Raw genomic sequence first — 71,511 nt, forward strand, 5'->3', positions numbered from 1 at the left:
GCCATGCATTCCTAAACTTCTCCTTGATAAAATACCCTTCATTATAGAATTTTTCTTCAACAAACTATGGAAACTTATCAATAATGTTCAAATAACTTTAGAGGGCAATTGAGTATTATGGGTAGGGGCCATTAGATGAGCAGCATATAAATGATATTGAGTACCAATCTCCTCCCCAAGGCAAACTAATCCATTTAGACTACAGAGAAAGTACACAGCACAACACAAAATTAGAAGATAACTAATCCAATTTAGATTACAGAGCTTCTGATTATAAATTTAGAGTGATCTAACTTTTCCCTCTTAATCATAGCCAGCCCCCTATTTTCTGACAAAGAAAGAAGACCCTTCAGAGTTTGTAAGAGCAAGTTCCATCGTCACTCCTTGCCGTGGGATCATAGTTTGCTGCAATTGGGTCGGTGCAACCTTCAGGGACGGGAATGTTCACTTGTTGGGCTGCATTGCCTGCAAGAAGAACAAAGAAAAACAGAGTTCAAGAACACACAAGGGGGAAGAAGCCAAGAAGGTGAGACTCCTGAATTGATTGATTTGATTCTTTTACTACCAAAGTACCCATCTTTTCTTTTTTTTGGTAAAAACCAAAGTACCCATCCCCCATCTACTACTATACATTCTTCCTTCATTCCACAATGATGTCAAACCAGAAGAACCCATAATTGCAGATTCAAACAAGACAAACCTCCCAAATCCATGAAGGCCGCAAAGGATAAAAGGGTGCTAACCATAGAAATTTCCACTTTTAATGGCATCTCGGTTGGCGTCCCCAAGGGCAGCTTCGCTCAAGTATTTGTCTGCCAACTGCACTCTCTTGACGTTCTCCTGCTCTTGAACCAGCATGTTACCATACTCAAGCAGCTTCTCCAGTGTCATCTTGGGCTGTTCGAATGTTGGGGGTCCTTCCTTGGAGTTCACCAGCTTCTTCCCAATGCTTTCAACCCCAACACTTGAAATCCACTTCCTCACTTCATCGTCATACACTCTCGCCCTCAGAGCTCCAAAGAAGTCTGCAAGGAACATTCAGCTAAGCAAATCAATAAACATAGGTTGCGCGCATATGTGGGTTCCGCACATTGAATTGAAGTTGAGAATAGCTTGAAGCTTTGGTTACTAATCGATACCGATTGATTGTCCTGGGAATGTGTCTACGATCTTGATGATGGCCTCCTGGGGAACATTGTCGCTCTTGAAGATACCAGTGCAGACACCAATGCGGTCTTCCCTGGTGGGTGCCCAGTAGAACTTCTCCATACGCCCATCGCGGATGAGAGGAGCATAGAGTGTGGAGAAGTCGTTACCGGTGACGATGATGGGTACACGGGGATTCTCCTCCTTGTTGTACATCCCTGGAAGCTGCACATTTGTCGGGTTATCGGCGATGTTCATGAGGGTAGCGTTCACCATCTGGTTGTTCACTGTGTATTGGGTGGTTCCACCCATCCTACCAGCTCCTGCGTCAAGATCGTTGATGAAGAGGCAGCACATCTTCCCCTTCCTGATTATGTCTGCAGCCTCACGGTACCTTTGCCTGATCAATTTCGCGGGCTCTCCAGCGTTACCGCTTTCCAATTCTCCGGCGCTCATCATGATTGGGCTGCAATTTCATGAATCAGTCGTCATTAGATCACTATCCTATCAAGTGTTTGTTGTTTTGTTCCTAAGGAAACATTGAAGATTGAACTCACTTGATTCCCATCTTGGCAAAGACAAGTTCACATTGGAAAGATTTTCCCTGACCTTTGCCTCCCCAGATACCCAAGATGAGGGGAACCTGTACCAATCAGACATGAAAAGGTTCAAGCTTATTTGTTTAACTTTATTTGATTCCATTTGTCACGGACATCCATTTAAAGATACCTACCTTGATATTAGGCAAGGACATGAAGTTCTTGGTGATGTGAACGACGAGCTTGTCCATGAAAGCAGGAGCAATGTAGAAGCCATCCATGTTGTTGTCCAAATTGTACCTGAAGCATGATACAGAAAAAGCTTACAGAGATCACAAAGAAAACAGAGTACAGGACGTGTTCAGAAAGGAGAAGATCTATAAAATGGAGATGAAAATGCTTACGTGCGAAGACCAGCGCTAAGGTACTCGTATGAACTCAGGACAGCATAGTGGGTTCCAGTTCCCATGGGAGCTTGGAAGAGGGAATCGACCATTCCCTTTCCTCTGGTAATGTCCTGTTGATCGTCTGAGGTGTCGAAGGCAAGTCCTTTCCATTTGTCCTTCTCGGTCTGCTTCTCCTCTTCTACTTCCGCAACCACCTTGAAGCTTCCAGATGAGATCTTCGGGTGGGTGAATCCGGAGCTCACCTTCTTCAAGCTGCAGCCCAAGAAGGCCGAGCTCGGGACTGAAGCAGCTCCAGCAGGGGAGCCGTGCAAGCTCAGCTGCAACCAAGGCAAGCCTCACACTTTATTCCCAAACCAAAGAAATTGGAACAGAATCACAGATTGTATTTATATGTCTTCAAAATGAGACTGAACCCAAAAAGTAAAATTAGAGGAAAAAAAAACCCATAAAGGACCACACATTATTAACAAAAGAAACAAAACAATTAAATTCAAAAAGAAATACAGATTGTTTCTCTCTACCCTCCAAATCTAACCGAACCCGGAAAAGCAAAATTAAGGAGAAAACAGTCGAAGAACTTACATGAAATCAAAGGCCTTGAATTAGGCTTTTGAAAACAGAGATACCCATGAATGATCTCTAAAATTTTCAATTGTTTCTGAGAGGGGAAAACTAAAGAACGAAAGAAACCCAACCATTCAAAAAAGACACAAAGGAATTATATTTAAAAATGAATTCAAAGGAATGAAGTATAGAAGGCCCATGGAGAAATGAGGCGTTTCAGTGGATTAACATTGAAGAGAAAGAAATGATTAAGGAAAGGGCAGGAAACAAAAACTGTACCGATGCTCTGTTAACAGCTCCAACGGTGGAGACAGCGGTAGCCATTGGAATCCGACTGGCTGTGGTCGAAGGCCGAGGCCCGTCTGGGCGGAACGAACTCAAAGCCGCAGTGGTTTGTATGATCTTCTTCAGTAGAGAAGGTGATGGGTGGGAAAGACTTATAACAGAGTGAACTTGTGAACAGAGCCAGCTAGTAATCCTGTGGATTTGGCTTAACAATTCCTAACGACCACACAATGGAGATCGGCTGCTTTGCCACTTGGCGCTCTTGGGTAGGCTGTGATTTAGATAACTTGTGACAAAAAAGAGGCTTCTCGGTACTGTGTGCCTTTCTGCGGTTGAAGTGTAAGCTATTCTCTTCTCCAAGACTCCACCAAGATAAATTTAGCTTCCCTGTTACAATCATAATTAGGAAGTTCGGGAACCACAAAAATACGTTCTAAATTCTTCTGTGATGTAATAGGATATCTGGTGCCCATTTAACAATCAGAAACAATTAGGCATGGAGTGATGGCGGTCACACTCAGTTCAAGGTATTTCAAGGTGTTTCTAGATGCAATGATACTATACAAGTTTAATACAATTGCTCTATAAAAATGCAGGAGTAAAAAATACAAGTTTATTTTAATATTATGAATGAATTAATCGAGAAACCTACAGAAAGAAAGAAATGTCATTTTGAGTTTGTTTCTTCCAAAAAAAAAGAAAATAAATAAATGTGTTATATGTTGTTTATTCTTATATAATACAAGTACCTATAAAATAATACGTAGAGTACAAATTTTTTGAATTTATATGTCAAACTACGATTTTTTATTGAAACTTTTGAATACAAAAAATTAATAATTAAATTAACGTATTATATGTGAATTTACTAAGTTACAATACCTTTCTTGGCTAAAAAATAAAAAAGAATTTCCCCCCAAAGAAACAAAAAGGGGAAAAAAACTGTCTTTAAACTTCTAACTGAAATACCAGGTTAATGGACTGTTCTAGTCTCTTTTTCTTCATCTTTATTGTATACTATGGAATTGACATGTCTATATTGGTTTATCTAACCTGCCAAATGTGAGCCAAGCATGATACAATCCCTGTGTAGCCATTAGATGGAAGTGGATCCCACTGTTTTATCATTTTTTTTTTATTGAAAGAAACTTCCTTACTTGTATGTCAAATACCTGCAACCCACACCTTTTTTTTTTTTCGGAACAGGAACCAAAGCAGAAATCTTATGGCAGGATTTTCAAAACCCACTACAGTCAAGGGAGATCTATCAAATGTTATAAGGACCTGATTCAACCCATAGAACTAGAACAGAATCATCACTTGGAAGTTGGAAGCCCTCCCAAATGCTCTGTAACCTACGCCTCCTGGAAGAATCAGAATTCAGAAACCCATTTTCGAGGGTGGGGAAGAAGATGCCAGATGAATTCTGCTTCTTCTTTTGTCTTCAGTCCCTCCTATGACTTCTCAAGAAAATATACTCTCATATCAAATAAAGGGAAAGGGCTTCCACAACAATGCCCGTGGGGGGAATCTTCTACGCCAAACCAACCAACAGGAGCATGAAGTGTGGGGGAATCTTTCACACCAAACCAACCAACGGCAACATGAAGAAGGGCACAATCCACAAAAAAATTAGAACACTCGCATCGAGGGAGGTATTTTTTTCATAATAAAATAATAGGAAAAAGACCACTCCCTCGTTGTGTGGCCCTTGTGTGGGGGTAATAAGGGGTTGCACTTGGGTATCAATAGGGGTGGGGGCACCATTTTGTTTCCTTTGTGTTTGGGCATAGGGGCTCACATCTTGAGAGTTTTCTTTTTCTGTAAAATAATCTAATGAAAAAGAAAACCTTGGAATTCATTGTCATGTCACCGTGGTGATTAAATATAATGACCAAAGTTTTCTAACACCCATGATTAAGAGAGAATCGCTTCATCAATGGTGATTTGATGGTATGATGAGTCTATCATTTACTCTCATCCTCACTAAAAAAAAAATCCAAACTACCATTCTTGGGTTCTAATCAAAGAGCCAGCTCCTGGGACTAAAGAGACTCTCTTCATGAATGAGAACCTAGTCCAAATGGTAAATGCGAATGTTATTTCAAAACAGGGCAAGAAAAGGCTCATAACTTCCAAATTATAAAGTTCCAAAAGCCATGGAGTGGAGGATTTGGGAAAGTGGAATTTTCTAAATATGGAAAAGTGGGATTCGGGAATTATTTCTATTCTGTTTCTGTAGTTGAATGAATACAATTACTAATACGATTGATTGATGTCTTAATAGTAAAGTGTAGACTCCCAGTAAGTCACGTGTTTAATTCTCCTATTTTTAAGTAAGCGAACCCCAACCCAACCTAGTCCAATTTATGCCAATTTTGAAAGAGTGCCACACAAATGATTGAATGAATGGATTTTCCATCGCCGCTATTTTCTATCAAACATGAATTTTCCATTTCCTCGCAAAATCTTTGCAAGTTAGGACTTAATCAACAACCTGTTAACCGTTATGTTTGACCTTTGACTCGGAGGGGCTGGTGAAGCCTTAGGAATGAAAAAGGAAAGAAAAAAACAAAAACAAACCATGTTTTAATAAAATGGGGCTGAAGCGACGCCAGAGCATTGATCAAAGATATCAGTTATCCATTTTAAAAGTCCATTAACTGCCATTCCCTGAAATTTCTCCAAACAATTGGATTCCATCATCATCTTCATAACTGATACCCACACTTCCCGCTCTACTTGCCAAAACTCTCATCTCTCTCTCTCTCTCAAAAGTATCAAATGGCCAATCTCTCTCTACCCTGTAAATAAACCTTTTTATATATCTTGGTGAGAGAGAGAGAAGAGGGTGTACCTTAATATTTTATATGATAATGGTTAACAATTTAGTCCAACAATCAATGGAGGAAAGCAACATGTTTCAGAAAGAAGACAGCAAAGCCAATGGAGGAGGAGGAGGAGGAGGAGAGAAGAGGGGACCAAGCAATCTACAGAAGAAGGCACCAAAGACTCATCTACAACTAGACCACAACATGTACAATCCTGCCAATACCTTGGCGCTTTCTTCCTCTGGTGACTTTTCTTCCCACCGTCCAATTCCTTTGCTATCACCGCTCATCGTTGGGCCACCTCCCCTGCCAGAGCCTGAAGATAAAGGCTTGGAAGGCACGAGCTGCCCAGACCAGGGCGGCAGTGCGAGTGGCAATGGCAGCACCACCGGCGGTGATGAAGAGAAGGAGAAAGGAGGGTCAGCATCTGCAGCTCCACCTGGTGGGTGGAAGCATCCAGCTACCAGTGCTCCATTCGCAGAGCCTTCTTCTCTTTTCTCTTTCCTCCACTCTCAGTGTTATATCGTTCCCCACCATGCCCAATAGAGAGCTTTTTCAAAATTTTCCTTTTGTTAGGTGTGGCCTGGTTTGTTATGCCGCCACCCTTTTCTTGTTTCGGTTAGATGGTTATATGTGGATGCAATGAAAAGAAATGGAAAGAAAAGACAAGCAAATTAAAAAATAAAAAATAAAAAATAATTTGAAGAAAGAGATAGACACATAAATTAATCATTGTCTCATCATAATTTTTATTTTATTATATTTTTTTTTCTCACTCCTCAGATTTAAGTATGAATAATCATAGCGATTATATCGACCAATGTATCAACTGATACAGGTCAAAAAGTAACCTTTTTGTACGAGTATTGGCCTCATACAGCCGATCCGTATTGTTATTGATGGATGCAATGAACTAAAACCTCTCTCTCTCTCTCTCTCTCTCTCTCTCTCTGTGTGCTTGTGTCTGTCTGTTTTCAACCAAAAGATATAAAAAAAAAAGAAAAAAGAAAGAGGCCGTCTGTCTGTCTGTTCAAGAAGAGGAAGATGTGGGTGATCCGTTTAATTGTGAAGACTCCATTTGGTTTTACAGAAAGCGAGGACAGATAAAGTAAATCATTTGCTATGAAAATTCCTTCACCTGTATTAGTAAATAGAACCAAGTTAAGAATGAGAACACTTCCAAGATGCCAGAAGTGTCTATTTATTCTTTCTTGTTGATTTTATGGAACTATTATTTGGCCAACTTAGACCTGTAGTAGTCAAGTTCAGAGGCATCCCCAGGCCCAGGTATTGAAGGAACCTGGATCACCTACCGCTGTGTACACTATCAATTCCTTTATCATAATTAATTATATGGAAAGAAGAGACTAACTTGCATAACTTAAGTGGATTCCATGTCAATATAGAAATATTAACTCATAAATCTCTCTAGGTTTCACAGGAACCACAAGGGGAAAGCTACATGTTCTAATTGGGGCTCACCATGTCCACAGAGACGAGCAGTCTCACGAAAATGTCATGACCACAGCCTTACTTGCATTTTCATCTCTTTAGCAAAACCTCAAAAGTAATTTTTAGGGTGTATTTGGCATGCAAGAAATGGATAGAATAGAAAAGAAAAGAAAAGAAAAGCATGATAAACAAAAATAGTGATAAAACCAAGACATTTATATTTCTCATTTCTCCTTCCAAAATTTTCAATTTTTTTTCCAAACAATTGGATCTCTGGCTCAGCCCAACTCCGTTGATTCTCAACCATCCAAACAATTGGATCCTTTCTGTGCAACCACTTATGATGGGAGAGCCAATATTGTGGGTTCGGTATGCGTTCTTGCTATACATTCTGTCTTGAATGCATTCTAAAGCGAGAAAATAGAGAAAATTGGGTTTCAAAATGCATAATAGACTTGAAATCTATCCCAAGAATGCAAACCAAGCACAATATTAGTCTCTGGTTCGGAGGTGAAAACTAAGACAGTTTTGGCATGGCATTAGGGCATTCTCTTGAGACCGCACCACCAACACCCATTGCTTCGCTATAAGAAAAAAGAAACATAACAAAATTTCTCTGCATTTCCACAAACTCAGCCCAGAGCAATGGCGTAAATGCCTGAAACTAATAAGAGGCCTCCTTTGCTAGCACATCATCCAGGCAGACCAGGCAAGAAGCACATTACTAACCTTCGGTTTCTAGGACCAGGACCAATACCAATACCAATACCAATAGCAAAGGAGTGTAGAGTACTCAACAATGTCGAAAACAAACAATACATTTTGTCATAATTTAACCCAACAATCTCAATATACAAAGCGGATAGAATTACAAAATTCCCAGTAAGTAATAAACTAAGAGTAAAGCCAATATTAACTCTCATATAAATGGAAGACAAAAAAGGCTCTACCTACATGTACATCCATCCATCCATCCAACCTGCACATCTCTTGCATGTGCCAAATCATTCCCTCAAGCCATCTCTACCCTCAGTGAATTTAACAAGAAGAACCGAAAGGATGTGGAAAGACACCCCCCCCCCTCCTCTCCTAATGTACTTTCAGCAACAATCCAACCCCTGGCAGTGAGTATACTGGGTCTTCGCCAAATGCTATCAAAAGTCGAATTCACCAGTCGCCTGCAGAAAATAGAAGCTCTCTCAAATGGGAACCTAGAGACAGAAACACATGCAAAGCACCAACAACCCCACCCCACATCCCCCCCACCCCCCAACCAAAAAAAAACCAACCCCAAAAAAAATGAAAAATACAAAATGATGAGCAAAGATAAATAAGGTTTTGGGATTTTAAAATTTTAAAAACACACCTTAGTGAAGAGAACGTCCTTGTTGTTTATGTGCATAATACCATCCTTAAGTGTGCATTTCCATCTGCTTTTTGTTCGGGTCACCTGTATGACATTTAATACACAATGAGGTCAATGCCAAGGGCTTGTCTCATTAAGCCTTAGTATAATAATTACATAATTACTGCTGCAGCATAATAGCATACAGGAACAGTATACCTTGTCAAACTGTGCCAAAACCAGATGCTGTGTATTCGGCTCATCTCCTTCATCCACATCGTCTACTTCATCATCATCATTTTCATTCAGGGGTTCATCCTCATCATCAGCCTCCACAATTTCATTTTGTGTGCCAACAACTGGTGTGCCTGCTTGTAGATCTAAATCAATTGGAAGCATGTGACATTCCACAATTAGTAAGCAGAAGAGCTATAGCAGTATAATTGTCTGTGAAAGAAAAAAGTTACTCCAAAACATTACCATGGCCAGCTGGTGTATTCACTGCATTGTAGTCTTCACTTGCAACTCCTTGGTAAGGATACAACTTCAATATGGAAAACAAAGCCAACACTGTTACAAATAGGAATAATGCTTGAATTTGACTTTTTTATACGTGTAGGATATAGAACATATGCAAAATGTATCAACCTAAATTTACCCACTGACTCCTTCCAAGAACCAGACTACACACTGGATTGGTACTAGTACAAAAGCAGAACTAATACAAATGTTAATCCAATGGGTTACACCAAGTTTTATGGCCAAGGAATTAGGTTCTGAACAGTATTTCAACCAAATGTATAATACCAGGTACCCCTTTGATTGGTAAATTCTGATTCAACCTGCCAATGTAAACAATTCTTTCCAGCTTAGGGTCAGGATTCCCAGAGAGGCAGGCATTTACCAGCCCAGGTTAAATTCTGATCAAATCCAGTTGATATCAAGCCCATAATGCCTATATTTACAACTCACATTTTGTTATACGCATATATATTATTTTGGCAAATAGTTATACGTTTAGAATATGAAAGATAAGGTTTGCTCCCTCCTGGCCCCCCTTTTCTTTTGAGCATCTGGTGAGGAGAAAACATGAAGTTATAGTTTTTCATATTTTAAACAATTGATCATATTTGACAAACAGGAGTCTTCAACCACTACTCCAAACATATCTACCCTTCCCACATAACAGAAACAGAAGTAACCAATAAATAATCCAACTAAGACATGTGGATAAAAATGCACAGAAAGTATTTTAAGAAAAAGAGACCCCACCCCTCTTTCCCCAAAACAGAAAAAGTTGTTTCGGTTGTGCATTATTGAACCAGGACAGGCTATAACTAAATCTCAACCTAGTTTGAATTCAGGGTCAGATTTGGGTAGGTATAGCATACAAACCCAAGCAAGCCCAGCCCAGCCCAGCCCAGCAAAACCATCAAGACCTTTTATTTCAAAATGCCAACCACCCAAACAGAAAGCCTCTATAGACAAAACTAGTTCCAACTACAGCCAAATTACTGGAGCCATCTTTGCTGTCGTGGATAGGCCATAACCCAAATGCTGCAAAAACGAACATCTAAACTTCAAATCAATCTACACTGGACTCTTGGATAAACATTCAGTCAATCTAATGCTTCTAGAAAGTCACCAAAATTTGGGTGAAGTTTCCATCAATCAGAATTAGGTATACTGATCAATCTCAGTTTTGGACTCATTCAAGAAGTTAGTCACCCCATGGAAATGCCAACAATGACTGTGCTTTTAGATAATTCATAAATAAAGTAGGGGTGAAGCATGTAGCAATGAAATGCTTATATGCATGCATGCAACCATACATAGATATCTGCAGGCATGTACAAATATGCAAGTATTCAGACAGTTGGATTATAGTTTACATTTGGCGTGGAGACTATCTCATCATAAGCATCAGGAATGGGCCCATCCTGCTGAGGTATCCATGAAGAAGCCCTCACAACTGGAGCCAGTAATACCTCATCATTTCTGGTAACTCTACTGCATCTGTCTGGAAAATTTTCCACTTTGTTCACCTGAAACTCAGCAACATAGCCAGAGATGATTCAGAAGATTGCCACAAATCAAAAAAAGGAAAACAGATATCGACATAGAGTGATGCAGATACATAACCAAAATGGGCTTGTTTTAATAGGAATAAGCCTTGGGTTGAATTATATATGTGTTGGGCCTTTAGTTCAATGGGTCACTTTAATGGGCCTATAATATGGCTATAGGCTAGTGTTAGATCAAACACCAAAAAATACGATAAAATAAACCAAGACAGATCGCACAACACAAAGATTTAACGAGGTTCACACATCAGGGTGGTGTGCTACGTCCTCGGGCGAAGAAGAAGATGTTTCACTATGTAGAAGAGAGATTACACCCCAAGCAGTGGCGAGAAAACTCGCCCTGAAACCCTAGCTTGAAAAACTCCTAAAATACAATGACTTTTTCAACAAGACATTATATACTCCAAGTCACGGGTCGACCCATCGGGTCGTAATCAATCCAGTCAAACCATTCCACCGTGGGGCTATGCCCCCCGCACCCCCATATGAGATATGTGATGGAAGCAGAGGGGTTGGGCCGATCTGCTTCCATCATAGATCTCAGAAAAACTTCCCATTCGGGGCGCCACCAAAATATGTCGGAGTGGGTCAATCTTCAAAACGAGTCAAGAATTCGAGACAAACTTAACAAATCTCCACCTTGGCTTGAATTCTCCTCCAACAAACAAACAAATAGCTAAAATCTTCATCTTAGCAACACACAAAGGCTTAGTCAACATATCAGCTGGATTATCTTCAGTACCAATCTTCAACACTTAAATATTACCTTGAGCAATTATCTCTTTTATGAAATGATACCGAATATCAATGTGCTTTGTCCTCTCATGATACATCGGATCTTTAGTGAAGTGAATTTTATGAAATGATACCGAACATCAATGTGCTTTGTCCTCTCATGATACATTGGATCTTCAGTGAAGTGAATTTTATGAAATGATATCGAACATTGATGTGATTTGTCCTCTCATGATACATCGGATCTTTAGTCAAGTGAATAGCACTCTGGCTATCACAATGGACAACAGTCACCCCATGATCCATGCTGAGTTCTCCCAACAAACCTCTAAGCCAAATAGCTTCTTTAATTGCCCCAGTCACTGCCATATACTCTGCTTCAGTAGTAGATAATGCAACTGTAGCCTGTAAAGTAGCTTTCCAACTAACCGTACTTCCTCCAAGAGTAAATACATAGCCTGTGAATGACCTCCTCTTGTCAAGATCACCTGCATAATCTGAATCAACATAACCAGATAAACTATCACTATTCCTCCCAAACTCCAAACAAACACCAGAGGTCCCTTTCAAGTACCTAAGTATCCACGTCACTGCTTCCCAATGAGCTTTACCTGGGCATGACAAATATCTGCTCGCCACACTGACAGCTTGTGAAATGTCAAGACGAGTGCAAACCATAGCATCATAACAGAGCCAACTACACTAGAGTATGGAACACGTGACATGTACTCAACCTCTTCATCTGTCTTAGGTTATAGAGTAGTTGAAAGTCTAAAATGAGATGCAAGAGGAGTAGTTACAAGTTTGGAATCTTTCATGCCAAAACGATTCAATACCTTCTCAGTGTACTTCTATTGAGATAGCCATAGCTTCCCTGCTTTTCTATCCCTCTTGATCTCCATACCAAGGATCTTCCTTGCTCCCCCAAATCTTTCATCTCAAATTCAGAACTTAATTGTTCCTTCAACCTGTTGACCTCATTCCTATCTTTTGCTGCAATCAACATATCATCAACATAAAGCAGCAAATATATGAATGACCCATCAGAGAGCTTTCTTAAATAAACACAACAGTCATATTGACACCTACAGTATCAAAACTAACCATGACCGAATCAAACCTTTTACACCACTGTCTAGGAGACTATTTCAAACCATATAGGGACTTCTTCAACAAGCATACATGGTCCTCCTTACCTTCAATAGAAAACCCTTCAGGTTGATGCATATAAACCTGTTCTTCTAGTTCACCATGCAAGAATGCTGTTTTCACATCAAATTGCTCCAAATCCAAATCATGCATAGCAACTAGAGCAAGCAGGACACAAATAGAACTATGCTTAACAACAGGTGAGAAAACATCATTAAAATCAATTCCTTGTACCTAACTGTAGCTCTTTGCAACCAAACGTGCCTTGTACCTAGTATCTTCAACACCTGAGGCAGATTCCTTCTTCTTGAAGACCCATTTGCAACCAACAAATTTCTTGCCTGTTCTTAGCTTGACAAGCTCCCAAGTCTGATTTTTATAAAGAGATTCAATCTCTTCATTCATGGCACCTAACCATTTTGTAGAATCAACTGAAATAACAGCTTCAGAATATGTTGCAGGCTCACTATTTTCAATTGTATCTACAACAGATAATGCATAAGCAACAAATTCAGCATGCTCATACTTTTGTGGTTGTCTAATATTCCTCCTTGGTCTATCCTTGGCAATGTTGTACCGCTCTTCTTCTTGATTTTCTTGAGCATCATCTCCTTCAGTGTAAGTAGGTAGTTGAACTTAAGTAGATTATGCTTTGTTTGAAGATCAACCACCAATTTCACACTCCACCTTCTCTCTAGATTTTTCTTGACCTTCATCACAATAAACATGAGCTTCTTTCCTAGGATGCAACATAGCAGATTCATCAAAAGTAACATCTCTGCTAAGAAGAAATTTTGGTGAATTTGGATCAAGACACAACTTGTATCCCTTCACTCCAGATCTATACCCAAGAAAAATGTATTTCTTGGCCCTAGGTTCCAACTTCCCTTCATTCACATGTGCATAAGTAGGACATCCAAATACTTTCAAATTAGAGTAGTCTGCAGGCTTACATGATCAAATTTCTTCTGGAGTCTTGCACTCAATAGCTGTGCAAGGAGATCAATTCACCAACAAGGTTGCTGCGTTAACTGCTTCTACCCAGAACTCCTTGCCCAATCCTGCATTTGATAACATACACCTTGCCTTTTCTAACAAGATTCTATTCATACGCTCTGCCGCTCCATTCTGCTAGAGTGTTTTAACAACTGTATGGTGTCTTACAATACTTTCATATTTGCAAAACTCATTAAAGTCACCTTCATAGAACTCTAGAACATTATCGGTTCTCAACCTCTTAATTTGTTTCTCAGTCTGCTTCTCAAGCAAATTCTTCCACTGTTTAAAAGTGATAAATACTTCATTTTTGTGCTTCAAGAAATAGACCCAAATCTTCCTAGAGAAATCATCAATGAAAGTAAGCAAGTACCTTGCACCAACCCTGGAGGACCCCCATAGGTCTGAATGAATGTAGTCCAAAGTTCCCTTAGTCCTGTGAATAGCAGTACTGAAACTATTCCCTTAGTCCTGTGAATAGCAGTACTGAAACTGACTCTCTTCTACTTCCTAAACACACAATGCTCACCGAACTCCATTACTCCTGTATTCTGACCACACAACAAGCCCCTTTTACTTAATGATGCCATCCCTCTTTCACTCATATGGCCTAACCTCATGTACCATAAATTTGTGACATCTGATTCAGACATAGATGACAAAGCTACTGCAACAGACCCAGTGACTGTAGTAACCTGCAACACATACAAACTGCCAACCTTAATTCCTTTCATCAATAAGAGAACACCCTTGCTGATCTTCATGACTCCACCTTCAGCTGTATACTTGCACCCATTCGAATCAAAAGAGCCTAAACTGATGAGATTCTTCTTCAAATCAGGGACATGTCTGATATTAGACAGTTCTGACAATGCTATCATACATCTTGATATTGATCATTCTCATTCCACTAGTCTTACAAGAAGCATTATTTCTCATCAACACAACTCCACCTCGAACTGATTCACATGTGAACCATTCACGATTGGGACACATATAGTAAGAACAACTAGAGTCAAGAATCCATTCATCCTGTGATCTGACTCTGTCATCAGTCACCAAAAGCATATTAGACTCACTCTCATCTTCAGCAATATTAGCTTCTGCAGAACCATCTCTTCTGTTGATTTTGGGCACCGCCACCTGCTTTTTGCTTATTTAAAAACTTATAGCATTTAGATTTAAATTTAATATGCTCATTTTTCTTACAGTAATTACAGGTCAAATTCTTGTGCTTAGATTTTGATCTAACCTTCTTTTTGTCATCATCTGAACCTCTTTCATTTGTTTGCTCTCTAGTTACCAAACCAACACCATCAGATTTATTGGTAGACGTCAACTCATCATCAATCTTCTGCTTGCTTTACAGATTCGTTTTGACATCCTCAACAGAGATTGTCTCTCTACCACAAATCATGGTATCCCTAAAATGCTTACAGGATGGAGGCAGAGAACATAATAATCATAGAGCCAAATCTTTATCGTCTATTTTAACATCTTTTTCAAATCAGTAACAATAAAATTAAACTCAGATATATGGGGTTTAATAGAAGTACTTTCACCCATATGAAGGGTATACAGTTGTTACTTCAATCTCAACTTATTGGTGAGGGATTTGGTGAGGTAGAGATTCTTTAACTTCGCCCATAACTCTGCAGCCATTTTCTCTTAGAGAACTTCCTGTAGAACATCATTCGAAAGACACAACTGAATAGCTAAAAGGGTTTTATCATCCAAATCGTTTCAATCATCATCGGACATAGATGCAAGTTTCTTCACCTTCCCAAATAAAGTTTTCTTCAAACTCTGTTGCGTAAGAACAGCCATCATCCGAACCTGCCATAGACTAAAACTGATGTTGCCATCGAACCTATCAATATCGTATTTCGTTGAAGCCATGGACCGAAGTAACTCAAAGCTCTGATACCAGTTTTTTAGATCAAACACCAAAAAATACAATAAAATAAACCAAAACATATCGCACAACACAGAGATTTAACGAGGTTCACACACCAGGGTGGTGTGCTACGTCCTCGGGCGAAGAAGAAAATATTTCACTATGCAAAAGAGAGATTACACCCAAGCAACGGCGAGAAAACTCACCCTGAAACCCTAGCTCGAAAAACCCCCAAAATACAATGACTTTCTCAACAAGATAATAGTACATTATATACTCCAAGTCGCAGGTCGACCCATCGGGTCGCGGCCCAACCCCTCTACTTCCATCACAGATCTCAGAAAAACTTCCCATTCAGGTTGCCACCAAAATATATCGGAGCAGGTCAATCTTCAAAACGGGTCAAGAATTCGAGACAAACTTAACAGCTAGGCATTCGAGATTAGTTAAGGTAGAGTCTTTATTTCTTTATTTTACTTCTAAGTGTTTTAGTTAGGCTAGATTAGGATTCTATAAGTTCAGTCCTGTTTTAAGTCTATACAACAATCATAACCTTATTTATCCCAACTAAATGGGGTCAGCTACATGGATCCGATATGGTCTAAAAATGTAATAGAAATAAGAATAAAAAGAAGTAACAAAAAGGAAGTAAAAGGAGGTAAAATGAGACAAGAAAAAATCAAAGCAATAGTAAAAGCAAAATCACATGAACATCCCCTACAAGGGGTCGACTACGCAAGTTCTTATCCTCCACTTAATTCTATCCGCCTAGAATCGAGCACTACCATTTGCATATCTTTTCTTACCATTTTGTCAATATTCATTTTAGACCTACCCCTACGTCTTATGGCTCCATCTAATTGACTGTGGTCGCTCCTCCTTGCTAGGGCATCCATGGGTCTCCGTTGAACATGAACACACCACCTCAACAGATACTTGCAAAGTTTGTCCTAGATCGGTGCAACCCCCAATTTGTTTTTAATACAATCATTCCTTACTCTATCTCTCCTGGTCTTTACCACGCAATCCTCCCAACATCCTCATCTCCGCTACACCCAGTTTATTCAAAATACTCTTCGTGATTGCCCAACACTCCATCCCATATGTCCTAGTTGGTCGTATTACTATCTTGTATAATTTTCCCTTGAGTTTAACACGCATGCGTTTGTCACATAACACTCCCGACGCATCCCTCCACTTCATCCATCCCACTTTAATTTTTTGGGAAACATCATCTATATATCACCCTCTTTGCTAATGATTGACCCCAAGTATTTAAAACAGTCACTCTGTGGTAGCTCCCGCTCCTCAAGTTTCACCGCTTCATCACCTCTCCTAGTTTCATTGAAGTTATACATCATATACTTTGTCTTCGTTCTGCTTATCATAAAATCTTTTTATTCCAAGCTTGATCTCCATAACTCCAATTTAGCATTAATCCCCTCCATTGTCAAATCTATCGAAACAATATCATCAAAAAATAACATAAACCACGGGACTTGATCTTGGATGTGCTGGTTAAATCATCCATGATGAGCGTAACCAAATAAGGGCTTAGAGTTGATCCTATGTGTAACCCAATTGTAATTGGGAATTTGCATCTTTGGCCCTCTGCTGTTTTGACATTCTTCTAGGGTTTTGTTCAGCAACATACCAAGGACATTTGGTCCAATTTTCAGCATCATCTAAGGTCCCTACATCAAACCGCACGTGTATTCCTAAACTACCCAATTTAAGGTTTTGTTACCTGAGTCAATTCTTATTATTTGTTGTTTTTATTGAAGTTTGTGATTAGAGATTTGAGTTTGGGCATCAATTTGGATTGGTCAATGAAGTTGAGTCGATCAATCTTGTGATCTATCTCCCTGTCAAGGTTTTGGATCGATTTCCTGGATGAAAAATCAACCTTCAGAAGAAATTGATTTTTGTCAGGATTTTGTGATATTAGTGTTAGAGATTATGTACTAAAGGTAGTTTGGGAACTAGTTAAGCTACTTATTCCCTTATATTGTAATTCTTCTTTTTTTCCTCTTTACCTCCCTAGGGAGATGTATGTAATTCCATAAAACATATTATTAGTGAATATATATATGTGTGTGTGTGTGTGTTGCAAAGTGTTAGTGTATGAGTGAATGCATCGGTTGGAGGGCAATAGGTGACCGTAAACCTCCGTACCGTGGGATTATATTTGATACAAGCAGTTAGTTTCTTATTGGGTTTAGGATAGTTGTTAGCTAAGTTAGATTTAATTTCCTATTTTGATTATGCTTTCCTATTTGGGTTATGACTATGTAATAGGTAGTTTATATATTGAATGAAAGGGAATGTCCCAACTACATGGTGTTGTGACTCCCAAGTTATACTGATGCAGATTAATCACCAAAATAGGCTTGTTTTAGTAGGAATAAACCTAGGGTTGGGTTACATACATGTTGGGCCTTTGATCCCATGTGGTTTGAGTGTAATAAACCACTTTTATGGGTTTGAAAAGGGGGCTCTAAGGATGCATACGGGATTACTAGTTAATTTCCATTTTCATTTGTTTCCTTTTTAGATGGGGTTATTTAGTTTCTAATTTTCAGTCATAAGTTAGTTCCTAATTCCAGTTGTTTTATTTCCAGATTTAGTAACTAGATGTTAGTAATCTTTATTGCAGTTTTTTAGTAACTTTGAAGTTACTGAATTGTAATCACCCCCCCCCATCATTATTATAAATAAAAGAGAGGGCTCCCATTAAGCCCTACGAATTTTATGAACAAAAAAGATGCTGCTGTGTTTTCTCCTCTGGAGTGTTTCTTTGTGTTTGATCAAGGTCTCGTATTTGGTGTTTGATCCAAGCGACTCCTTGCGGCGAGAAGTCCAAGAGGTCTCTCAAATTTTATTGCTCTTTCTCAACTAATTCAAGTTTTATTCTCAGAGATCTATTGCTGTTACAATCAGGTATTTATAATTTTAATTTCCTGCCCAGAATTCCTGAAACAGAGCCAATCGGCCTCTTCTGTTGGAATCAGTTCCAGCCATTGGCTGGCTCCCAAACTTTGGTCGATTGTTCCCTTGTACCCCCTTTAAGAATCGATCCAAAGTAGGCCTGATTCTATGCAGCCATTAGTGAGATATTCAAAATCTCTGATATTTTGTCCTATAGTGATTCTGCCAGAATATAACCAGAATCGATGGCCTGATTTGTCCTACTCTGTTCTGTCATTTTCTTCTGTTGTTTTGGGACTGTTGCCCCATGTTACTGCTGGTTTTTATTTATTTGATCAACTAATATCTGGCCTAAGCGGTAATGAGTACTGAGATCGATAGCTACTGGTTTATCTCTTTCCTGTTGATTTGATATTGCTGGTGTATTGGGATTGGCCGTGGTTGTTCTTTGTTTAAAAGTTCCTACAATTTGGGTCTAGTTTAACTTATCAAATCTAGTCCTACATTATATACCAATCTCTTTGTGTCTCTTATATTTCTTCTACTTTGATTTTGGTTCTCAAATCTTTACAAAGAGATCATTCTCTACACACAAGATTATATCATCAATTTCTCTTCTTCTTCTTCTTCTTCTTCTACCTTCTTCCCTAACCTTCTACTCTCTTGTTCTCTTTCAACCTTTACATTCCAACTTGTTATTAGAGCACTAAGATCTTGATTTGAGAGTCGTACTTTAAGTTTCCCACCTCCATTCTTTTCTCTCTTTGGAAACCTAGATTGCAAAGGGTTTCCAAAGAAGAGACCATTATGTGAAAAGCTTGAAGAACTCATGAAATGAGTTTAAAGGAAGATCAAAACAACCCTAAGAAGAAGTTCTATGCGAAGATATAGAAGATTGGAGCGGTTTGGAACTCACATCAACAAAAATAGGTTCCCACGAGGCCTAACGTCAACTTCTTCTTGGGATTCCTCTCTCTCCCATCTAACCACCATTGGAGGTGGGGTATGACTCTTTTGGATCTCCCTAGGCATACCTATCTCCCATGTGCAGCCTCAATTCAAGGAGAATAGAGTTGAGTTGTCAATATTTGCTCTCTCTCAAGGTACCGCCTCCCTTGTTCTGCTCTTTTTTTGCATCTGAAATGCAATTTGCGGTGGATTCCAGCAGTATTGGGTTGATGAGATGTATCGTTTGAGCTATTGGAATGATGGTTCACCTTAAAATGAGCTTTTGATTTGGATTTTTTGGTGGTGTGTTCGTATCCTTGCTGGGTTTAATTCTGAGTATGGGAAAAGAAGACTTTGGTTGAGTGTGTACTCCCCATCTTGTGTGTTACTATAAAAGTTTTCTTCTACAATATGTCCGAAGATAGTGGACTTGGTGAAGTTTCTGCCAATGCATCGAGTAGTGCTCATCCTACTCATATGACTTTTGAGAATCCAAGTACTCAAATCTCTATTGTGAAGCTAGACAACACCAACTATTTAGATTGGCCTCACTCTGTGAAGTTTTCCTTACGGAGTAAGGGAAGGCCGGGGTATGTTACAAGCATGGTTCGCACGTTTCGACCGTATCCCCAGGGGTCGAAACGATATGTTCTGTGACTTTTAAAAGTCACAGGTTTCGACCATGTTTTGACTAAATTTCCCATGTTTCGACCGAAAAATGGGAAATTTCAACCAAACCAACTGGTTCGCCCCTTTGGGTGGAACTCAGTCCTATATAAGTTTGTTTGAAAAGAAACTCAAGCCTTCTTTAGCAGAATTCGACCCTCTCTTCTTAGTTTTTTTCTCCTAGGAGTGAGAAACTTGGGGAAACAGTGGAGATTTCCATTTTTTGCCTAAAAAAGTTGAATCCAACTATCTAAAGGTTGGTTCTTGCTTCATCTACATAAAAAAGACAGTTTGGACCAAAAAGGTAAGTCCTTCCCCAAAAATCATTTTTTTTCATAGAATATACTTGTAAATAAAGTAGAATTATGTAAATTTTTTATATGTTACTTAAGAGGACCTGATCTATGCATTCTCGGTGCCCGAATTTTTATTTTTTTTGCATGTTAATGCTTTTTTTCTGTTTTTAAAAATGCATTTGCCTACAACATATTTCAGTCAACAACTCAGTGTAATGATCACCGAACCTTTGGTTCACCACACAAGTATGACTTTGTGTTTTTTTTTTTTTTTTTTTTTTTTTTTTTTTTTTTTAATGAAACTAATGGTGTGAATGTGTTAGAAATGTCTAAAATATGATGTACACAAAAAATAGGAAAAAAAACATTGTTTGGGGGTCGAAACCTAAGTTTCCACCAAACAGGGAAAAATTTCCTGGTTTCCTCGAAATTTCCCAGGTTTCGACCGAAATTTCAGTCTCCCCAAGGTTTGAAACCCGATACCTTAAACCTTGGTTACAAGTACCATCCCAAGCTCCTAACCAATATGACCCAACATATCCAAAATGGGAGACTGAGAACTCTATTATTATAACTTGGCTGATATTCTCTATGGAACCTAAGATTGAAAGGAGGTTTATAAGAAAAGAAACTACCAAGGACATTACAGACAATGTTGCCAAAACCTTTGATAGAGTAGAAGACTCAGCTAAGGTCTATCAACTACTCTAAAATGTCATTACAACGAAGCAAGGAACTAGGACCATTTCTGAGTACAACGATGTCATTGGTCTCTGGGAAGAGTATGATCATTATAGGGACCTTCAATTGTCCAATCCAGAAGATGAAGTTAAGGTTTACCGCACACTTGAAAAGGCGCCTGCTCTCATCTTACTAGGTGGTTTGAATCTGAAGTATGAGCCAATCTAGATAAAAATCCTGGCAAATCTCCTCTTCCATCCCTTGATGAGGTGTGTAGTTATTTGTAAAGTGAGAAGACTCGGCGAGTGGCCATGGAAGCTACACCCCCTCTTGAGAGATCAGCTCTTACTTCTAGCTCTCAGAGAGATTGGTGAGGTGGCAGCAAAGGCCAAGGGTCACCTCATGGAGATGATAGGCAATATGATCATTGTGAGAAATCTGGGCATATTAAAGAGAGATGCTAGGTTCTTTATAGCCGTCCTGGTACACGTGGTGGCCGTAAAGGAGGAGCTCAAGCACATAGTGTGCAAACTGAGACTGCTAATATAGGGTCCCTCCTAGCATATAGATAGAGCACAGGGAGGACATTGCAACATTCCGCAAGGTCATGTCAAAGCTAGATGGATCATCTTCTTTATTCACAATACAAAACTCTTCACCTTCAGCCTTGCAGGTTTCCACATTTGCTCCTTCCACAACTTCATCTTGGGTTATTGATTTTGGTGCCACTAACCACATGACTAGTATGTCCCATCATTATAATTCCTACACCATTAGTTCAGGTAGGGATAAGGTCAGGGTAGCCGATGGCTCCCTTTCCTCCATTTCTGGTAAAGGTAGTATTCTTGTTACTTCCTCCATTTCACTTGACTCTATTATTCATGTCCCTAACCTTGCCACTAATATTTTATCTGTCAGTCACATGACTATTTAAATTGTTGACACATTTTTTCCTTCTCATTGTCTCTTTCAGGATTTAGAGACGAAGAGGATTATTGGCAGTGAGTATGAAGAGAAAGGGCTCCACTTACTTGAACTATAATCACTTTTTTTTTTGCCCCAGCTCAGTCCTGTGTGTGTGGACATAGTGATGGCATTTTTGTGGATTATGTGATGCTTTGGAACCAATGTTTAGGACATCCCTCTTTTGTTATTATGAGAAAATAATTACTTCATTTATTTACTTATTTTTCTACTTCCCATGTCTTTCATTGTGAACCATGTATTTTTTTCCAAATATTGTCACTTTTCTTATCCTTATCATGGTAATAAATCTATTATTCCTTCCACATTATGCACTCTGATGTATAGGGCCTCCACTACTACCTCTTTATTTGGTTTTCGCTACTACGTTTCATTTGTCGATGATTTCTCCCATGCCACTTGGACTCATCTGATGAAACATAAGAGTGATGTTTATGATGCCTTTAAAAAATTTTATCATATGATTTGTACTTAGCTTGACACCAAAATTAAAATTGTTCATTCCGACAAAGGAGGGGGAATATATGTATGGTGGCCTTTAAGATTATTTTACTGATAATGGCATTGTCCATCAGCTAGCTTGTGTTGACACACCCCAACAAAATGGGGTAACTGAGAGGAAAAACCGTCATTTGATGGAAGTTAGTAGGAGTCTTCTCTTTGGTATGCATGTTCCTAAAAAAAATTTGGTCTGATGCTCTCCTTACTGCTGCCTTTCTAATCAACCATATGCTAAAAAAACTTCATGACTCCAAAACTACTTTGGACACCTTGTCTCCTTAGTCTTCTTCTTTCTATCTTCCCCTCGAAGTGTTTGGTTGAATTTGCTATGCCCATATTAACAAACCTTCTCAAACTAAACTGGACCGTAAGGCACTCAAATGCATCTTTCTTAGCTATTCCTCTATTACCAAATGTTACAAGTGCTACCATCCTTCTTCCCAGCGAAGGCTTCTATCAAAAGATGTCACCTTCCTTGAGTCTACTCCTTTTTTTGCTCCTCATCAGCATCCTCTACAGGGGAGAATAATAGGAGTGAAAAGGTTGCTAATAACATTAATTTTCTATCCCCATTGCCTATTTTTCCTTTTATGCTAGAAATTGGGAAACACAAAGAGATGGATATTGTTGGCATTGGTGAACCATTCAAGTGGTGGTTCAGGTTCTGGTAATGAAAAGGTGGATATTATGTACACAAGGACTAAGAAGACCTACCAAGAGTCCTCGTTGAATCCTCATCCTAAGATCCACCTTCCTTAGTCAGGTCACATCCCTTCTCCCTCATCTGAATTAGACCTTCCCATTACTATTAGAAAAGGAAAGAGAGTTTGTACTAATCTTATAGCCCAATTTGTTTCCTATAATTCTCTCTCCTATAGGTGTTCCCTTTACTGTTGCTCTTTCCTTTATTCCTATTCCCAAGAATGTCACTGAAGCTATGTCTAACTCTAAGTTGAAGCAAGCTATGACTGAGGAAGTGATGGCCCTTGAGAAAAATTGCAAATTGGGAACTAGTTGATCTTCCCAAGGGGAGAGTTCCAGTTGGATGCAGGTGGGTCTACACAATCAAGTACCAATCAGCTGGTACTATTGATAGATACAAGGCCAGGCTGATGGCAAAAGGATACAACCAGGTTTATAGGATTGAATATCGAGAGACATTTTCTCTAGTGGCTAAACATAATTCCATAAGGTCCTTTTATCTCTGGCAGCAAACAAAGACTGGCCATTGTATCATTTAGATGTGAAGAATGCCTCCCTTCATGGTGATTTAGAAAAGGAGGTGTGTATACAAACTCCTCTCAGCTTCAAGGTCCCTTCAGCAGAAGGGAAGGTGTGTCTCTTAAAAAGGCTTTATATTGTCTAAAACAATCTTCAAAAGCATGGTTTGAAAGGTTCAAACAGGCTACTCTGAAGAATGGATACTCACAGAGTCAAGCTGACCACACCTGGGTTACCAAACAAGGTAATGGCACCATCACAACTTTGATTGTCTATGTTGATGAAATTGTAGTGACTGGAGATGGCAGAGCTGAGATAGCGAAGTTGAAGACCTACTTATCTCAACAATTTAAAATCATAGATCTGAGGGCCCGGAAGTATTTTCTGGGAATTGAAGTGTCCAAATCCAACAAAGGCATTAATATATGCCAAATAAAGTTTGTTCTGGACCCACTGAAATAAATAGGAATGTTAGGTTACAAACTTACAAGTTCTCCTATTGAGCATAATCATAAACTTAAAAGACAATGGACCTTCCCTTGTTGATGTAAGGAAATATCATATGTTATTTGGGAAGCTTATCTACTTGCAGTGGGGGTGGTGAGTCAATTTATGCATGACCCCAAGAGTGGGCACTTGGATGTTGTCTACTGCATCTTCAAGCACTTGTAGTCTTCCCCAGGGAAAGGATTGCTTTATGTCTGGCATAACCACCTAAAAATAGAAGGCTACACTGATGCTGATTAGGCTGGTTCAGTTCTGACACGAGATCTACATAAGGCTATTGCACACTTGTGGGTGGCAACCTTGTCACATGGAGGAGCAAAAACAACCTGTGGTGGCTCGATCTAGTTCATAGGCAAAGTTTAGAGCTATGGCTTATGGAGTGTGAATTCATCTGATTGAGAAGGCTGGTCCAAGAGTTGGGATTTGATACCAAGGCACCCATGGGACTTTATTGTGACAACAATGCTGCCATAAGTATAGCACACAACAATGTTGCCATAAGTATAACACACAACCATGACAAGACAAAGCACAAAGAGGTGGACGGATACTTCATCAAAGAAAAGATTGACTCTGGTCACATTTGTACTCCTTTTGTGAGGACTGGAGATCAGCTGGCCGATATTTTCACGAAAGGGCTCGTCCATCATCAATTTAGTACTCTGTTGTCCAAGTTGGAAATGTATGGTATTTATTCTCCAACTTGAGGAGTGTTAGAGATTATGTACTAAGGGTAGTTCAGGAACTCATTAAGCTACTTATTCTCTTATATTGTAATTCTTTTTCTTTTCTTTTTTACGTCCCTAGGGAGGTGTATGTAATTCCATATAACATATTAGTGAAGATATATATATGTGTGGGAGAGATCATTCTCTCCACACAAGATTTCATCCTCAATTTCTCTTCTTCTCCTTCTACCTTCTTCCCTAGCCTTACCTCTTCTTCTACTCTCTTGTTCTCTTTCAACCTTTACATTCCAACTAATAACTGAAGCTAAAGCAAAGGGCATAGTTGTCATGGCATCGCCTAGGCGTCTCGATGGAAAAATAGACCATGGCAGTCCTACAATTTGCGTCTCTCACAGTTGGCGGTCGTCATTGGATGCTAGGCGTCGACATGGCGACGCCATGGATGCCATGGCACGATTTATTCCCCAGGCGGTCGACTTTATGTGTTATTTTTTTTTTACTAACAATATTTTGTTTATTATATGGCAGCGTAAAATTAAAACACCCGATGCCCGAAGAGACCAAAACCCTCGAAGCTCGAACTCTCGAAGAGACCAAAACCCCCGAAGCCGGCAGCCACCGCCTGCAACTTCTTCTTCTTCTCCTTCTCCGGCAGCAAGAGCGATGTCTTCTCCTTCTCCGGCAACAACAGCGACGTCTTCTCTTCTCTTTCTCCGGCAGCAAGAGCGACGTCTTCTCCTTCTCCGGCAGCAACAGCGACGTCTTCTCTTCTCTTTCTCCGGCAGCAAGAACGACAACAACCACAATACCACATCACCTGCGACATCTTCTCCTCTGGCAGCAAGAGCGACATCTTCTCCTCCGGCAGCAAGAGCGACAACCAGGTAAGGGCCCCACCTGCAAGTAACTTCGATCTTTCTCCTCCATCTTCTGATCTTTTTTTCTGCTTCAGATCTTTTCTTTTATGCAGCTTGCCTTCTATTCTCTGCTCTGGTTGGTTATTCTCTGCAACCTCTTCCCTCTGGTTCTTTGAGTTTCTCTTTGATTTTTTCAGTTTCAGTACCTTCTATTATTTGTTTTTTGATGGGTTGAAAGAAATGTAGGAATTATCATATGGGTTTAGATGGATTCATGTCCTTTTTCTGTTCTTTGTTGTTTTATCCTTTTCGATGTTTATAATATGTTTTCCTCTTTAGTTGTATATCTAGTTATCTACTATCTAGAGCTTGATCTGAAGGTGGGAAATCATATATTTTAGATTGCTGGAAAAAAAATATATAAGAACTTGACAATGGTCTTGGTTGTGTTTAGTGAAATGATTAAGTTGGATTTGTAAGTGTTTGATTGTTTTTTTTTTTTTATGTTATCATGTTAATGTTATTGGTTAACACTTAACATACTTTGTTACTCTGTTTTGTAACTTGTAGGATAATAGGACTATAGGAGTTCATAATGGATGGTACTGTTGGTGGTAGTAGTGGGGGTGATAATATAAGCACGGCTGCTGCATATGATCCATCCAAAGACTCAACCAGAAAGGCCAAATCAAATGACCCTGGGTGGAAGTATGGGTATAGGCCTAACCCTTCAGACAAGAACCTTGTTAAATGCACTCTTTGTGGAAAAAACCTCCAATGTGGAATTAAAATGTTAAAGCAACATTTGGTGGGTGGATATGGAGATGTTGCTAAGTGTACCAAGACAACTGTAGCGATTGCTACAGAGATGAATGCAGCTCTTATGCGCAATAAGAAGAAAAGGATGCAAGACATTTTGGATGATGATGATGTTGATGTTGATGTTGATGTTGATGCTGGTGCTGGTGCTGGTGCTGGTGCTGGTGCTGATGTGGATGTTGATATAGAAGTTGAAGGTCAAAGACAGTCTGGTAGGACTTCTTCTTCTACAACCTCTAGACTTATTCCTAGCTCTGGGACAGCTGCTAAGAAAAAGACAGTAGTCATTCAGCCACAAGTAAAGGGCCCCATGGATGCTCATGTTAGACGGACTCCTGAGCAAGTGGTTGTTGAGAGGCATCTTAAAGGTAGTACTCAGACTACTACAGAGAACCGGTTTAGATAAGCGGAAGAAAAAAAGAGAGTTGATAATCACATTGTTGACTGGGTTTATCAGTGTGGTATTCCATTCAATGCTCTTAAGTCAAGGAGGTTTGAGGTGATGGTGGAATCTATTGCACAGTACGGGTCAGGATATAAGCCCCCAAGTTATCATGAAGTGAGAGTGCCATTGTTAAAGGCAGCAAAGGATAGAACTGCAGAGATGAAGAATAAATATGAAGAGTATTGGAAGCAGTATAGGTGCACTCGAATGACTGATGGGTGGATGGATAAAAGAGGAAGGCATTTAATTAATTTTCTCGTTAACTGTCCAGAGGGGACTTATTTTATGGAATCTATTGATGCATCTAGTATATCTCAAACTGCAGAGAAGTTGTTTGAATTGATTGACAACAAAGTTCAAGAAATTGGTGAGGACTATGTTGTGCAAGTTGTGTCAGATAATGCATCGGCTTATAAATTAGCTGGTACAATGCTGATGCAGAAGAGGACAAAGCTATATCGGACTCCCTGTGCAACGCAGTACATTGACCTGATGTTGGAGGAAATAGGATTCTTGAAATTTAATAGGAATGTGATAAGTAAGGCAAAATAAGTAACCAACTTCATCTACAGGAACCCACACATTCTTGATGCAATGAGGGCTAGAACAAATGGGAGGGATCTGGTGAGGACAGTAGCTACTAGATTTGCAACTGCATTTCTCACACTTCAAAGCTTGTTAAAACATAACGATGACTTAAGACATTTGTTTATTTCTGAAGAATGGACTAGTTCTAATTTGGCAAAGACCGAGGCTGGGAAGAAAGTGGTTGAGACGGTGTTTGCTGTAGCATTTTGGAATGGTGTGGAAAATTGTCTTAGAGCTTCAAAGCCACTTCTTACTGTCTTGAGGATTGTGGATGGTGATGAGAGGCCTTCTATGCCTGAGGTTCAATTTGCCATGGATGAGGCAAAAAAGAAAATAAAAGAAAATTTTGGGGATAGAGAAAGGCAATACAAGAAAGTGTTGGATATTGTTAACCGGTGTTGGGAGATTCAGATGGGGCGTCCTTTGTATGGAGCAACACTATTTCTTAATCCTGGCAAATTTTTTTCTTATAAGGAAGGTGATGATGGTGGCTACCAAATTATATCTTCTCTACAGCTTGCATTTAATGAAGTCATTGAAAGAATGATACATGAACCAGCTTTACAAGACAAGATAAATACTCAAGCCACTTTGCATAGATATTCTCGAGGTGGTTTTGCCTCGGATATGGCGATTAGATCACGGGCAACCATGAGTCCTAGTAAGTAGAGTACATTGTTTAGTTGTTTTATTTGTGTGATATATTAAATATTAATCTAGCTAGTTTTATATATATTTATTTTTTATAGTTACTTGGTGGGGTTCATTTGGAGGTCATGCTTTTGAGCTTTCAAAGATTGCAAGACGTATTCTAGGGCTTTGTTGCTCCTCTTCTGGTTGCGAGCGCAACTGGAGCACATTTGAGTTTGTAAGTAGCTGGGTATTACATCTATTTCATATTTTAGAGTTTTTATTTTTTGAACAATAACTATTTTTGTTGTTCTCTATTGTTTATGAATTCAGATTCATACCAAGAAGAGGAATAGGCTGGAACATCAACGTTTGAATGATCTAGTCTATGTTCAATACAATCGCCGCCTAGAAGAAAGGTTTCAACAAAGGCATCTTGATAACAGAAATTATGATCCACTTATGGTTGACGAACTGGATTTGAGTAGTGAGTGGATGATTGACGAGCAAGTGGATGATGTAGTCCATCCCGATGCTGATCTCACATGGGACGTTGCTGGTAGAGCAATGAGGGCAACAATGGAGGGGCCCAATCGACCCAGGAGAGCTCAATCATCAACCTCTAGAGGAAATTTGTGCTACACACACCGTGGTAGAGGGAGGGTTGTTGGGGAGTCATCAGAACCAGATGGGGAAGAAGATTTAAAAGAAGAGATGATGTGAATGATGACTTGGATGTCATAGATAACTTTGGTGAAAATGCAAATGCTTCTAGTGGACAACAAAGGAATCTGCCATCTGCTGATTTGTTGGATGATTATGATGATTAAGTTATTTGTGTTTGACTGTTTGAGTGTTTGGATTTTATGTATTGCCTTTAAACTTTAAACTTGAACTTCGAACTTGGATGATTAGTTAAGTTTTCTTTTTTTATTTTATGTTGAGTTCACTTGCTATCAAGCTTCATGGCGTCAGTAAGTCATTAATAGCTTAACAGGTTAGTAGCTTAACAGAGTAGCCACTTATCCTATCATTTGATCTATTCTTAGGTTTCCAAATATATATCTCTGATTCATATATGATATATTGACATATATACCTTTTACTTTGTTCAGGTTGCTCACTCACTTCCAATCATTGCTTTCAAGCTTCAGTCACAGGTTAGCCTTTTACTTTATACTTTTGTGTGATGTACATGTTGATTTCTTATGACTTGATGAGTGATGAATTGATGTATAACTGTATAAGTCAATAATTTATGTTGATTTTTGATGACATGATATGGCTATGTTGATTTTTTTATGATTTGATGTTACTTAATGTTTGTTTTATATGTTATAGGGTATATATTCTAGGCTTATAGCATGCTATAAAAACTTTAAAAAATAAGGAAAATAAAAAAGTAACATATTAAATAATTTTTGAAAATAGAAAAAATAAAAAATGACACACGGGCGATCTGACCGCCATGGCAACGCCAAAACGGGCGATTCATCGCCAAATCGATTAGCCAACCCTCCACCGCCTTGGATCGATTTGACACCGTGACAACTATGGCAAAGGGTGTTGTTATTAAGGTGATCTCATCCTCATCCTCCTCTCATAGGATCACTGAGAAGAAGCTTGCAAGAGCTACCAATTTTCAACAATGGAAAAAAATTGTGCAGTTACTTTTTGGGAGGTCATGGAGCAGAGTATGACTATGTTCATTCACAGATTCTTGGAGATGACAAATTGGTATCTCTTGTAGATACCTTTTCCTGAGTCTTACGGATATCTCGAGAGAATTCTCATGATCCTACACTAACGAACAGCTCCGCTCTTGTCGCACATAATAATAATTGCGAAGGTCCATGTGGTACTGGCAATGGTAGTAGCAAAGGGTAACCTATTGGTAATTCTTCAAATAGTTCAAGGGCAGTACGAACATACCACCATTGTGGCAAACCAAGACACATCCAATGTCTCTGTTGTAAACTTCATGGCAATCCTTCTCATAAGCAGTTTGCTAATTCAGCCACGGTTGTTGAGCCTTCTCAGCCATGACAATCTGAGAGTAAGATGGTCAAGATGACCGATGAAGAATTTGCCCGGTACAATCAGCTTCAAACCCAGGCTCCTCAGCCTTCCACTACTACTTTTATCCAGACAAGTAATGCCATTACATGTCTCTCTTCTTCGTCTCATCCCTGGATAGATTCAGGTGCATCGTATCACATGTTCGGTATTTCAGGAATGTTTTCTTCCTTTAAGGAATCTTTTGCTAATGTCACGTTGGCTAATGGTTCAGTTGTAAAGGTCAATGGCACTGGCACAGTCTATCTTAATTCTTCTTTTCCGTTTATTGTTTGTACTTTATTTTTTAGTGCAGTGCCATTGGTACTGAGGAAACAATTCTTCTCATATCATAAGAGCAACAAAGTTATGTGCCATTGTTGCAATGAAACTAGGCATCATGCCTATCAATGCCTAACCCATAACCTTTACACCAAAGCCAAGGAAAGTGAGGAAGAGTCCAAACATGTTGAGGATAAGTGTAAGATGGGGGGCCGGTAGGGGTAGGGAAGAACTCTCAGAGATGGGTCTCAGAGTTGTAGGGGAGAGGGAGGGGGAAGGAGAATCGCACACATGCCCCCAATCTTCACAAACACTCAACTCAATTCATCTTTTCTTCAATCTGACTTGTCTATTGGTTACAACCAATTTAAAGGAAAAATAAAAGACATAAAATTGAAACTCAACTGAAATAAGAAACTACCTAAACAAAGAAACAAATTGCATACCGATTCTCTAAATCCTATGTGAATCTAACTTTGCTAAAATAAAGTGAATAAAATATAATCAAAGACAATCTTCTTAAATAAAGTAAATTTCTAAAATCCTACTAGACCCAAAAAGAATATGGATCTGGTTCATTTGGGTTTGGATCGGTCCATGGGTGTGCAACTACATCAGTACACACGAGCCTGAAAAAGGTACCAGTGATGACGAAGCCCAAGAACCTGGAGAAGTGACATCCCAACTGAATATTGCGAGGTGTATGTTCACAAACCTGAAGTTTGAGGATACTAGCGAAGAACCAATACCTTACGCATAAGTTTGGAGATAAGACTTGATGCGGATCCGGGTTCCAAAACTCAGAATCGGATCGCTTGGGGGCCCACAATTAACAACTAGAACAGTTTTCAAAGAAGTAGGGGCATTCTTGTAAATTCAAATAGCTCAGCACTTAAAAGAGAGGAAAGATAAATAATAGGGCCAAACTGAAATAGAAAATAAGAAGAGGAGGGGTAATCTGTAATTACTAAAGGAGGAATTAATAGAACACAAGTTAGGAAAAAGAGGGGGTTAACTGTAAATAGAGAAAATTAAGTCACTTGAGAATAAAAAAAGAAGAAATCTCCTTCTTCCTTCTCACAATACTAACCAAAGGCGGAAACCAGTTTCTAGTACGATGGGCAGAAGTCCTTCATCTAAACCCAAATTAGGTTCAGATTTTAGAGCTTAAATCTCAACTCAAGGCCTTCTTGAATGCAACCGAAGAACCTCCAATATTATAGATAAGCACAAAGGTTTAATCTGGTCAGATTGTACCTGGCGGAAGACAGGAAGGCAGGTTTCAGTTTCAGTGTGAAACTTCCAACAGAGAGCACCTCCAACTCTCACAAGAGAGAGATCGACCTACACTTGTGGTGCTGCTAACGTTGCCCAGAAACAGGGGGCTGAAGTGAATAACAGAAGGATAAGGAAACAGAGGAAAAGAAAAAAAAAAAAAAAAAAAAAAAAGATGAGATAAAAAAGAAGAGAAGGAGATCATGAAGGGAGAGATTAGAAAGTTTCAGAGAAAGAAGAAGTGGGAATCGACAGCCATGGTTTCAAAACCAAAAATACCTTAATCAGTTCATTCAATTCAAAAACTGTTTGTTACTAGAGTATTACATGGCTTATAAAAGAAAACTCAAACATCAAAATGGTAACTAATTTAAAATGGAAACTAATCTAAAATTAGAAGCTAAATAATACCAAAAGAAATTGTTTCTAAAATCAAAAGGAAATCAAATCAAAGGTAAACTTTCCCTAGACCCATCACCCAACTGCATCAAGACTTGTAAGGTCACCATAAACAGTGGCAGTTATATGAATGCGGTTTCTCAAGCCACCATTCATGATTGGCCTTAAGCCAAATATCCATACAAAGTTGCTTGGGTATATGGAGGCCGTAACTATAACGGTCCTAAGATAGTGAAATTCCTCGTCTAGTAAGTTCCAACCCCCACGAAAGGCATACGGATCTGGGCACTGTCTCGAAGAGAACTTCGGTGAAATAGACATATCTGTGAAGATGCGGACTACCAGCACCTGGACAAAAAGACCCTATGAATAAAACGGACTATGTAATGTACTTTATCTGTTGGGTTAAGTGCAAGCATTTTACCATAGGTTTATGTATCAATCTACCCTTGTTTGATTCCTATTGAAGCATATACTCCGGGGGTGGGTGCAAGGCAAACGATTTCAAAGCGGACTTTCCATTTATTTAAGTTGCTTGTTTACAACTACTCGGCTTAGGGGCAAGCACTTGGGCGGAGAAAAGCTGATCTACGGGCACCATTGCGCTAACACGCGCGCTGTAGCTTTTCAGCTTGCTACACCACCACTCCAGTTAGTCATCATTGTTTAGTTCCAATACTATTTTCCAAGCATAGGGACATTGTTCGGTGTGACGTACTACCCATGGATGTGGCACACGTCTTATTGGGAAGCCCTTGGTTATTTGACCTTTATGTGAAACATTTGGTAGATCGAACACTTATATGTTTGTCAACAAACGGAAGAATCTCAAACTTAATCCTTCCCAATCTCGAGTGTCGAAAGTGAGTGGTGAGACAATGGTTTTAAGTATCGGTGCGTATCGTGCCGTATCGGTAGGCATCGGCACGATACATACCAATACGCTACGGGGAATTTTGGGCCTCTTTTTGTGTATCGGCGTATTGTACGTATCGTATCATGTCGTACCGTATCGGTACCGATAAGTACGATACTCTACGATACAAACTTTTGAAAATCTGAAAATTCCCGAGAGTATCGGTACGTGTCGGTACGTATCGAAGGTATCGTGTCTTATCGTACCGTATCGGTACTATACGGCTACTTAAGTGTGAATTTTTTGTTGTTTGAAACAAACACTTCACACTCTCACCAACAATTTTCTATCTTTTGCTTATTTCTTCCCCTTTGATTCACACACATTTTTTGAGACTCAAATGGTAGATTGAAAGAAACATTGTGGAAGTGAATGGTTCAAAGAAGGAGAGAAACATAGTCCAAGAAGAACCTTGAAGGCTTGAACTTGAAAGTTAAAACATTTGAATAGTAAGTTCTTGAATCTTTACTCACTTTTTTCAATTTTAACCTTAGATTTTCAAGTTTTTTTATAAATCTAAGGTTCATCATACTTAGAATCACATTTTGCGCATCATTATTACATGAAATCATTGGATTTATAAGGATTTACAAACTTTTTTCAAGAGAAAATGAGGGTTTCAATTTTTTTCAAATTTCTTAGATCTACTCATGCTCAATGGTTAAAAATGTTTAGATTTTTTATATGTTATGTAAAAACAAGTGTTCTACAACTTCCATGGAAATTTTTTATTTTTCTCAAAAAAATATATTTTTTTAATTTTTTTATTCCGAAATTAATTTTTTTAAAAAATCCCCAAATTTTTTATTTTTTTTAGAAAATTTAGTTCATTTGACTCTTAAAATAATGTCATAACTTATAATTACTAAATACATTATTTCAAATGAAACCCACATTTTTTCCCCAAAAAAGTGAGGGTTTCAATTTTTTTTTTATTTCTTAGATCTACTCAAATATATTGGTCCACACTTTGTTGATTTTTTATATGTTCTTTAAAAACATTTAATCTACAACTTCTATAAAAAAATTTAATTTTTCTACAATGAATGGGAGACCCACTACCATAAATATTTCGACTGGGGTAAATATTGTGCCTATATTCGACAATATCATCGTAGTTGCTCCTATTGAAGAAGAAGGTCCTAGCCAAGGATTTGAACCACCACGACACTCTTCACGGCACTCATCACAGTGGCAATGGCAATGAGGAAAGAAAAAACTGTAAGAAACTCAAACATCATCATTTTGAACATTTTCAACTCAATATATTTGTCTATCAATACGATACCCTCTACTTAAGTATTTATGCATTCTACATGTTATATATAGCTTTTTTTAACTTTTTTTTATGCAAAAGTGTATAAAAATGTGTTCCCTATCCATTTATGTGTGTATCTTTAGCGTATCTCCGATACGATACGATACCCTCCGATACGTATCTTAATTTTGACCGACCGATACAGCGACCGATACCAATACTTTAATCCTTGGGTGAGACGGGTGAATTCTTTTAAAATTAATCAACAGAACTGGCTGCACAACCTTCATAGACAATAGTTTAAGAGAGAATGCAAAGCATTTGAAGTGGTTTATGTCATGGTTTCAAAAGAAGAGAGAATATTCCCTAGATGTTCCATTAGAGATCCCGAGAGAGGTTGCTCCTATATCCTCTGTGTTTAGTGACATTGTCCCTGAGGAGTTTCCAGATGAACTTCCTCCCATGAGGGATATTCAAAATGCAACTAATCTTATTCCGGGATCATCACTTCCCAATCTTCCCCATTACTGAATGAATCCTCCATAACATTCAATGTAAAGAACTCATCAAGGAAATTTTGACTCTAAGCCCAAGCGTAGTGCTTATTTTATTAATTTCAAAGAAAGATGGCAATTGGCGTATGTGTGCAAACAGTCAAGCAATCAAAAGAATATCATAAGGCATCATTTCCTGATTCCCAAATTGAACGATATACTTGTTATGATGGTTGGTTTGGAGATATTTACCAAAATAGATCTAAGTAGATATCACCAAACCCGCATCCAGCCTAGGCATGGGTGGAAACCACCTTAAAAGGATGGTTTGTATGAGTGGCTAGTCATGCCATTTGGCCTTACAAATGCACCCAGTACATTCATGAGACTGATGACAGGTGCTAAGGCCTTTCATAGGGAGGTTTTAGGTCATCTATTTCGTCGAGAACCATGAATGATCATCTCTCTCATTTGAGGCAGGTTACGTTCTCCAGCAAGAGAAATTGATTGTGAATTTGAAAAAGTCCACCTTTCTGAGTCCCAAAGTGGTCTTCCTTAGGTTTGTGAGAGGCCTGAACCAACGAGTGTTCACAAAGTGCATAGTTTACACAGTTAAGCCACAATTTATAGGAGGTTCATACAAGGCTTTAGTTCGATTATGACTCTTATCACTGATTGCATTCGAAAAGGAGAGTTCGGTCGGACCAAATGCTGCTGCCAAAGCTTTACAACAAATCAAGAAGCAAATGACCAAAGCATTGGTGTTATGCCTTCAGGACTATACTTTGCAGCATGAGTCCGCAAACCTTGGACTGAATTCAAGTTGGTGTGAACTGTGAAGCCAAGCCCCCTTTTTCTTGCCTAATTCTTCTCTCTTAGGCTACCACCCTCTCCCCCTCCCTAATTACTTTTCTACCAATCTCAATTTTCCCAGTTTTGACTTAAATTATAGCCTCAAACATAATGGAGATTCATCAATTAACATCAAGGAGGCATTAAGGACATATTCTTTGGCGTTTGTAGTGACTTAGTAGTTGATCAAAGCACTCCAACTCGCAGGGAAGCAAAGGAAGGCACTGACTATCAAGTATTAAATTTCCATAAAAACCTAGAATGAAATTTTTTTGCACTTATATTTTGGAAATTTCATCATTTATGTCTGCTGTTGCATGTTATGAGTTTTATGTTAGTAGACCTTCCAAACCCAAATTCACTTTATCCGTAAGACTTGTATTAGATTTCCCAAACCTGTCCTGCACCAGGTTCCATCTAAACGCCAGTATTCATATCAAGAGCATTCCTAGACAATATTCTACCACTGACAAATCATTTTTCAACAGGTATGCAAATGCCAATGCCAAATGCTTCTTGCTGTGCATTGGACATGCAGGCTCAACGCACCATCTCTTCTTGGCCTGCCATATATTTTGGAGGTTTGGCAGTGCCTCTAATGGTCTACTAATGCTTGACTTGGGAGGGCTTATTGAGATCAATAAGCTCATCTAATGCAGGAAAATCCAATGAGTGGTTTAGATTTGCTTCACAGGGTATTGGATTGGTTGGTTGTGATTTCAAGCATCGCCTTACAGGAGATTGGATTATTACCGTCACTGTTCTTCAAAGGTACCCCTAGATGGTCAAAACACCTCTATTTTGCGTTACATCGGTGTTGCTTGATAGATTATTGACTTACCTACCTAACAAGACCAGAACTTGCTGTTCCAATTCGTATCAATAGAGTTATCAGCAGTTTACTGATGCTGTGTTGATATGTGATGGGATTTCTTTCTTAGGAAGTTTAATTATATAAGGAGTTTTATTTGAAGTCTATTTCTTTTATTAGTAATTTTATTTGATAAGGAAAAGGGGTTGAAGCGTTGAGCACTTACATGTACTGCTAAATTGTACTTAGATGCCTATAACGAGTTTTATTTATTATAGAGGGTCAATTTCCTAGTTGTTTTATGATTTTGTCAGAGCCAGTCTAATATCGTTACAGGGATGGGTAGTATATAGGGTGGTAAATAAGTTTGTTTGTGGTGCTGATTTTAATGAAATTGAGCCTTAAGGCATTGGTAGTGGTTTGGAGTAAGAACTGTCAGTGATTTCTCCTCCTTTACTGCCGTTTATCTCCCGGGGTAGCAGCCTGGTTGATGTTGCTAATTAGATTTTTCTAGTTCGTTCTTTATTTTTCAACAATTATATCTCAAGTAAATATGTGGATATAAGATACGTATGATGGTATGGTACTACAGTGACTAGTGTAAGAACTATGGGGGGATCAAGGTAGTGAATTCTCAATTAGAATTGGGTTACATCAAGGATTAGCTTTAAGCCCTTATTTTTTTGCACTTATCATGGTTGATTTAACCAGACACATTCAAGACGAGGTTCCTTGGTGTAGAATTTTTGCTAATGATACTGTTTTGGTGGATGAGACAAAAGTGGGATTAACACCAAGTTGGACTTATGGAGATCGACCTTAGAATCAAAAGGTTTAAAGAAAAGTAAAACAAAAACGGAGTATATGATGTGTGACTTTAGTTACGCTACGACAGATAATGTGGTGATGAAAATTGATGAGAAGGAGATTCTGCAAAGTAATTATTTTAGGTATATTAGTGTAAGGTTGAATAGGACACCCAACCCCAAATACAAATCTCCAACACAGTACCACTGTTAGTATTCAACAGTCCACCCAAACCAATAACAGAAACCTCACAAAGAACTATTGGCTAGGACAGAAAACACCACTAAAACCCAGCAACAGTGATATAAACAGATCACCTAACTCGGGTGATATTAAGACTTAACTAGACCCAACCCCAAATAAAAATCTCCAACACAGTACCACTTTTAGTATTCAACAGTCCACCCAAACCAATAACAGAAACCTCACAAAGAGAGCCTATTGGCTAGGACAGAAAACACCACTAAAACCCAACAACAGTGATATAAACAGATCACCTAACTCGGGTGATATTAAGACTTAACTAGACCCAACCCCCCCCAACGCAAGTAGTAGCCCTTAACAACAGGTAATTAAACTCCAGAGAATAGATCAACAAATCTGGGCAGAATACAGATACCTGAAATCTGAGAAAAATAGAGCAGAACAGAGAAAATTTTTAACTCACTAACCAAAGCCCAGGAGGGGCTGAAATTAGGTCGAAGGTAGTTTATAAGGAGCTTAATAAATCCTAAAAATCCTGGCCTGAATTAATGGCTGGTTGCAGTGTTCCGCAGGTTCTTGAACTAGGTCACATACTAGGAAACTTTCAAGAAGTTCTGCTGCAAGCTTCTGCTGACCCTGAATTGCTGGTTGAAGGTAACCTGGGGGAAGCCTATTAGATCCCCAAAAGATGGGCTTTCATGGCCCAGCAGGTAGGAAGATCTGGGGTTGAAGTTGCAGCCCAAAAAAAACTTCAAACAGGAGCTGCATGTCTTCAAAGAAACCCAGATCACAGCAGCAATAAAATATGATGTAACCTTGAAAATAATCTTCAAACAGATCTTAGATAGTCCACACAACACTCAATAAAACAGAAGAATAAGAAAAGAAATGAGAAATTGATGGAGGGGAAGAAGGGGGAAGAATAGAGGGATAATTGGGTTGTGTCTCACTCATCCCTAGGCAACTCACCCACTCAAAGGCCTCTCACCCAACTGTATCTCATAGCCAATCATTTTGTATACAAATCTTTTCATTACTTCAAATCTTGGGTGATCTCACAAGGATCGATACATCATATAGGCTAGCCTTCAAAAAGGAAAGAAAAACAAAATAGAAACTTAGAAGGAAAAGGTAACATAAGAATTTAGAAAGTCCCTGTCCTTGTACAAGAAGAATCAAACTTAAAGGAAAATAAAGAAAAAGGAAACAAGTTCAGGATCTGCTCTAATACCATTTAAATATCCAACCCAAAAGTTTGAACAAAATTAGGAAGAGGGACTCACAGGTATATGAGGCAACAGAACTCTTTAAGGGTAACCAATGTGGGACACTATTCTCCCAACAGTTGGGTCTAGCCCTGTAGCCCATAAGCCCAAATAATAAACAGGCTGCTCCTAGGCGTGAGATCTAGATACTCCTTGAACTATAGACCAGCCCAAACCACCCAACCGGCCCAACTCAAAGTTCCACTTATTATACTTATACAATCCACAGTGCAGCCCACCCTAATCACTGTGGTTGGAAGAGAGAGGTAAGCAAAGAGCTTCATCCACCAGCAGTGGTAGCTCATGAAACCAACTATCATCAGTGACATCAATGAATGGGCCCTAGTGGCTTCTAACAAGGAGGTTTTTGGCTTTTACCCTGTCTAGGAATATATACAGATATCTTCTTTTTTTCCCCTTTTTACTTCTCCTTCTCCAAAAATTTTCTTCTTTATTGTTTTTCCCCCCTTCTCATACCTCTTTCCAGTTTAGATATTCAAGGTTGCACTCATAGGGCTAGGTTAGTTTCATATTCCAGCATTTAAGTCCCGAGATCAGTGTTTTCCTTAAGGTTTCAATCTCTATAACTCTTGATATCTAACAGGTCTTTATTTCTTCGCGCTCTGAGTATCAAGTATTGAAGAATCAAATGCAGCCAGCCAGTGATGGGGTAGCCTTAGGGAAGAGAGGGAAAATCACATAAAGAGGGGTAAGGGATCACAGCAACACACAAATTCACTAATCTAAAAATTAAATTCACTCTAAAAATCAAACATTGAGTTATGCAAGTATATAAAGGGAAAATAAAAGACTACTCCTACTTAGACTCTAATACCGAAATAAACTCCTACTTAGACTCCAAACAGAAACTTATTTCTCTACCTCCTACGTATCCTACTCAAAGACAAATAAAAGACATAATGTAAAACTAACTACTACCAGCCCTTGTTGGACCAAAAATTTGGGTCGGACCGGTTCTTCTTGGTCCTTGGCTTCCATAGCCGGTCCTGCTGGTCCAACCAGATAAGTGCAACTGTATCTACATCAACCAGTCTGAGTATCAACTCTTGATATCTACAACTTTCTTCCCTTACGTTATCCCTCGTCTCACATTACTCCCTCAATTTCCTCCCAATTACACCTTCCTTCCTATCTCCTCTCCTAAACTTTCTCTGTCTTTCCTATTATATTGAGTCTTCTATAGATCTGATCTACCATACGACAACACTTTTCCTCCCTTATTAATCCTATTTTCTCTCTCATCTACACCTACTGACAACCTATTTCCTTTCTTATTTTCTACTTTCTAGTCCTACGGTAAGCCTTGTTAGTTGCCACATATATTTTCTCCCCGAAATTTCTTCACTAGTTTCCGTTATCATACCTAATCAGATCTGGCCACATCAACCATCAGATTAGAATCTTTACACCAATCCTTGATTGGGCCCATCACTTGTTGATCCATCATTCGATCTACATTTACTGGCATCAGAGCCGAACCTGAAAAATATTTTCAGCATGGAAGTTGACCCTTATATATGACCTATTACAAACACTCCAAGAAAGTTTCTGCATCCAAAGAGAATATCATATACAAGCCTCTGAAGAGTTCAATAAGAAAATTAGAGTTATACTTTAAGTTTTGCAACAACAAGTTGAGGGCAAGTTGATTGAGGAAGCCTTTGACGATGAAGACACTAAAGAGTAGTCCATGATCAGAATCGAAGATAAATGGATCGATGATCTGATTGAAGATCAAGAGCCTCCTACGGAAGATTATGTTAAAGAAGAACAAATCACGATCAACTCTTTTGAAGTTGAACATGTGGAAATAGTTCTTCTGCAACAAATCTTCAACGGAGTCACTGATTTGTTTGTGAGAACCAAAGAATCATCAAATCAAGGCAACTGGTTATGGATGGCGATCGAGCAGCATTGATCCTCCCCTACTATAAAACTTGAGGACGAATTTTTTTTCTAACACTTGGGAAATTGGTGTAGTTAAGGGTGTCCAATTGGGACAAGTAGACCTTGTAATACTTTATTTTGGCCCATGGTTGGGTTCTATGGGCCTTCAGCTTATTTTGGGTTTAGTTTATGTAATGGGCCTCTTCTATAAGCCCAAAAGTTAGGATTTATGGGGTACACAGGATTAAGTACATGGATAAGATTGTGTGGGTCCCATGTGTTATTAAGTAGCCAAGTTAGTTTAATCTAAAAAAGTCCTTGTTAAGTGTATGAGTTAGTTTAGGAAAGTTTAAAGTAATTAGTGGAGTCCATTTAGGAGATTTCATCTCTATTTTTATAAATAGCAAGTAACCAACCCACCCCTCCTCCAGATTAGTTTAATCTAGAAGAATCATTTTTTAAATTTTAGCGTTGAAGTTAATTTACAAAGTTTAAGAGTCATTAATGGAGTCAATTAAGGAGATTTTATCTCTATTTTTATAACCAACCAACCCCCTCCAAGATATCGATTGGAACAAATTAGTTTTGTTTGAAAATTTTCCTTCTGTGGCGTTCTCCCTCCTCTCACTTGCCTTGCAAGTTGTCTTCTTTCTCTCGGTAAGTTTCTCCTCTCACATTATTCCCTCTCTTTCCTCCCAATTACCCTTACTTCCTTCCTATCTTCTCTCCCAAATTCTCTCTTTCCTATTACATTGATTCTTCTTTAGATCTGAATTTTCAGATCTAATCCTCCCATGCAACACTTGGTCATTCCTATTTTCTCTCTCATTTACATCAATCAACAGCGTATTTCCTTTCTTAGTTTCTCCATTTGTTTTCTACTTTTTACCCCTATAACAAACCTTATCCCATGTATTTTCTTCCTGAAATTTCTTGTACAAGAAAACACCCATTGCGGCTAAAGTTATACACTATATACTCCATCTTTATTCTACTAATCTTAAAACTTCTTGATTCCAAAGTAGATCTCTATAACTCCAACTTATCGTTAATCCTTGCTACTATCTCATCCACTAGAACAATATCATTGGAAAAAAGCGTACACCAAAGAATCTTATCTTGAATGTTCCTGGTTTAATCATCCATGATAAGCGCAAACAAATAAAGGCTTTGATCCTTCATGCAACCCAATTGTAACTAAGAATTCGCTACCTTGACCACCTACGGTTCTCACACTAATCACCACGCCCTCATACATGCCTTTAATTATATCTACATATTCACTCGACACCCTTCTCTTCTCAATACATGCTAGATTAAACTCTCTGGGTACTCTATTACATGCTTTTTCTAGGTCAATAAAGACCATATGGAGATCCTTCTTATAGACTTTAGATCTTTCCATGAGCCTCCTGAGTAGATACATAACTTATGTCGTGGATCTACTAGGCATAAAACCAAATTGGTTCTCTGAGATTATAATTTCTCTTCTTAGGTGAGTTTCAATAACCTTCCCCCATAATTTCATAGTATAACTCATCAGCTTTATGCCTCAATAGTTATTGCAACCCTGGATATCACCTCTATAGTCTAAAAACAATAAACACCAAAATTTGAGTTTCCAACTATCTATAAAAATCTCTACTTAATTTTATTGTAACACGTAATAACCAAACGATGCCTAAACTCCAAAAACCACACACAGTTTGTGAGGTTCACAAGTCGAGACCGAAAGGATAAAGCAAAGATCTACTGAAAAGTAGAAAACTTGTATTGTGACTTGTAGCCAATTCTAGGATTTATATTTGTACCTATTGCTCATCATTTTCAGTGGAGGTCCATAACTTCCATTGCACTTTCTTGTGTTTTGGGAGGGCTCAATCTTCCCCATATCAAACGAAGATGTTTTCCAAACACAACATAATAGAAATCTTTTGTTATCAATCAAGAAAAGTAACATCTCCATCATCCACCTACGACCACAACAGCAAGTCCCAAAGTAATAAAGCCACGGGACACACTATGACTTTAATTTATAAGAAGATGGCTATTGGATTCCGATTATGCAAATAAAAAAAGACATACTGGGTTTTTCTTTTCTTTTCTTTTTTTCTCTGGCTTTCCTCAAAAAAATCTTATGGGCTTTTCTTTTTCACCCTCAAAACTGAAACTTACATTAAGAAGAGGGAAAGAAAAGTCACAAGATAATTCTTTTAAAAGCTAGAATTAAAGAAGCATAATCCATTTAACTACACCTAGCAAAGCATGAATTCTTCTCCAAATAAAGTGAATTGCTAAAAGAAGTACAATTCACCTGGAAGGACTGAAGAAGTTTGTGTTGGTAAATAACTCTAAAAGTTTGTCCAAGTGAAATCCATTGAAAATTAAAGAATCAACATCATTAATTGCAGGAACCAATGTAGGATTCTCATGCATGACATTAAAGTATTTCCTATGCCATTGACTCTTAGAAAAATTGGATTTCTCTTTCAGCTTGATTCCATCAGATATTAGTAGATTCACTTCTTAATCACCACTCACAACCCTCCCATGATATATTCAAAGGTCCACAAGTTTGACCCACTAGTTCTATGATTTTGGGCGAGGGATATGGTCAAATGCAATTGCTTACATGGGGAAACATAGTGTCAAAAGGATCTAAATTTAGAAAACTATCACACATCATCCTTCTAAAAATTGAAGAGCATCCCATCTTAAAGTAATACAATATAGGTCCAAAAGCTTCCATTCTAACACAAGTCAGCAAAAGATTTTTTACTTTTTAAGCTGCTAACTGTTTCACATGGACAGAGGTGACCGTGCACATATTCCATGCAGCCTTGACCCCCGCCCTCTCCAAACCATTTATTACACGCAGCCATTTCAAATTCGCATATTCAAAAACAATATCAATGTATCCTGTGGGTATTAGACTGATAATAGAAACTATAACCATTAAATTAGCTGGCAAGAAATGAAAACTTCATGACAGAAAACAAAGGCAACGGATCAAATTAATGAAGGAGATGAAAGACGCACTTCTGCTTCAAAGTACCCGAGTGTCACATCTCCAGCTCCATCTTGCTGTGGTATGAATCCACTCGTTTGGAATTGTGGTGCAAAATCCTCTCTTTTCCGCTTTCCAGAAGAGACAAAAAAATCCTAGATTTCACACCAACATAAGGTGTGACAAATTTCAGCAACAGTATGTCATAATCATATTCAAGGATATATAGGAAGGATTTTTGTTGGCCGAAGAAAATCAAAGAATCTATTCATTCCAGAGTTTTTAATCACATAAAAAACTCTTTATTATGAACTCCCCAGTAAACCACGAACCTAACCATTCTCCTAGGATAAAGGATACCTGTGTTGCAGGTTGATGAGAAGCTCCTCTGTCCAATTCGTCCCGTCCTTCCACATAAGCTGCAGTTCACATACATATACAACTATGAAAATCATTGAAGGCAGTAGTAGCAGAAAAGTAGCCATTTTACCTACCAACATTAACATCAACACCAAGAGGCCTTTGATTCATCCAAGGAGACGGTGGTTGCTGTGACAACAAGGGCAGAAGATCAGCAGTTCATATATGGTCAAAAGAGCTACGAAGGCAGGGATCATAAACCAAGGCTGCCCGCTAAAGATAGGATAGACAGTTTTTTCAACTCAATAAATTAAATTTTTTTTTTTTTTTTAAATCTTACAAGAAGGCCTTCAGAATTCTCAATAAAATGGGCAGATCCGGATCAAATAGCACATGCAAACCAACCTATTCAGAAAAACCAGAAAGGAATGAATGTGGGCTTACCATGTACGGACTAGGTCTTCCAGGTTTGGTCTCAGTGCCGCCTCCAGTGTTCTGCACACTAGGAAAGTCATTTGGTCCGGGAGTAAGTTGATACATCGAGTTGTCCACCGTTCCTGGCAGGGGAGTCTGAATGGGAGTGGTGGGTAGAGGTGTAAGAGTCTGTAGAGGTGTCTGCAGGGTAAAACACCATTCGATGAGTCAAAAAACCTGGAAAGGTTAACCGATGAAAAAAATCAACATATGAACTCAGGCGACAGAGTTGAGAGAAAGAAGTTACAGGTGGAAAGAGCATATCCGCTGTAGGAGTTTCGTACTCCTCCGTACCCTCGTAAGGAACATTAAGATCGTGAACAGGTGTGATTGGACCACCAGCGGCCGGTTTTTGTCCGGAGGACCTCTCTATCGGACCCATTATAGCACCGCATTGCATCATTTTCATTTCCCAGAGCTGGAAAGTCCCGAATAATCAAGAAAATTAAAAGGGAGGAAAAAAAAAATGGGGAAACAGAACTCAAACCCCAGATATGGGAGGATATAAAATCCTAGACCAAAAACGAATTCATGCAATATCTTCAACTGTCACTAGAACCGAAACTAACCACTCCAGAAAGGAGAAAATTCTAGACAGTTTGAGGAGAAAAAGCAATCAAAAGTCAATAAATAAATATACCGCTTGGAGCTCATTGAGAACACTCTCTCCGGGGCCGCTGCCCTCAATAAAATCATTCCTGACCTTGTCGATGACGTCTTCGACGACATGGATGTAAACGGAACTTGTTGTCGTAGCCATTCTCCCCGCAAAATAAAGATCAGAAGCTTTCAGCTCTCCAATGAAGGGTTTCCGACCGCGTAGATGGGAAGCAGCTGAAATCGGGATAGCTGAGAAAAGCTGTCCTCGATGTAAATTCAAAGAGATTCGAGGACACAAGCATCGAATTGGACTTGCAGAAAGAAAAAAAAGGTGCCTAGGGTTTTTGGTTTCTCAGCTATCGTACACAGAGAGAAGAAAATTTCGTAAGAGGAGGCGAGGCCGAGGGGAGCCGACCGGACACGGACAAGAAAACGAGAATAAAGAGTGGAATATAAATAGGTTTGCATCCGTTTGTAAGCCTTGGGGCCACGTGTGGAAATCTGCTCGCCCCTCTCTCTCTCTCTGTGGAGCTTTTGGATAGCGAAATGTCCACAACGCTACTGGGCCTTAAATGGACTTATTCATGGAATCCTTATGATTAGGCTTCTGAAGTCCAGGTTCCTTTCATGGATTTTAATGGGCCCATAGCCAGGTAGGCCACTGGTAGACAGCTATAGTGCTAAGCATCTAATGTGGAAGCCCATGCTTCGGATTCAACTGGTCGTTCAGTGCCTCATGGGCCGGCTTATTGTTGATGTCTTGATGACTTCTTGTTTTTAATTTATTCTTTTGCTGTTATAGTTTTATGTTTCCTATTTCAGTCGTCCAACAAGGAGGTTCATTGCCCCATTCTCCAATCAGATGTTTGGACTTTGGATGTTTCCTTGCCAAAGATAGTGGATGCACTCATCTCGTTTTTTAGTCGTATCAGAATGATACTATCCTTAAGATTTTTCAAACACGCCTAATTGAGTTGATCATGCATTTATTTCTTTAAGATTAACACAACCCTAGTCTTATAAGATGCACCTCTAAACATGATTATATAAGGAAGTCCAAAAGTCATACTTATTATTCAAACAATCAAAATATTGGATATGCAATGACTTAGAAGAACAAAATCACCATTTCTTTGTATTGTTAATGATGCCCTAAATAATTTGCAAATCCCTTACAAACTATATAGACAACATACATTTATAAGTATAGATAGATATGTATGTTTATATACATGTGCATCTGTATGTGCACAAGTGTCGATGTGCACATATGAAAGTGCATGTATACTCATATGTAGGTGTAGGCCCATATTCACACCCGTCCTCGACATAAGAAATATTTAATTAAAACATTTGACACTAACAATAAATAAATCTAATGTGATAACCAATTCTGTAAAATAATCAATAAAATTAAAAAATATTAAATATTAAAAAAAAAATGGTAACCAATGTCAAAGGTCTATAAGATTCTAAAGCCCACTTCTCTCCATTGGTTGGTTGGATAAACCAAGAGGGCAATTGCATACTCAAAATGACAAACTAGATCCAATCACCAAGGTTTAATTCCGGTCTGCAACTATAAACACCCCAAAATGCCCTCTTTGTTTCTGACTAGGACCTATACATGGACAACAAGACCAAGCCCATCGTCACTAGCTTGGCACTCACTCTATTATGTTTTCCATAATAGATGTGGGATCAATCCCCCGTATGACTAATATAGGTTTATAACATACCATCATGCTTCTAAACCAACATCTAAGCCACCCACTTCGGATCAAGAAGTCCTTTCTAAGAGCTCCACTCTATTCTAGGGTTTCTGTCTAACGGCAAGTAGCATTTTCGTACCTGCTTCACTCTTGCACCAAGTCACCCCTTCCTTGCGGGAGTTGGGATCGAAGATTGGTTGTTCTGATACCATTGATATATACCTTAGAATAACTCAACCTCATAAACCAACTTACAAAATGATGGGAATCCAAAAGCATATCCACCCACATCAAATCTCTTTGCAAATTGATGTGGGATCAGTCCCCCATATGACTGATATGAGATCCTAACACATTTTAGAAATAGATTATAGATTTTGAATGCATTTTGAAACCATCTAAATGTGGATAGGGTATTGCTATGGATCAAAATTAAATTTATTCATGAAATAAAAATTGAAATTTATGCTATGATTTGACTCTGGGAAGAATGAATTTAATCATTAACTCCCACCCCAAAAATTCCTTCTTCAATCCAATTAGAAGATCAGATCTTTGAATAAATAGATTCTCTTTCACCGTGGGTTAAGAGAAACTGAAGCAGAATTTGATAATAAAAAAATAAAAATATTTTTTATGCTAAAAGTCAACAAAATAATACATCAATAAAAAAGAATAAATGGATGTTCATGGATAATATCTAGGCAATACCCAGAACGAAAATTACAGAGAATAAATCCTACGACTCCACCTTCGGCATAGTAATAAATAGGGCACAAGATCAAAAAACTTATAATGATTCACCTTTGGCAAGGCCATCAGCAGAAAACCTTAGAAAGGAGCTAAAAGACAAACATAAAGCAGAGGCAATAAACTGAAACTTGGTTTTCTACTCTTTCTTTGCTAACAAATCAACAGCCGAATTTGCTTTCTTAAAGCAGTGTGATATCTTTCACAAGATGGAAGAAAGATACTTAACATAATGATTCCATTGTTGGTGAAACCTTCATGGGATAGAGAGATTAGAGATACAAATCACAACTATAATAAAAGAAAAACTAAATGCAAATATCCATATTATAAATGAAAATTATACTTATTTTGTTAGACATTTATTGCCCTATTAAATTACATTGGATCTTAAATATTTCAATCACTTGGATTGTGGAGATAAAACAGTCACCAGTCCCTTCCTACTCATCCAAGACATAGAATAAGCCAATAAGGTGTCAGATTGATGTAAAAGGAGCTTTTAGTAGAGAGAGAGAGAGAGAGAGAGAGCTCCCACTGTTCCAGAAGGGTTCAAACCAACGCGCTCTTCAACTTCATATAAAAAGTCTCACCAAAGGTCTTTGAAAGGAAGAAAAGAAGGAAATGCAGTTAATGGAACGGCTGTTTGTTCCTCTTTAGTATTTTTCTATTCTGTTTTGTCCATTTCTCCTTTATTTTTCAGAAGCTTTATCCTTCAAAAGTGTTCAAGTGGAGGTACCTTGGTCCTTGGTTTAGGTGCTTAAGAATTGTAGCTGATTTAGGTGGTGAGCCTGGTCAGCTTCTTTAGAAGTTCTCTTATCTTGGGAGGACATATGGGACCATGGCCATGAAAACCCACATTATCATTAGGTGCCCAACATCTAAACCTGATTTAATAATGACTAACAACGTGAAATTAATGAATATGTCTCTGGACGAATCACAATTATGTGCTAGTTATCTTCTCTGTATCAATCCCTATGCTGTGACACTTGTATACAGAAGCAACACAATGTTGTGTTTTGTTTTTAGTTGGCTAAAGGAGCAGATTTTCGGCCTTCATGCACCTAAGAGCATGGTACAATGTAGCCTCTGATCTATGTCATTTTAGAGTAAAAAAATTCAAAGCAGAAACTGATGCTAATTGAATCATGTCTATATAAGCATTTCATGCACATATCCTTAGGTGTAGAATAACATGAGATGATGGTGGTCACGATGCCTATTTCGTCGACACGTGAGGGCGAGTGTTGGGAATAATCCCAAATCTATGGTCTGACACTTAGGATGTATCTTCAAATATTGTTATATTTGTCTCGAATTCTTGAACTGTTTTAAAGTTTAGAGGTCTGTAATGGCAATAGAGGGGTTGGGATACGGCATGACCTGACTGGCTGCGACCAGATGGATTGATCCGACTTGGAGGAGTATATATATATACTATCATCTTGTTGAGCAAACATTATGAGATTTGGAATTTTTTGTTTTAGGGTTTACGGACGAGTGCTCTTGCCACGAGTTCAAGTATTCTTGAGAGATCTTCATTGTAATATTCTTCCAATAAAGTGAGTCACCTTCTTCTTCGCTTGAGGACGTAGCACATTACATCGGTGTCTGAATATTGTTTGAATCTGTGTTTGTTTTCTTCATATTTGTTGGTGCTTATTCTAACAAATACTTTATTGAATTATCTAATTCATAGTTTAAGCTTTTAAGTTGGAATCTAACATGGTTTCAGTATTAGAGCACTCATTATGTCAATTTAACAGAGCACAAGCATTCCATCTACACATCCCCCTGCACCAGTTAAGTCTCAGACATTGGGTATCTACAAATACTAGTTGGACCCCTCCACTTACAAATTCAAGCTCTCTCTCTCTCTCTCTCTCTCTCTCTCTCTCTCTCTCCATGTATTTCTTTCCCTATCCTATCTTGAGTTTTATTCTTAATTTTATATGTGAATACCCCATTTGCGCCATCCTAGCCCAAGCAAAATGGATTTTGTACTAATTATACCAAATAAAAGGGAAAAGGAGTCCATGTACTTTTTATGCAATTACACTGATCTTAGAAAAACTATTGACCTTGGGATGCTGTTGCCAAAAAAGGAAAGTAAAAAAGGAATGCTTAGAATATAATTTCTAGCACTGCACTAGTTTCTTCATTATTGAGAGCCATCTTATAAAAGAAAAAATGATGATTAGCTCTTTGGTCACACACTAGTTTTTGTTAGTGAGGTATCTCACTGAGAGCCCTTTTAGGGCATGGATAAGTAAAGATTACACATTTTGAGAAAGACCGTGTAAGCCACTAAGGAGACCTGAGGAGAAAATTTTAAATAAAGTACAACGCTCCATTTAGGCAAGTCCTTCCAAAAGTAATAGGATGGTTATATAATGACCAACACAAGTTCTTGGACCTTATTAGTAAGGTTAGTTTGTTAATCAAACAAAATTAAAGTAGATAAGCATTGTTTAAACTCCAAGGAAAATGACAGGGCTTGGACCATCATGTGGTGCATGCAAGTTCCTGAGGAGAAAGTGTACCAAAGGATGTATATTTGCTCCCTACTTCTGTTCTGAGCAAGGTATGCACCACTTTGCTGCAGTTCACAAGGTGTTTGGAGCAAGCAATGTGTCGAAGCTGCTATCTCACCTTCCAATTCACCACCGAAGTGAAGCAGCCACCACCATCTCTTATGAAGCACTAGCCCGAATGCGAGATCCTGTATATGGTTGTACTGCTCATATCCTGGCACTTCAACAGCAGGTTTCCATTCTAGAAGCCTTACTAGTGTTTTTTCATAAAGAAACTATTGCTGGTAAACCCAGTAGGAAATCAAGTTTTGCTTATCATTCCCTAAGATGAATCAGATTGTCTAACCCAATTCCCAAATTATACTTGATAAACATCACTGAACTTGATTCATGATCATATATAAATTACTTCACAGGTGGCAAATCTTCAAGAGCAGATGGAATTTCTGGAATACCAAGTAGCAAATTTCACCAATGGTCTTAGTCATCAAAGTTCCCAAGCAACAAATGAAACGGACAACTGGTTTCCAATTTATTCACAGGTAGATGCTATAGGAACACAACATTCTCTTTATCAACAGCCTCATCAGCCTTCTCACACATCAAATACTACTGGTAATGTGTTGCTTGCAAGTGAAATGAATGCACGATATCCTCCCATTTACACACCGGAGTACCAATACTCATATTGCTACTCTTATAATGAGCCAAACTCAGTTGGGAGATTCTATATGGAGATGGAGCAAGAAATCTTACCTGGTGGGTTGGATGACACCCCCAATACAGCATATTACTGAAGTTAGCAGAAATACTGGCTTTCGACTAGAGAATTCACATTACCGTTAGCAAGCCCTGTTTAGCTCTGCAGACAGTATAATGAGTTTCTGGAATGGGTCAGAGGCCTCGTGGTTTGCTGTGTGCAGTTTACATAAAATGGTTTGCTTTGGTTTTGTAGTCAAATGTACTGAGATGGGCATGATCCAAATGTGTGAACTGGTTCTTCCATGCACCAAAATCCTCCTTTTGGATTAATTTCAAGTGGTTTGACTCTTGCATATTTTTAGCAAAAAAAAAAAAAACTCTTGCATACTAGCTCATTCTCCAACTCTTCTGAGAGACTGCTTCTAACTTCCAAATGTCTACTTATTTATATTTTTGGTAGGTACTTCCAAATATTTCTCCATGCCATTTCACAAACTTAATTTTTCTAAGAGAACCATATAATTGTAGGAACCAAGTCACAGGCTATGAGAAATGAAACATCCATCTACTTGGATGGTCAAATATGAATTTCTACCATGTCTGAAAAGTCTGTAGTTTGTTTGTTGGTTGAAGAATATCTGTCACTCTACCCCAACAAAAAAAAAAACACACATTTTTTTTGGTGGTTGCATAGTATATGAACAAGCTTCATCTGAGGTACAAGAATTAGTATGATCACAGCCTGAACAGGTAAACCTAACCATTACCCATCTTATTATTGTTTCCAGTTTGAACTGAGGAAGAAGAGAGTAAGTGAAAGCAGTCACTATTGGTTCACCACTTCACTGAATCTATCCAAGCATATTTCTCACTAGTACTCGATAGAAGTCAAAAGCAAAAGCGAAAAAAGAAGAAACGACAGAAGGATCTGCAGTTCCTTTTGAACAATGTAAAAAAAATTGAAATTATTACCTCTCCAGGGAACAATTCCCCATTTAGCAAATTATTACCTTTATTATCTAAAGTTAATAGTTCAAATTTGTATTCAGTGAGGATAGTGATGGCTTTTGGTAAATAAACATTTTAGAATGAAGCCATTATGAAGCCATTTAGGGTCATTTCTAAACTCAGGCAGCTAAGAGGAAAAATCATTGAAACCAGGCAGCCCTTGGCAATTTTTTCCAAAGGATAAAGGATTTAGATATTACCTCTCTCTCTCTCTCTCTCTCTCTCTCTCTCTCTCTCTCTCTCTCTCTCTCTCTCTCTCTCTCTCTCACACACACACACACACACACACACACACACTGACAGAGAGACTAATACTACAAATCAAGTACTACATCATAGATTAAGTGCATTTACATAGGAAATCACACTGCAAAATGAGTAATGCTCATCTGATTTGGATAAAATTGTATCTTATATTCCACACAAAAGGCAAAACTTTAGCTTTTTATGTCTCCTTATCTATGTAGAATTTGGTTGGGAAAATGCTTCAAGAATAAAAATAAAAAAAGAAGCTGACAAAAAGATACTAATATAATGATACACCCACTTGGTTTCCAAATAATGTCTCTTTCATAATTTACTTCTTGGAATTTTTTTATCAGAGCTCTACTTGGTACAGGATTTCGTATCAGCAACAGAATCATCAATGAGCAATCAAATAGTCTTGTTAGTACTGTTCATCACTCATTTGACTGACAAAAAGTTTTATTTTTCTGTTGTCTACCCATCTAACTTGCCTCATGGGAATTTGTCTACAAATACTTGAGAGTGGCTGAGTAAGAGGGTGAGGATTTTGGGGGAAAAGGGTGCCGTAAGACACAAGACAGTTGAACCCGTGACCTCCTAGGAGCCTGCACTCTACTAGCAAGGCACCAACCAAGTTCGTTGGGTTTCAATTAATTTCAGCGGAAAGTGGGGTAGTGGTGGTGATAAATTTTCTCCCATGGACCATGATTGCATGCTTCTTTAGGGATCTCACGAACAAACAGTTAAAAGATTGGCTTCTTTTCATGTTTTGATTAATCCTTTCCTATTGATTGGCATTTCCTTTAAATAAGAGGTCCTCACAAATAGAGGCAAAGAAATTATAAGAATGCAATACCCTACAAGTATATGCATAATGCATTATTCAATAATATGCATCAACAATGCAAAATGACTGAAGAAACCAACTTGTTTTGCTTCACTCAATTTAGAAAACTTGAAAAACTATACTTTGATGGTAGCATTTTTTCAATGACACATACAATAGCTAAGGGAAGAATGGAGGCAGCATTCGGGCAAAATGGGTAAAAGAAAAGAAAAAGTAAAACAGTTTTCTCACCCTAGATAAGAAGAACAGTGAAACAGATGAGGAATTTTGTAGATAGGTAGGGAAAGATCCAAGAGCTTCAAGTGGTTCACTATTAAATCAATCGATTGACATGACAACAAAGAAACAAAAAGGGTGCAACTTCTTGTCGCCAAAGTGGTGAGTTAAGAAGTTGTAAACTTCTTTAATGCCCTTTGCCTTACCTCCAAAAGTTATTTAATGCAGAGGAAAAATTGGGTTTTCAGAAAGTTGAAAGTTATTTAATGCAGTTTTTATGTGAAAATATAGTTTACTCTCATTGAAAAAAAGTGTGTCCTCTTAAAAAAGCCAAAAAGCAACGTTACAACATCTTTGTTCACCATTTTGGTTACAATAGCATTTTCCCTAACAAAAATTGAATTACAAATTTTAAACTGAAGCATTTTATTATTAATATTTTTGAAGTATTATATATATATATATATATAATTTTAACCTCAAAACATCAAAATGATTACAAGATCTTCACCACCATACCAATACGAAATAATATTTTAAAATTCAAATGATAGTGAAGCATCTAAAAGTTTTAATAATAAAATATCAATAGGCCACCCTATCAATGTCCTCCCCCCCCCCCTCCCTCCCTCCCTCCCTCCCAACTTTTTTTTAGGTGATGAGTAACACTGAAGTTTTTATTAAGCCAACGGGTAAGAAAAACAGTAGAATACATCAAGAATATGAACATCCCTCCCCACAACCCCTCAAAAAAAAAAAAAAAAAAATATATATATATATATATATCATGCACTCCTATCACACATGTGATAGAATGGCCTCAATGCACAAAGGATCTCTTCGCACCCCTTCTGTAGCTAAGAAATTACAAGACCTCAGACTCCAAATATATGATATGCATCTCTATTGATAACGATCAAGAAGTCCTGATAAGATGTGCAAATCTCCATGTTAATTCATCAGTCCGGGTCATCCAATGAATAACCAAAACAGAATCACCCTCCACTATTAAATCTAGCTGGGGATAAGAAGCATAACTAAATCCCTGTATACCCTGTTTGTTTGAGTTTGTTCTGCCAGAAGGACAAAAGCAATTTCTCAATTCATATTCAAACCTAAATTAGAATAATATAAGAAAATACTTATGAAAAGATCCTATTTTAAGTGTGCAAAATCATTTTAAAGAACTATTAAATTGTCTATTTCCAATATTACAGCTAACAATTTAGAAAATTCAAGTTATGTTCAGTATTGTGGAAGCTAGCCCCATGAAATCAAACTCTTCAATAAGTACCATGTTGTTGATTATGACACAAAAACCAAACCAAGTGAATCATTGAAGTAGGTTACCATGCTCCAACCATGATAAAGTGTGAACCGTGAAGGTTTTATCGCAGAAGATTGATGTCTCTAAATTTTCCAAAGCAAAGATCTCCAAAACTGAATCATGTTCTTCCTGAAGTAATGGACACCACACAGAAAAGTAAATAATGAATCACCAAGTGAACTTTAGTCATTTTTTTTCTCAGAAGTGTCACAATTAGGCTTCATTCTCAAGCTTTGCTTCATGGATATATAAATAGAGACAAATGCAATGTGAGTATGCAGGTTGCATATGTGACAAACCCAAGGATCTGTAACCAGTAAATAGATCAGTAGGAACTCCACATTTGCTGTATTAATTACAGGAAGCATCACATATGCACCCTTTTACCAAAGGGTCGACTGTAATCAAATGAGCAAACATCAAACAGCTAAAATAGGAAAAAACAGTTTCCATAATAAATATCAAACGATCTCAGATATAAACTTTGCACCACAAAAGAAAAGCCAAGAACCTATAACATTGGGAATTGCAAGAATTGCTAAAAGGAACAGGAGAATTAATGAGAAAGTCAATCTTTATTTTCCCACTTCACTTTCTAAAACCTATTCATATGGGTGATAAATATTTACTAAGACAAGCATTTAAATAGAAACAGTTTAAGAAGGAAAGATCCGCCTTCTGGCCTTTGAAAGCATTGTAGACCTTTTTTTTTTCTTCCTTGGGAAGGGGGATTGAGGGCTTGCCTCTTTATGAGCTAACTGGCCTCAAGAACACCACTCCCTGGCATTTTGAAACATCCGCAGCCACGGACTAGGGCCTTTCTTGTCCACATCCCACTCCTTTGGATACCATGGAAACTGCCACATCAGGAAGCATCGCTCAGGATGAGGCATCATGGCAAGGTGTCTCCCATCTGGTGAACAGATTGCCGCTACACCCAATGGAGACCCATTCGGGTTGAAAGGATAAACTTCTGTCACCTTCCCATCATCATCACAGTATTTCAATGGGGTCAAGTTAAGTTTAAGGACACGATCCAAAACATCATTATCAGGGAAATATGCCCTCCCCTCACCATGAGCAGCCCACACACCCAATGTACTACCCTCCATTCCTTTGAACATTATTGCAGGTGAGTTACCTATCGTCACACTGGTGAAGCGACATTCAAACCTACCAGACTGATTGTGGATGAACCTTGGCTGAGATGGGTCCCCACCCACACCAAGGGTGCCTCCAACTTGAGCTCCTGGGACCCATCCCAGCAAAGCCATAAGCTGACACCCATTGCAAACTCCAAGACTGAATGTGTTGGGCCTGTTATAGAACTCCTGGAATTGTGTTAGTAGAGGTTGGTTGAATCTTATGCAGGCTGACCAACCTTTTGCAGAGTCGAGAACATCTGCATAACTGAAACCTCCTACAAACACAATCCCACGAAACTGGTGTAGAGAGAATGCCCCACTAAGAAGGTCTGACATTGCAATATCCCAGGGTTCAAAACCAGCAGCAAAAAATGCAGCAGACATTTCTCTGTCCCCATTGCTACCTTCCTCTCGGATTACAGCTACTTTTGGTTTTTTACTTGCTTTGATCCATTCCTGATCAGTAAATGTAGGAGTGAAGGACAACATCCAAGAAGGCTTATGCCTATTCTTCAGACCCTCTTTTTCTGATTCGACACAGGAAGCCAACCTTTGGAACCTTTCTAGATGGAAACTAGTTTCCTCCCACATGTCTCGGAGGTGAGACATCTCCTCTTTCAATTGGGTTTCCCCATCAACTATTAGTTCTATATTGGGTGAAGCAGTTACATGCCCAATGACCTCAAAGGAAATACCGACCCTGTGCAGCTTCTCCATGACTACATCCAAGTTCTGCTGGCTAACCTCAAGTACAAGACCTAACTCTTCTGCAAAGAGTGCTTCAAAGAGGCTATGACCATGTGAATTCAAGTCCAAAAGGATACCACAGTTCCCAGCAAATGCCATTTCAAGGGCACAAACAATCAGCCCACCATCACTGATGTCATGACCAGCTGAGATCAATCCACTAGTAAGCAGTTCCTGAACAAACTCAAAAACTGTTTTGAGGTAAGGGATGTCATCGACATCAGGGCATTCATCTCCAACTTGGTCAAAAACCTGAGCAAAAGCAGATCCACCCAAGCGCCGCTTTCCTTTGGCCAAGTCAACATGAACCAGGACACCATCATTTCCAAGCTTCAGGTCTGGAGTCACTGTCAATGTTATATCTGGGCAAGTGGCATAAACACTGATAACAAGATTTCCAGGAGCCTTGACAACCTCACCAGCTGCATGGGCTGCCATGGAAAGACTGTCCTTACCCCCATCAATTGCAATACCCAATTCAATCATCGCTTCTGAAAGAGCAATAGCAGCATCATACATTGCTGCTCCTTCCCCATCAAGCTTAGCAGCGTACATCCAGTTCCCACTTGCCTTCACATCAGAAAGAGAAGTAATCTTAGCCCAGACGAGATTTGTAAGTGCTTCTCCAACAGCAAGCCTTGCCATCGCTTTTGGATCTAGCAAACCTTTGATGGGCTGCTCCCCAATCGCACAAGCACCCCCTGACAGATCATTATATGTTTGAGCAATGACTGCGACATCAGCAAGTGTAATTTGCAAGGGCCCAACAGTCTGCTGCTGTGCCACAAGACCTGTCACACACCTATCTACTTTAGTAGTCAAAAAGCGCTTTGAACAAACTGATGGAAGCCTTAGTACCCTTTCTAGAGAATCCATTAATGTGGTCCCAGGGGCAATATCAAGTGGTTTCTGGGTTTGAATCATCCGGTTGAATTCAAAGCATTTCTGAGGCATATCACCGAGCACTTTATCAAGATCAAGATCCACGGCAGGAGGGGGCTCAGGAAGTCCACTAGAATGGCAATGTTCCCTAGCTATGCTATCCACAAGAACAATTCGACCCTTACCATTGATAGCTCCAATAACAGCCATCGACACCCTTTCTCTGTCACAAATAGATTGTAGAAGACCACGGCTCTCAGGCTTCACAAGTATTGCATCTTGCTCTTGGTACTCAGCACCCCATATTTCTAAAACTGACATTGTGTGGTCACCAACTACAATTGCCCGAATATCAATCTCAGCACCCTGTGGGTGTATTATTTCTTTGACAACATTACAATTTCCACCAGCACCCTGATCATGGATGCTGATAATTGGGTTCTTCTCCCCCATCTCAATGCAAGCACGGACAACACGGTACAACTTCTGTGCCATCTCTGCATCCCCTCGCTGTACTGCATTAAAATCAAGCTCCGCGTCATTCTGGCCACTCACCATGCTTGATGCTGCACCACCACCCATTCCTATCCTATATGCTGGTCCTCCAATCTTCACAACTAGCATCTCAACTTCTGGCTCACCTTTGGATATATGAATGTGATCGATCTGCCCAATTCCTCCACTAAACATGATCGGCTTTAACCATTCCCGCCTTTCCCCACCTGGGAGTCTCATTCCAAAAGTTCTAGTGTACCCCTGAATCAATGGCTCACCAAATTTATTCCCATAGTCGGATGCACCATTGCTTGCATCAATAAGAATCTGCAGAGGGGAAGCCAAGTTTGAAGGGTATGTGAAAGACAGATCTTCCCATGGTGCATAAGACCCTTCAAAATTAAGGTTGCCAACACAGTAACCAGCTGTGGAGGCCACAACAAAAGACCCCCTCCCAGTAGCATGGGTATCCCGAATGCGACCACCAGCTCCTGTCTCTGCACCAGGATAAGGTGCCACTGCACAAGGGAAGTTGTGTGTCTCTGCAGTAAATAAGATATCAAGGTCATGACTAGCAATGCTCAACAAAGATGTTGAACCAGGTAGCGCTGGCCGCAATTGTTTCACCAGGAAGCCCCTGATTGCACTCGAGTTGTCCTTGAAGCCAATTACAGAGTTATTTGGATTTGCCTGCAAAGTGCTCTTCACGATTTGCATAAGAGTCCTACCCATAAGCTGGCCATCGATAACAATTTTCCCATTAAAAAACCAGTGCCTGCTGTGCTCACTGTTAGACTGTGCAATATCAAAGAGTTCCACAGTTGTTGGGTTCCTCTTGATGTCATTCTTGAAGAGACTTGTGTAATACTGTAAATCCTGTTCATCAAAGGCCAAACCCATTTTCTCATTGATCTCCTCCAATGCTTCCCGTCCCCTCTCCATAACTGGAATGAACCGAACTTCCTCAGGAACAACACTAATCTCAAATGACATGAGCTTCTGGGGGTAAACACACTCGATCATTCGATCGTGAACCATTGCAGCAAACTCAATAATTTGTTGTTCCTCCAGCAAACCAGACCCTGTCTTAAGGTACAACAAATATCTCCTTGACCTCTCCATGCGGCTCACCTCAGTCAATCCACATGCTTGACAAATTGATACAGCATTAGCAGACCATGCCGTCGTAAAAGACAGACGGGGCCCAACTTCTACTACCACAGTGGAGGCACCTTTCTGTCTCTCCCCGTCAAAAAAACTATTGGTACCCAGATTCTGAGGCTCATATGTCTCTTGGAGAAGCCATTGTAGTACTTCACGCTTCTCTTTTGAGAGCTCGGAGCTAAGCCCAATATTGAAACACTGCTCAGTTTTGAGACCAATAATCTGACTGGAAATCTTGATTTGGACTGACTTAAGAAGTTCTGCAGATGCATTATCTTGAATCAGGGGGACGCGATAAAAATGTATAACCTCCCCGGCGGAGCTTCCAAGCTCATTTGATTCTTCATTCGTCAAACTGCTCACCCCTTCAGAAACTACAGCCCTGGGTTTTACAGGAAGCAGAACCCTGGAAGTAACACCTCCACTGGATATTCTCCTTGAATAGCTTTGATGGAGAAGGGAACCCCAGAGCAAACGGTGTATCTGCTTACGAGAACTCCTCTGCAGAAACAGGTTTTGCCTCCGTGAACCCTGCAAAAACAGCGTAAATAACACTGCACAGATCTGTATCCGTTTTTCATATTTCGCACCGGGAGTGAGGTGCGTCCGCAAGGGTAAAATTCAAAAACTAACGTACCTGCAGGAACTCTGACACTGTGATCTCCCTTGCGGCAGCCATTCGTTGATTCTACCAAACAAATACTGAACTTTATAAGAGTCACTGACTAATAAGAATAAGTAAAGGAATATCTGGGTATGAAAATTCTTTAATTTTTCATACAGAAACTGATGAAATAAGGGGTGATTACAGTGTCTTGGGTCTCGATGATTAGAAAGCTAGACTGTAAGAGATTAACTCTACCAAAGTGGTGTCCAATTTCCCATTAATAAAGGTTTCTGGACAGTAACGTCGTGAAACTGCCACCATGAGATTCCGGCGAATATTCCTGCGATTGGCCGGAATTAATGGGGTTTTACAGTAGATTCAGTTATGAAAGCCAACGAGAAATCTGAATAGAGATAGAGAACTTACAGAGAATGTGGACTGTGGATGGATCAAATCGACTGCCAACGAATCAGTGGCCGGAGAAACTACCGACAGCAGGGTCTGTCCGTCACAGGGTTTTGCTCGGCGCTAAAACCCTACTTGAATTTTGGTGAGTGACGTAGTGACGTCGACTCCAGACAAAAGTCACCCTTAAAAGAAAAAGGGTCAAACAAACTGTTTTACCTTACACGCCCCTGAACTATACCTATATTTACAAGTGCCCCCCCTTATGTTTTTCAACAGGCGGACTTGAACTTTGAAGCGGGATGTGTTATTACACTTTCACCCCTCAATCCCATCCAACGGTTGACAACCATGACCGTTTCTGTACACGAATTCCTCTTCTTTTTGTTTTTTTGGATAGGTAGAATTCCTTTCTATTTACTTCTCACGTCTCATGCCAAACAAACGCAGCCAGAGATGTAGGATAAATATCGTCTACGGTGACCTCTTATGGGGAAAAGTAAGGCTGACATGTATTGGGACCGGCTGAAAATCGGTTTAAATCGAACCAATCAATATCGAAATCGAAACCAAATCGAATGAAATCTGTAAAAAAATAAATGATTATGAGATTATAAATTGGTGAAATTGATATCCATTTTTTACAATATTAGTGAGAAATTTTTTATTGTAAGAAGAATTGTTACAAATCATTGAATATTAGGTTATGATTAGAGAAATTGATTTGTAAATTGTAATAATGCTCCCATTGATTTCATTGTTCAGGTTACAAAACTAGTTGGATTGTTAAATAAATGATTGGAAAATAGGGTTTATTTTATGATTTCAACATTAGTTTTCTTTTTAGTAATTTGTTATCCATCAGTTTCAATATTAGTTATCTTTCCTTACAACGATTAATTATAAATTTAAAATGTTTTTATTTTTTCATTATATCTTGTCACTATATGTTAGGAATGTAATATTTCATTATGGTTCAAGCCCAATAATAAATCGATCTAAACCTGTATTAACTTGATATTGAAAAACCAAAACAAATCGAAACCAAATCGGATCAAAACCGAAACCAATCGAAAATCAAAGTTCCTTAACGGATTGGTTATGGTCTCCCTCAGTCTTAGATCGAAACAAATTCGACTTGACTAAACCGAACCAAATCAACTGATTGACACCCCAGGGAAAAAGTGACACTTAAGCCCTAAGCATTTAACAACTGATGGTTTAGGAATCAACGATGAGATATTGTCCACCCTTTATTTCCTTCTTTTGGGCCACCTATCGTCAGGTTTATCCTTTTCACCCACCCATCAAAATGAGAAATAGATTTACAAAGAAAAAATGCACGAAATTACTAAATATCAAAATCTTACCGAATATCATATTGAAATATTGAAATCGTATAAAAAATATATCGAATTACCAAATTGCAAATTATATATACATAAAAGGCAACAAAATAGTCCTATGTTGACGACTCCTTATGGTGATGTTTCCATGATGTGTCTTTCTCTATAACTTTGCCTTATTCTCTTACCTTTATTTATCCCCTTTTTAGTCTTTCTTTTATGCTTCCTTATTTCCCTATTGGATCTATGTAGTTGACCCCATTTAATTGAGATAAAATTGTTGTTGTTATTGTTTATATTCATAAAAGGTAAAAAAATAAAGATGACAAATAGTTGTATTAAAATTGTATTCATTATGAATAAAATTTGTATTTATATCAAATAAAAATCATATCCAATTAAAAAATCGTATTATACCAAGTTATCTCAGTACAATACAATTTCTACATCTACTCTTGGTCTGCTGTATCATATTGAATTCCAAATAACATAATGGTTGTCATCCATATCAGTGAGGCTATAAACGATCCATTATTGATCAATCACAGTATTCAATTGGTCATGGTCGACTGTTGGGCCACTACCTTATTCTAGACTATTCGAACGTTAATCAATTGATGCTAGAGTCTAACATATTTTTTTCTTGTTCAAGCTCAAGGGCCTATTGCCCATTACATAGTAGATCTACACATAAAGGCCAAGTACAGACCCACGGAGAAGTCAATAGGGCCCAAGCCCACACTTTTTGAAAAGCAAGGAAACTAGTGCAACTGATGCATTTGAGAAGAGTTGATCAAATGATCAACCCTCAAGCAGGTACTCGACTGAGCACTCCAAATCATCAGCCCAGGTGTGTGAGTCTAACATGCTTGTTTCACTGATTATGATGAAGTGAAGTTTTAGAGTACAAGGATTTTATACATATCTCCACTTATTATAATGACTATAAAGGAAATGATGAGTAATTCAACAAGTGCGAACCATACAGGTTTCTATTTCTTCCAAATTACAAAATCATTTTTCTTTTTGGGTTACCATACAGTATTTAAGACACAGAATAACTACAAAAAAATAGAAATACAAAAAAGTGTGACAGACCCATAATCAAGTTTAAAAACATAATCGTTACCATATAGAGCCTTAGAGCCTGTTTGGTATCGTTTTTGTTCCAAAAACTCTGTTTTGTGTCAAAAATGAAAATTTCAGTTTCTGTGTCAAAACGTCATTTTTAAACGATTTAAGGCTGTTTGGTGAATCTATTTCTACAACAGTTTCAGAACAAAAAAACGACAGTTTTGTTGTTTGTAATGCTTGTTTCATAAACGTTTTTTTTTTTTTCTCTCTCTTTTCTTTTCTTTTAAGTCAATGATTACAAAAATAACATTAAAATACTATAAGCATACAAATCCTTTGGGACAATAAAATATTACATACCAACTGAAAAAAACATGGTTTTCAAAATGATGAATAAAATACATAACTAATAATGCCTTGTCCAAGTTAATTATTACATAATTTCTCAAATGTTCACTTTTTGTCCAAATCTAAAGACTTTAATGCATAGAGGATGTCTTTCATCTTATTTGTTTGGTCCCCTAATCCTTTAAGTGTCCCTTTCAGATATCCTTTCACGTACTCGTTCGAAATGGACGGTGGTATGGATGATGTTGATGTTGAGCTTTATGAACATAATGTATGTTGTATGGTAGAGATATGTGTTTCATCTTTCAACCATACAAATATACCACATCCACGGTAATCAGTCTATATCAAATAATATATGTGATTAGGGTCGTTGAAATTTAATATCGAATTAAAAAAAATTCTAAAATTATTTATAGGTATATATCGATCGTAGAAATAAATTACCCTAGTTGAATTTTGGCAACATAAAAAATATTGTCCCTTGTTTGGACCTTTCGTCGCAGTTCGTACTTTGCATTGACCTTTACCACATCTACATAGATGTAGTTGGTCCACCCACATGAAAAAATTACATGAATCTTGACGCTTGAAAAATTCTCTTCCAATATTTTTACCCGACTTGATTGTATATTTACCACAACTCTTTCCGTAAATTTCACAATTTGCTATTATGAATGGGGGCATAGAAAAAGTCATTTTTAACAGTAATTTAAATATCAAATAAGTTAACATAGCATCTAAATATATGACATTCATAATAATATATCAACTTGTACCACATACATAAACGTAACATAAAACAAGTACTACATCACTTGAAACATCAATTTAGGTTTTCAGTTTTGTCAAAATAGTTATTAGTTTTAGTTTTCAACTAGTTATGACATCCTTTGCTGTCTAGCCATTGTATTTGTAATTCTTAGCCTAGTGGCATTCATCTCTTTTGCCCTATTTCGTTGACTAGATTATGATATAGAATGATCAATGAGATCTTCATGTGGCAGATTCAAGTCATCTTCTGTAACTTTTAAATCATCACTCATCCCCACTAATTCAACATCAGTATATGCTTTTATCGAATATAGTTGTGTAGCCCACAACATACCAGTATGATTGATGCTTGAGCCTTCACTGGGAATTGGTGCATTAGCCTTAAATTTTGAAATTTGTTATTCAATACCCCAAATGTACGTTCAATGACATTCCGAAATGAAGAATGTCTATAATTGAACAACTCTTTTACTGTTATTGGGGATCTTCTACGCCCTTTGTAGTCCTATAGATGGAACATCTCACCCCTAAATGGTGTAAAAAATCCAAATTGGTTAGCATAACTATAGTCGACAACATAATATTTTCCTACAGACAAAAAATAATATACAGACAATACGTATACACTCAAATAAAAATCTAATATACTAGTATAAAGTTGATAACTGGAGGTGGACGTGGAAAACTCAATCGAGGATCACTCCTTGCCTGTTCAAGTACTCGATAATCATTTGCACTATCTTCCCATCCCGCATACACATATGTGAATCGCATATCAAATGAACATGCACACATCACATTTTAAATTGTGATCCCCTTTCGATTCCTATATCGAGTTTGATCCTCTCTTGGAACTATCGCATGGATGTGAGTACCATCTATAGTGCCAATACAGTGCTATGATATATAGTGATAATTAAATGATCACTACATGTATATAAATATTCATATATTTAATTATAAACATGTATCATATTAACAGATTTACCTTGAAAAAATGGTTGTATTTCGGGTTCTGTGCAATCTCTGTCAGTATCATACTGACGTCTGGCGATATGATTTTATCATTAGCTAGGCATTGCATTGCAATCAAGACAACATTGAATGTTCGACTAACTATTTCTCCGGAGTGGTTGAAATGATTTTGGGTGTCCCTATTACTTGAACCCTTTCCAACAATCCATAGGAACATTCTAAGCTGCTCATCCACTCGGATGTTGGTGTGTCTTTTAACCACCCCTATGTCTAACATAATCACATATCCTAAACTCTTGATAGCATCTCTTGGCATGCCCATTCAATACTTCATGTATCATGACAGCACATGAAAATACACTATCCCTACATGATTCCCGGATATATACAGCCTCACTTAGTAATTCAATTCCCATGTGAATGATCATATCTTCTTCACACTAGAAGTTTCACATAATGCATTTGACATAACTGCAACTAATTGACAACTACTTCTTAATTTCAAACAAATAATTGTAGAACGTAACAATCTGACACATCGTCTCAACCCAAAACACATGTTCAACATTATACACATCAATAAAGAAAAAAAAGAAGAAACAAAACACAAGTAGCCATCATCGAAAGTATTATCCTGAATCCAAAATTATCAAAAGTAATATTCAAACAGAACCATCAAAATTAGTTTCAACATTAGAATCAGTCAAAGGGCCCGTTGCCCCTAAACTACTCCAAGGCATCTAAAAGCCAAGTCCTCTTAATAGGCTCAGCACAGACAAATAACTCCCTCCAACTAGGATCTGCACACATACTACTGGTGGCCTTCAAGTATGTCTCCTTTGACATATCCGGTATGGAGGATAATACCGCCTCACATGCACTCACACTGAAATCTTGAGGACGAGATGCACCTTCCCCACCACGAATAGGAGATGTAACGGAAGTACTGGATGCTTTCTCAATTTTAATGGATAAATACTTCCCATACAAGTCCTTGACGTGGCTATCTCCCTTATTTACGCTCTTTTTTCTTCGTCCCATGGGTGTCCTATCAAGATTTCGCTTTATGGTGGTATGAGTTGGAGTAGGAGTATCCTCATGGAAGGGGTCAGTCATGCCCAAATGCACTAGGGTACTAGGAGATTCAAAGACTTGCTCAATATCAACACTATTGTCAGCTTCGTTGTAATCCAAATCTTGAGCACTATCAATCCCTAAGTTTCCTCTAGCATAGGCATCCCCAAATATCATGCTCAAATCTGGCCAGTTGTTTAGTCCATACTTCTTGTATTTTAACCAACCTCGATTTGCATGCATACGCAGTCATTGTATCACTAGTATAAAGTACTACTCATTGCAATATAATTTTGAAATAATTCAACTATCTAGTGAGATCTATAGTACCTGTATTGTCCTATCCCATACAGACTCATCATCAACTGTGACCGATTTTGTCATTGAGTTCCACCCAAATCCAGTTGTGTCAAGTAGTCTCTTGAATTGTTGGTACTCGTGTTTCAACTTGTTCATCTTGTTGCGTAATTGTTCTCTCCCAACTGTAAGATTTAAAGCCTGCTGAAATTGCTTTGTAATGTCCTCCCATATAGTTTTGTTAAATGAATTACAGGATTTGTGTCCATTTTTTACAGCTTCTTTCATTGCCTCAATGAAAACAGTGGTCTCAAGTTCTGACCACTTAACAGCAGGGATACTACTTCCAGACATAACAGCTAGACATTATGAGTTAGCGTAAAAAGTTAGCATACTAGGTTGAAAAAGACTGAACACTAAAAAAGAAAATAACAAAGTTCATGTGATACCAAAACTGTGTAACATTGATCCATCTAGAGAATCCATACTCACAAAAGTGGTTTCTCATGAAAAAAAAAAAGAGGGGGAATTCTTCAAAGCTTCACTTTCTGGCTGAAAATGGGATTTTAATAAAGTAATTCACTCCCACCTTTTTTTCTATCATGAACATTTGAACAAAATTCATAAAGTAAAAACTACACTGTTTCTGCAACAAATTACTCAAGAGGATATCAAAGATCTCTTCCCATATTGAGTGGCAATCCTAATCTCAATTTAAGGTAATATGACAAGTATTCCATGAGTACTGCTGGGTGTTACTAACTTATTATGTATAACCCAAATTTGTCAAGGGAAAGCTTATGGAGATTTGAGTCATTTCCATACTGAGTGGCAATCCTAATTTCAGTTTAGGATAATATGACGAGTATTTCCATGAATATTGCTGGGTGTTTTTGTGTTACTAATACTAAATATAACTCACGTTTGTCTAGGGAAAACTCATGGAGATTTGAGTCGAATGAATTTGCAATACACCCAACTTGAAGCAGAAGAACAAACATTTGTGCAACTGTTTCCTATTCTTTTCTTTTTTTCATCAGAAAAAAAAAATTGTATTCATTTCTTTATATAGATAATTACAACTAATTTGGCATTCATTCATTTATGAGACACATTAACATATGTCTGGAGTCTGGAAGTGTAATAGTATAGGGGAAATAAATGAATTGAAATCCACAACAAATGAACCTAATATGATATCCAACAAAAAATGCATGGGGATAGCATAAAAGGAAGGAAAACCTCAAGTCTTTGCAGGCAAATACAACTATTTTTTCACCCCAATAAAGGAACCTTATTCTAATATCCAACAACAAAATGATCATGCAATGGGTATAATCCTTAAATCCAGATTGAACCAAGACACTAAAATGGAGAAAAATTTCACAGAGAATATGAAATGTATCAATCCAAATATACAACCCAGATATCAGAGATACGAGCACGCAACCAATCAAACCACAATGAAGAGATCACAGTGAACCGAGGACATGTACCTGATTCTCAGGTGAAGAAGTCGACAGATGTGGGCGAAGGAGTATCTCTGTGCTGTGTGCCAAAAAAATAAAAATTTCAGTGAACTGTGCTCTGTTTGCTAGTGATTTCTCCCTCTCCCTCCTCACTATGGTCTCTCTCTCTCTCTCTCTCTCTCTCTCTCTCTCTCTCTCTCTGAATCTTCCTTTTAGGGTTTTCTCATAAGAGTTCAAGAAGAAGAAATCCGATTGGAATAGATGGAAAATAACGTAAATATGCAGCCAAATGAAGCACAAAGCTTAATAAAAAATATGTCTGTCGGACTTTACCTGCTCTGCGATTTGGGGAAATTACCTATGTCTTCCCTCTATGATCGATGTCACAGGGCTAAAGAGGAAAACGTATGTATACCTGATAAACGATTAGAGAATAAGAAGAAAGAGAATAGGTTTAGAAGACAAGAAGAAGAAATTTGAGAGGTTTTAAAGGTTGATTTTAGGGTTAAGAACAAATTTCACTTCCAAAATATGAAGCTCTAAACGCTGGAATCTGGAATCCCTCGTCGGTGGTCAAAACAACCCAAAAAAATTGGCCCCTTCACCTGCTTTGTGCTTTGTAATTGCAGTAGAAGAAGACGAAAGAAAAGATGTTAGAAGAGAAGAAGAAGAAAGAGGTTAGAAGATAAGAAGAACAAACAACAAAGCGGCTTACCTGCACTGGCGATTTCACAACTCTATCGCTAGAATCTGGCTCTAAACTCGATCTCTATCGCTGGAATCTGGAATCCGTCATCGATGGTTCAAAAACCCTTTGCCTATCCTCTGCGACTACCGTTGGAAACATATGAAAATGAAGAGGTTTAGAAGAGAAGAAAGAAGAAAGAGGTTAGAAGAGAAGAAGAAGGAGAACGGAGGTACTTGCACAGGAAGAAGAAATCGCTGCGTCCTCTTTCTGTGTTGCTTTGCTCTCTCGGGAACGAAAGTTCCAAATTTTTCCTTTTTTAACACCTTTGGAACGAAACTATCGACGGAACAGGCTTTTGTCGTTCCGTCTTTCCTCTTTCAAATCGTTTTTTTTTTCCAATTTTTGGTTCAAAAAAACTGAAACACAACATATGGTTGCCAAACAGATTTTTACGTTTTTCGGTTCCAATAGAGCGAAAAAATGGTAAAAACGTTTTTTTGGGACAATACAAACGGGCCCTTAGTAACCAATCAAGCTCGTCTCGGATTTGAAGTTTGAACCGGTTGGTTCAAGTTGGACCCACCGATGTGGCCAACTTTTGACATCCCCTTATCAGATGCTTACTTTTTTTCCGACCCAAGAGGGAAACCCTAGACTAAACTCGTCATTTCAGTTGGAGACCCTTGTCATCGAGTCGTTGAAGGACTCTTTTACCCTTTAACCCTATTGTGTTAATAAGCAGATGGCGGTGGATAGATTCGCAATATCGGAATCAAGTTTCCAAATCAGGGTCGTGAGCCGTGAGGTAAGAGAATAAAATGTTCCAACGCTAACAGTGGCAGGTTCACAATTTTGGATGAGGCAGGGCAGGAATAGCATCGTACGACTGATTCGTTTCCTCTGAAGTTAAGTTGTCCCTTTTAGCTTGCCGCAGTAATGGCGTAAGTGGAAAAAGTGCTAAATTCTCACTCACGGCGGCTCACACACTCTCTCGCTCATCCTCGAAATTATATTTCCTTTCAATCTGACGCAAGTTTTGCTGAAATCTATCGAAGATGTCAGGGGGTTTCTTCCGAGTAAGAATCTATTACTGTATTTTTTTTTTAATGTATATATTTTCTGTCAAATTGCGTAAATCTTCCGATCCAGTAGTTTCATTGTCAAAAGTATTGGTTTTTGAAGAATTCTTTATCGGATTTGAATTTTAGGGCACCTCGGCCGATCAAGATACTCGCTTCTCGAATAAACAGGCGAAGCTGTTGAAATCCCAGAAGTTCGCCCCGGAATTGGAGCATTTGGTTCGTTTTCGTATTATTCGTTGTATTTGAATAGTAGGCAGAAGTTAGGGCTTATTGTTCAATAAGCATCAATCCAAAACAATATTGTTCCTTTTGTACACACAGAAAAAAGAAAGAAAATCATCATTTTGTGTTTTTCTTTTTTGCTTTTTCAATTTTTGTGGCTAGGTGGACATGACTAAGGTGAAGATAGACACTGTTAAACCCTGGATAGCTAAGAGGGTAACAGAGCTTCTTGGATTTGAGGATGAAGTTCTGATCAATTTCATTTATGGCCTGCTGGATAGAAAGGTAAAAGTTGGTTTTATATGCATTTCTACTTCCCCCCCCCCCCTGTGGGATTCATCATTTTAAGTTTTGTCATTTGATTTGTTGTTTATTATTCTGATCTTGTCAAAGGAGGTGAACGGGAAGGAGGTTCAGATTCAGCTCACTGGATTCATGGAGAAAAACAGTGGAAAATTCATGAAAGAACTTTGGACCCTCCTTTTGAGCGCTCAGAAAAATGCCAGCGGAATCCCTCAACAGATATTGGATGCCACAGACGAGGAACTAAGGAAGAAGAAGGTTTGACATCATGTAAATTGTCATGGCATTGGTAGTTCCAATTGCACTGGATAATAGTTTATTTATTGTCTTACTTTTGTACATGGTCACCATAGGCGGAAGCTGATCGAATTACCCATGAAATTCAGAAGAGGAAAGAGAAAGAAGTAAGGGAGTTTGAGCTAGAGAACCTGAAGAAGATGGTAACTAGTTCATTTTATGCCACTTCATGCTTTTAGGGAACATTTGTTTTTGGTTTTAACTCCCGTTTATGTTTGTTCTGGCATTCAGCTTGCTTCTGCAATTATTTGGGTTCATGTCCTTCTTTGCCTCAAACTACTGTAGGACGGCGGTAATGATGACTCGAGGACCAATAATGCTGCATCTGATCCAACCTTGAGGCGTTTGCAGGCCAAAGGCTCCAGTGAAGAGAAAGAAGCTGACGAGAGGAATGGCTCAAGGAAGATGAACAGGTTAGATCTGAGAGTATTTCTTCTCTTGCATTATCTTTATTACTTGTTGAAAATAAATATCTTGATTACTCTCTGTCTGTTTCCACTTAGCTATCTTCCAACAGTGTATAATTTTCCGCATTCTGTTTTATCCAAGGTTCTAAATCTCGGTTTCGAGGCCAGTTGAGACCTTGGCTGAATCCGAGATTTCACAGGTTTTGTTTTGGTCAAAACCTGGAATTGTTTTGGCCCAGAAAGTGTTTAATTTATTACTTCTTCTTCTTCTTCTTCTTCTTTTTTTAACATGTTACACATATTCCATGAATTAGTTTCACAAAAAAACCACCCAAAATGGTACTGACCCTATTTGATAGGTTACGCTGAATGCTGTTATACACTAGCCGTATTGTAAGCATTGAGTCGACATATAATTTAGCTATTGGAAATGTAAATAATCTATTCAAACAATCGAAACATACATTAGCATGGAAAAACAAGCACAAAACACTCACTGCTCAATTCCACATGGAGTTTCTTGGCGGGTCCATTCCATGAGCTGTATATGATTGAATAAATAGTAGCTGCCCTTAGGAATGCACCTCACATGTATCCCATGACATGTTTTGGGTCCAGTTGTTCTGATAGTCCATGACTGTCCACTTATAAGCCTCATCATCAACATATCGAAGGTATCCTGACCTAGGGAATGGCTCGCTGAAACTGGGGTAGAGCCGGCACAAATGGATATGAGAAGATGTTGTCGACGGAAGATTACCCACCCCCATGTTTAGTGCTGGGGAATGATGTAGAAGATCCACCATGGCCACCACCATGGTCACCCTCATAACCACCATACCCTCCAAATGCTGAACAGGTGATCTCGAAAGATGGTCCACCACCATATGGTCCATATCCATCATACCTAGCACCTGAACCAACGCTTTGGAAGCCACTATTAATGTATGTGCTAGATTGGGGCTCACTCCTGTGAAGGATGGTGCATACCAATGCGCAAATTGTCCACTCTCACCCAAACTCATGGCTTCCATTGTGCTAGACAAGCTTGATACATCCCTACCCATTCCAATTGCCTCCTCCTCAGGTCTGAACTGCCTACGTGGACCTCAAGTGTAGCTTCTCTTGGTACGTGCACAATGATTCTTATCGTGCATGGCATGATCACACATAGTCCCCCTTGTAAATTTGATGGGCTTTGGTGTTGG

The 71,511-nt window shown here is 38.5% G+C and overlaps 5 protein-coding genes across 12 annotated transcripts in view; 2 read left to right on the forward strand and 3 right to left on the reverse strand.

Moving 5' to 3' along the window:
• Positions 1-156: 156 nt before the first annotated feature.
• On the reverse strand, positions 157-3,107 carry LOC122058408 (ribulose bisphosphate carboxylase/oxygenase activase, chloroplastic-like). 2 transcript variants are annotated; one of them, XM_042621082.1, is made up of 7 exons: positions 2,936-3,107; positions 2,090-2,409; positions 1,880-1,985; positions 1,704-1,789; positions 1,140-1,612; positions 701-1,025; positions 157-465 (listed from the first exon to the last, which is right to left on the reverse strand). In XM_042621082.1, the coding sequence occupies exons 1-6, from the start codon at positions 2,978-2,980 to the stop codon at positions 739-741; spliced, it is 1,317 nt and encodes a 438-aa protein (XP_042477016.1). In that variant the 5' UTR covers positions 2,981-3,107; the 3' UTR covers positions 157-465; positions 701-738. The 2 variants fall into 2 exon arrangements, with proteins under 2 accessions (XP_042477016.1, XP_042477015.1); XM_042621081.1 differs by having other exon boundaries at positions 744-1,025; positions 2,936-3,104.
• Positions 3,108-8,026: 4,919 nt separating this feature from the next.
• LOC122057775 (transcription initiation factor IIA large subunit-like) lies at positions 8,027-45,592 on the reverse strand. Its single transcript, XM_042620031.1, has 11 exons — positions 45,198-45,592; positions 44,805-44,975; positions 44,528-44,698; positions 44,218-44,272; positions 44,084-44,142; positions 43,756-43,878; positions 10,462-10,614; positions 9,050-9,113; positions 8,789-8,949; positions 8,591-8,674; positions 8,027-8,402 (listed from the first exon to the last, which is right to left on the reverse strand). Exons 1-11 carry the CDS (start codon positions 45,315-45,317, stop codon positions 8,379-8,381), a joined length of 1,185 nt encoding a protein of 394 aa, XP_042475965.1. The 5' UTR covers positions 45,318-45,592; the 3' UTR covers positions 8,027-8,378.
• Positions 45,593-50,109: 4,517 nt separating this feature from the next.
• LOC122057933 (LOB domain-containing protein 33-like) lies at positions 50,110-50,953 on the forward strand. Its single transcript, XM_042620298.1, has 2 exons — positions 50,110-50,388; positions 50,573-50,953. Exons 1-2 carry the CDS (start codon positions 50,110-50,112, stop codon positions 50,951-50,953), a joined length of 660 nt encoding a protein of 219 aa, XP_042476232.1.
• Positions 50,954-54,938: 3,985 nt separating this feature from the next.
• LOC122057879 (probable phosphoribosylformylglycinamidine synthase, chloroplastic/mitochondrial) lies at positions 54,939-60,120 on the reverse strand. 4 transcript variants are annotated; one of them, XM_042620221.1, is made up of 4 exons: positions 59,969-60,120; positions 59,798-59,882; positions 59,573-59,623; positions 54,939-59,466 (listed from the first exon to the last, which is right to left on the reverse strand). In XM_042620221.1, the coding sequence occupies exons 2-4, from the start codon at positions 59,861-59,863 to the stop codon at positions 55,267-55,269; spliced, it is 4,317 nt and encodes a 1,438-aa protein (XP_042476155.1). In that variant the 5' UTR covers positions 59,864-59,882; positions 59,969-60,120; the 3' UTR covers positions 54,939-55,266. The 4 variants fall into 4 exon arrangements, with proteins under 4 accessions (XP_042476155.1, XP_042476157.1, XP_042476159.1 ...); XM_042620223.1 differs by having other exon boundaries at positions 59,745-59,882; positions 59,969-60,113; XM_042620225.1 differs by having other exon boundaries at positions 59,573-59,637; positions 59,745-59,882; positions 59,969-60,113.
• Positions 60,121-68,758: 8,638 nt separating this feature from the next.
• LOC122057837 (serine/arginine repetitive matrix protein 1-like) overlaps positions 68,759-71,511 on the forward strand; it is an 11,026-nt gene continuing 8,273 nt past the window's right edge. For 3 of the 4 annotated variants that reach the window (XM_042620146.1, XM_042620150.1, XM_042620149.1), the window contains exons 1-6: positions 68,759-69,068; positions 69,201-69,290; positions 69,459-69,581; positions 69,690-69,857; positions 69,953-70,039; positions 70,182-70,309. In XM_042620146.1, coding sequence (XP_042476080.1) covers positions 69,048-69,068; positions 69,201-69,290; positions 69,459-69,581; positions 69,690-69,857; positions 69,953-70,039; positions 70,182-70,309 — 617 coding nt within the window. In that variant the 5' untranslated portion in view covers positions 68,759-69,047. The remainder of the gene's footprint in view (positions 69,069-69,200; positions 69,291-69,458; positions 69,582-69,689; positions 69,858-69,952; positions 70,040-70,181; positions 70,310-71,511) is intronic. The other variant, XM_042620147.1, reaches the window with a different exon arrangement.

This window comes from Macadamia integrifolia, chromosome 12 (genome assembly GCF_013358625.1).
Source record: "Macadamia integrifolia cultivar HAES 741 chromosome 12, SCU_Mint_v3, whole genome shotgun sequence".
NCBI lineage: Eukaryota > Viridiplantae > Streptophyta > Magnoliopsida > Proteales > Proteaceae > Macadamia > Macadamia integrifolia.

Bases quoted from the DNA above. Each gene is read 5' to 3' on its own strand.
- LOC122058408 (XM_042621081.1), bottom strand. From the start codon at position 2,980: ATGGCTACCGCTGTCTCCACCGTTGGAGCTGTTAACAGAGCATCG. The intron at 2,410-2,935 runs GTACAGTTTTTG...CCTTGGTTGCAG, and splicing joins GAGCTGTTAACAGAGCATCG to CTGAGCTTGCACGGCTCCCC. The intron at 466-743 runs GTTAGCACCCTT...TTCTTCTTGCAG, and splicing joins TAAAAGTGGAAATTTCTATG to GCAATGCAGCCCAACAAGTG.
- LOC122057879 (XM_042620221.1), bottom strand. From the start codon at position 59,863: ATGGTGGCAGTTTCACGACGTTACTGTCCAGAAACCTTTATTAATGGG. The intron at 59,624-59,797 runs GTAGAGTTAATC...TTTGTTTGGTAG, and splicing joins GGAAATTGGACACCACTTTG to AATCAACGAATGGCTGCCGC. The intron at 59,467-59,572 runs GTACGTTAGTTT...CTGTTTTTGCAG, and splicing joins CAGTGTCAGAGTTCCTGCAG to GGTTCACGGAGGCAAAACCT.
- LOC122057775 (XM_042620031.1), bottom strand. From the start codon at position 45,317: ATGGCTACGACAACAAGTTCCGTTTACATCCATGTCGTCGAAGACGTC. The intron at 10,615-43,755 runs GTGCGTCTTTCA...GCTGAGTTTCAG, and splicing joins TCGGGTACTTTGAAGCAGAA to GTGAACAAAGTGGAAAATTT. The intron at 9,114-10,461 runs GTAAACTATAAT...TCCATATTGAAG, and splicing joins AGATAGTCTCCACGCCAAAT to TTGTATCCTTACCAAGGAGT.
- LOC122057933 (XM_042620298.1), top strand. From the start codon at position 50,110: ATGACAGGGCTTGGACCATCATGTGGTGCATGCAAGTTCCTGAGGAGA. The intron at 50,389-50,572 runs GTTTCCATTCTA...ATTACTTCACAG, and splicing joins TCCTGGCACTTCAACAGCAG to GTGGCAAATCTTCAAGAGCA.